Genomic DNA, 72089 nt, shown 5'->3' on the forward strand with positions numbered 1-72089 from the left:
CTCTGTCCCCCTCCATGGGTGCTGTAAGGATGAGTGAGCATGCCCTTTCTGGGGCAGTAACCTGCCCTGGTCACCTTTACCATCATCTTAGGAAGCTAGCTTGACCTAAAGTCATATCCTTGAGATCTTGTCCTTCCTCTCATGTAGAAGAAGGATATCTTTTCATTTCTTTCTCCCCTATTCTTTCCTGTCCATATTTACCCTTTCCTAGACTAATATCCATGGGGAGTAACTAGTGATGATACAGAAATGTATTTTTCAAACGTGTTGAGGTGCAATTAAGAAATCTATAGTCATGTTTACATATTCCGTTTACTTACATGCCTCCTCTATGAAGACCTTGAAGGTTGGAACTCTGCATCCGGAAGGTCCCTGACCTTGACTAGAACTTTCGAGAGCAAATGACTAAGGCATGGGAGGATGGATATATGCATGGATGGTAGAATAGACAAATGAATCTAACTTCAGGATAGTAACATAAGAAAAGCAAAAACAAATCTCATTGGTAAGCAATTTTAGAGTAAATTTACTCACAGCTCCTTAACGAAAGGAGGGTCCTTGAGGAGTAAGTGGGTTAGATGAGACTTCAGGAGAATTTGCGCTTGGGAATGGAGCCTTCCAGCCAAAGAGCACAGTAAAAAGAAACCCCTTAGTGTCTACAGCAGAGCCTACTGTCCAAAGGGGTCAAGTTTCTTTAGAAACTATGATTTGTTGCACTAACAGTCAACCTCTGAATAATTTAGAAATAATGGTCAAGATGACTGAGGTCCAAAACCTATCTGAGATTACCTTTCTTTGTTGTTTTTTCCAAAATTTGAATCTGGTAACACTAGCATGATATTTTTTTTTTTTTGCAAATTTATGGCTCTTTCAGGAATGAAAACAAGTGAACTAGCAAACTCACCATCGCACCACTTGGTACTGCCAAGGTTTCACAAGACACAATACATTTCACAGTTGTACCTTCATGCTGATGAAGGATTGTCTTGTTCCGGGATGGAGGGAGAATACACTCTTTTTCTGTGTAACTCTGCATAGTATCTAACCTTGCTGAGACACAATCTCTTCTCTTACAGAATTGTATTAACAATGACTAGAAAGATAACTCAGTCAGTGGAGTGCTTTCTGTGCAAGCATGAGGGACCAAGTTCTGATACCCAACACCTACAGAAAACGTTGATTGATGTAGCACATGTCTTTAACCACAGCACTGGAGCAAAGAGCAGAGATGAATGGATATCTCCAGTTTCATGGCTATGCAGGAAAGCAATCAATAAACTCTAGGTTCATTGGTCTACTGTAGCTCAAAGAACAATGTGGAGAGCAATTGAGAAAGACACCTGATGTTAACCACTGACGTCTACATACACTTAATTAAGCACATGTACATGGTACAGCCCCATGCACATACATTCATGCATGTAAACAAATATCAAACTCAAAGTTCTCAAAAATAGAGATGGATGAACATAAAAGCTATATAAAAAAACTAGATCTCAAAGAAAACAAGGTTGCTTCAGAAAAGAATGAGTGTTAGACAATTTATTTAAAGTAAGTTAGAACCACAGATATTCTGGCTGCATGTTAAAACAGGTTTTATTGGACTTATATAGCCTGCACCCAATTTGAAAGAACTGATGTGTTAGAGCTGACTTAATTTAGGCCAAGTGGAGGTCTGGGTGGCTGACTGCCAGAAGCCATTGCCTCTTGAAGGCTCTGGAATGTCAGAGAGAGTCTGGCTTACACTGTCTTAAGTCAATTTAAATAACTCAAATGCCTGAAGCCCTAAAGAACAATAACCTTTGTGATCAAATTAGAAATACATGGGTTTTTCCAAGGTTACTGCATTGGAATCAAAACTAGATGTAAAGTCCTGAAAGAGGACTGATTAACAGCAGAAGTTTCTGGTCTAAGAAGACGTGAAGAATGTGCTCCTTTGTGTCATCAGAAATGATTATTGTTAGCACCTTAGTAATCAAAACCTGATGCATGACAGTTTGCAAAGGTGCTAGGCAAACAAGGGTTTTATAAGCTAAATAATACCAATATCTACTGTGATCATTTGGGTCACATCTTAGAGCCTCTGCAAAGCAGTGTGCAGACACTCGTGCATCTGTAGAGAAATGTTGGCAGGGAAAGACTGTAACAATGTCAGGATTATACACGTATGAATTCAGTCACACACAAAATTCAGAGAGCATATCTTAGTGTAGTATGGAACACAATCATCAACTCATGCTTGGAAGGACAAAGGATGTTGTGCAGTATACAAGGGAACTTCCTTTCAGATAGTCCTTCTTAGAAACAAGAAAAGTGAAAGTAGAAGAAAAGTTTCTCTCTCTCTCTCTCTCTCTCTCTCTCTCTCTCTCTCTCTCTCTCTCTCTCTCTCTCACACACACACACACACACACACACACACACACACACACACATACACACACACTGAGGTGACATAAACTAGCCATGAACGTCTTCAGACATGAAACAGCAAAAAGTGCGATTGAAAGCACAGGCTTGGGGTAATCTTCACCTAGGTCTGAGAATCTGGACAAATAAAATATCTCTAGTTTATTGTTCTTTCATTGAGGCAGCCAAAAGTCTCTTCCTGCTAGGAAGATAATGACATAGTCCTTCAGAAACCTTGGACAGCACCTGGAAGGAAATGCAGGTTTCATGTTTGCTCAGCAGCTAAGAAGTCAGGTTGGTGATCATCACTCTCCTTCGCGTCCACCAATTCCAGTTCCCCAGTCTCATTACCAACCATGTACAGCATACCTACAGGGTTCCGGCTTTCCTCTCTTCCTCCATTCCCTGTGGACCCCAAAGATTTCCCTGGCAAACCCATCTTTCTTCCTTCCTGTGGACCCTCTTAGCCCCCTTCTAGCCGATTGTAATTCCTTCACACTAGCTCCCAATGTCTAGAAGCAAGTTCTACCTGGGGTCTCCAGTGGTCACACTTGGCAGGGACTCAAAGGCACTGAATACTAAGCAACACATAGCAACAACAGTCCTAAGACAGATTGAAGGGAGCTGAAACCAATGAACACAAAACCTACCCCTCAAAGACAAGGCTACATATCAACACCTAGAATTACAATCATCTAAAATACAAATGCCTAGACATAGGGTAAAACAAAATCAGAAACAACTAGGAAATAAACGGTTGCCACTAGATGCCAGAAATCTTACTACTCTAAGCTCTGAGAAATACAACATAGATGAAGCACAATGCAACGACTGCATAATAGCCCTGATGAAAATGCTCAAGGACCTTAAAAAAGATCCAAATAAATCCATTAATAAAAATACAAAGAGTGTGATGAAATGAACAAAAACATTCCAGATATAAAAGTGGAAATGTAATCAATCAAGAAATTCCAACCCGATTTAAATATGAAAATAAAAATTTAGGAACTCAAACAGGAACCACAGAGGCAAGCTTCACTAATAAAATATACGAGATAGAAGAGAGAATCTCAGGATGGAAGACAAGAAAGAAGAAATGAATAGCTTAATTAAGGAAATTGTTAAATCCAAAATTCTTCAGGCACAAAGCATCCAGAAATTCTAAGACACTATGGAAAGACCAAATCTACAATTAATAGGAACAGGAAGACAAAATCCAAGTCAAAACCACAGAAAATATTTTCAACAAAATCATAGAAGAAATTATGTTCAACCTAAAGTAATAGGTGCTTATCAAGGTACAAAAAGCATAGAGAATACCAAATAGGAACAGAAAATCAATTCCCCTGACACATAATAATCAAAACACTAAACGCAGAACAAAGAAAAGTATTAAAAGCTGTGAAAGAAAATAACACATAAAGACAAATTATTAGAATAAAACCTGACTTTTCAATGAAGAGTCTAAAAATCAAAAAGGACTAGATGGATGTCTCCCAATGCCAAGAGATCACAGATGCCAGCCCAGACTACTATACCCAGAAAACTTTCAATCACAATAGGTGAAAGAAGAAAGGCATTGTGCCATAAAACCGAATTTAAGCAGTATCTTTCTACAAATACAGCTCTATAATCTATCCAAATTCAAAAGGCTATAGGAAAACAACTTCAACTTAAAGAGGCTAACCAACCTAAGAAAACACAAAGAAAGAATATCAGGCTGGGGGAAAATTCCACCCCACTGCATCAAAATAACAGAAATCAATAAACACAGTTCATTGATAACTCTCAACATCAATGGTATCAATTCACTAATTAAAAAAAAACATAGACTAACAAATTGAATGGGGGTGAAAGGGGGAGGGAGGGAGAACTGAGGTTGGTATGTAAAATGAAAAAATAATTTTAAAACAGATTGGATTTGAAAATAGGATCTATCCTTTGGTCTACAATAGTGACGTGCCTACAGAATGAACTAGTATAATAGCAGCACAATGATTAAGGGAGTAACTAACAAATCACATTTGATTGGATTTAAAGCCAATTCCATGAGATGGAAACCCTCCTTAACACTGCTCAAATAGCCCAAAACCTGAGGCAAAATAGGTCAGGGAACTAGGAGAAAAAGAAATACTGCCCTACTAAAGGAGCAATAAAATGACTTCTAATGACATTCTGCTATACTCATAGATCTGGGCCATGCTCAGGCATCATCAGAGGAGCTTCCTTCTGTAGTAGATGAGAACAAATACAGAGATCCAGGGATGAAAAATGTGCAGAGTAAGAGACCTTTGACCACTCAGTCTTAAATGAGAAGTCTCCATCAAATCCCTGGAGAAGTGAAGTTTTAAAGACTGTAAGATCCAGAGGGGATGGAGAACACCAAGGAAACAAAGTCTTCTCAACACAGTAGGACCAATGCACATATGAACTCTTATAGACTATGACAGCATGCACTGAGAGGGCAAGTGGACACAAGCTTCTATCCATAACACAACTGATAACCACTTACAAGTGAAAAATTAATTTTTTCCAAAGGAGTTTCTCTGAGTATACAAAGCCATTCCTAAGGGGAAGCCATATGCCCAGCAATAGATGATCAACAGAAAATGAACTCAGTGCAGTTTTGTGAGTTCTTTGTACTCTGTCAGGGATTCTTTTCTTTACACAACTTTTGCATATTTATTATGGTTTCAATTTTGTGTTTTTATGGGATTTCTTGTGCCCCAATAAGTGAATCTCTGCATCTATACATGTTTCTTGTGCTTTTTCTTTGGCTCCTTTATTTCTGCTTGTCTGTTTTGTCTTATTCTGCTTTGCCTGTTTTTAATTTTATCTTTTTATTATTTTTTTAAGATTTCTGTTTATATTCTAGTGAGACAGAGAAAACGTGTTTGGAATTGGGTGTGAGGGGAAGAGGGGTGGGGATCTGGGAGAAGTTGGGGGAGGAGAAACCATAATCAAATTTATTTTATGAAGAAAATCAATTTTCAATTTAAAAATTTTAAAAAAAAGGTTTTCCACTTGAAGGAGAATGCCATAGCCATTTGTCAACAGTTGGGTTCTCTGTTTTCTTTCCAATGAAGCTCTAAAGTGCAGCAAAGAACAGGTTCTTTCTGGGTAGATTGTGAGATTCAGGGTACAAAAAGAGTCAGATCCCTGAAAGACAAAAGCCTATCTACAGAATTACAGGAACATCTTCAAAGTCATCTTTAATGTTTATTGTCCTCACAATGCAGGTTTCTATAGTCCACAGACCCTGGGCTGAGACTTTGTTGAAATGCTCATTGACAAAAATCTACAGCTCCTACTAAGATAGAATTACTTGGAACTAAAACTTTTTGTCTTCCACAAACTATTCCGAGTGCATCCTTCACCAGTTTGTAAAACTTGGCTAAGATAAATGTGTGCAACACACAAAAACTTATCAGTCTGAAAATCATTGTACTTCTGAGGCTTTCTCTATAAATGTAAATTTTAAAGTTCTATTATAAGGCCTGAAGTGATGGCTTCATAGTTAAGAATATTTGCTGCTCCTACGAAGGACTTGTGATCAGTTCCCTGTACTCACAAGTGGCTTACAATTGTCCATAACTCTAGTTCCAGAGATTCTGATGCCCTCTTCTGTCCTCTACAGGAACCAGTGCACATACATATATGTAGGCAAAACATTCACACACATAAAAAATAGACCTACAGTTCTATTATGTTTTAAAGCTTTGCTGACACTTTCAAGCAGTCATACACTGAGTTTGGGGTATTTTCACTCCCCATGACCCTCTAATCTGTCTCCATCTCTCCTCCTGAAAACTTCTTACCAAAGTCGACTTCCTACTTTGATGCAATTTATTTGACTAATAGATCCTTGCTGAGTGCTGAGCCTCAAATATCTCTCCTTCATACACTATGAAATAGTGGTGGAGTCAGTTTTATACAGGTCTTGTTCAGGTAACCACAGCTGCAGAGAGTTCATGGTTGCGATGGCTGGGCTGTATGCAGAAATCACTAGTGCCCTTTCTTCCACCATGTTCCCTGAGCCCTTGGGATAGTCGATGATATAGGGTAGAGCAGTTCATAGTCACTTATTCTCCACACTAGAGCCTGGTGAGTGTCTACTGCCCACTCCAAAAAGGAGCATCTCCACTGAAGACTGAAAGCAGTCCTAACCTATGGGTATAAAGATAAGTATTTAGAAAGCAATTTGATGCCATGGGCATTTAGCAAAACAACAGTAGTAGATTCTCCCCCAAGAGCCTATTACTCCCGCTCCCCAGCCTCAGGTACTGGACCAGGTTTAAAGTACAGGTATGAGTTTCCTTCTGTGGAATAGACCTAATCAGATCAAAGCAGAAAGTGGTAATTTTTATCTCTAGAAGTTTGATAGGGACGCTTAGAATATCTTTAAGTCTCTATCCTCATATATAAAATATATAGTTATAAATGAGCATGCCGAGCTGATAACTTTGCATCTCTATTTTCTCTCAGTCAATATCAGCGGATCAACTTTTGCTCATTTGTTGCATACACGATTTTCCATACTTGTTGAATACCTGCTTATTTTTTTAATTTTACATTAAACTTTGTGATTTATACTCTTCATGATGGATGTTTGAGATTTCAGAAAATGCTTATGAGTTATTTGATTGAATGAAATTACCTAAAAACAATTCATTCCTTTCAAGGTTTGCTTTTCAATTTGTTTGACAGGATCAGAGCAGCGCTCAAAATGGATCTGTTTATCCCCACAACTGAAATCAATCATTTAGGTGCTCGATCAAGATTGCAATGAATCATGAAATATTTGCAGTGTGACTAGAGGAAACGTCCTCTTCTACCCTGTGTGGATGCCAGGCACTGTACCTCTGTCCTTTCAAGTGGCTCTTTGCCTGCAAGCACTAAGTGATTCCTGTTCATTGCTTGAGGGGAATCACCTACTCATCTTTGATATTCAGTCTTACGTCAGCTCTCTCCTCTCTAATACACTGAGCTATAAGGTGTAGATCCCACAGCCCCATCTCCTCAACAGAAGGGATTCTCAGTATCCATGCAATAGCCTGAAAATTCTCCCAAGATTGTAATATAGAACAACTGAGAACTGTCCTCATTGTTTCTGTCCTTTCTTGAAAATTGTTTATTGCTGTGTTTTTGTTGCTGCTGTTGTTAATCTCAGTTGTTAGTTTTTCTTTGTTTTTTAGTTATTTCAAGTGTGTAAAAAAGTCATTCTCTGTGACTTTTTTATTGACAAACCATTGAAGTCTATCTCCTTTTGCTTGTATTTCAGAGATATTTTCATTTTTAGTAATTTAACTTTACATTTTATATATAGTATCATTCCTTGTTGTACTTCATCTTTGCCTTAAGTCATTGAATAGGTTGTTTAATCAATCATAATTTAATAATAAGAGCTTTGGCTCTTCCATGACCCTTCAGGTTCTGTTCTCTTCATTAATATTTTTGAAAGTCAAAACTCACTGTTTTTTCACATGCCTAGAATATTTTAAATGGGTTATGTATTATTGAATGGCTTTTTCTTGTTATTACCTTTTGTAAGTTTGCTCAACATTGAAATTATTGAAGATTACTTTGATGTTTTCAAATTTTATTTGTAAATATTGAAAAGGATATATTTCCCACTGTTGCTATTACTCTCTTAATCTTCTAAATATATTGTCTCAACCAACTTTCAGGTGTGTTCAGCAAGCCCTTTCACTCTGGCTAAATGTTATGCAAACACAGCTCTCTCTACAGTGTAAGTTCCTATTCATCCTTATGAAATGCTTCCGTATGATTGAATAGAGTTTGCCAAAGATTCAAAGCTACCCCGCAACAGTTTTTGAGCCTGTCTGTGCTTAGCTCTTTTCTAGTCTACAGTCTGGGCAATAAATTCTTGCTGCTTCTACCCTCACAAGCTCTGAGATCGTTACTTCCAAATCATTGAAAAATATGTACTCTTCATGAGATAGTCCTGAATGGAAGTCCAGAAATTTTCTCAATAACAATCATAGAACTTATTTTCCCATTTTTCTGACTGATCACAGCTCAGCAGTACCTAATATGTGTAAAAACATTATTTAATAATATTCAAATACTGCTCAATTGATGATGGAGTTACTTCTCAATTAACCCACTGTAAACTAAATATACCATAAATTGGGGATTCGTTAAGCATACCTAACCTGCTAAACATAGCTTAACCAACTGCCTTAAATGTGCCTGGGAAACCTATACTAGCCTAGCTTTAGGCAGAATCATCCTGCAATTGTTGAAATAGGAGCAGCGGGGCACTTCCTGCCACCCAGCCGCCCGCACGGCTAGCTTTATCTGAAATAATTACATGGAAACTGTATTCTTTTAAACACCGCTTGGCCCATTATATCTAGCCTTTTCTCGGCTAACTCTCGCACCTGGACTAGCCCATTTCTTATAATCTGTGTAGACCACAAGCTGGTTTACCAGGAATGATCTTAACCTGCGTCTGCCTGGAGTGGGAGAATCATGGCGACTCACTGACTCAGCTTCTTTCTCCCAGCCTTCTGTTCTGTTTACTCCTCCCACCTATGTTTTAACCTATCAGGGCCAAGCAGTTTCTTTATTGCTTAACCAATGAAATCAACAGATTGATATATGACACTCTCACATCATACAATTTTTCCAATAAAGGTTTAAGTCTCATGTAATGTGTTAATACTCCCTAAAGGTTCCATCACCCCTCAGGAACACTACACTGGGACCAAGCCTTCAACACATGGGTCTTTGTGCAGTGTCTCAACAGCATCAAGATTTCTAGAGAGTCTACTGTAATTCCGTTCTGTCTCACACATGTAATAAGACTCTTTTCCTTGGTGAACCTTGAGATTCTCTCATGCTCCTTTATTTTAAATGATCCTACTATGATATCCCAAGGTGTTTTCTTTTGGGATAGAGAAGGGTTTTCGTGTTTGCTTTAGGGTGACTAGGTCTGGCAGAGCCTTATCTTTCAGTGTTTACCCTAATTTTACATTTTGATTTCCCCGTATGCTGCACCTCACAGAGGTCTAGAGTTCACACCCATATCCTTCAATCCCGCCAGTGTGAGGTGACCATCATTCTTCACTGTTCTAATTCAGCTCCATTCCTGGACAAGTTTAGCTTTCCTAGAGTGACTGTCTCAGTGCTTTTTGCTTGTCAAGCCCCTGCACTGTAATCTACACGACATGGAAACCAGAGAACTAACACCTTTGCCTTGGATCCATGACCTTAGGTACAGACAACATATCTCTCAGATTTTTCTCATATAGGCAGGAAATAGAAAAACTGAATATCATAAATACTATTAAAAATGCACATTTATGCTCAATAAAAACAATAAAAATACACATTTATGACAATATTTGATAAACTTTTTTCTAATTAGCTTAGTAATGAACAACAATATAAGAAGGACTAAAACTTATCTAATGACTGAAACACCATCTGCACTTAAACTTCAATTTCTGAGTCAGAAATGCTCTTATTAGTCACCAAACAAAATGAAAGACAAATGCATGCCATTATTCAGAGGCAAGACTCGGTCAGAATGTGAATGTCTCAAGACAGCAAGATGTAAGCAGTTACTAAAGCATCAAGGGAGGTCCTTTGCACATGAAATGACATCTTCACCTGGAAACAGAGTCTAGTGAAAGATAGAAACTAGAAGGTAACACGAGAGCACACACAGAAGTCAGAGAACTTCGGTTTAAGTCCAAAGTCCTTTATGTAGACGTTGTACTAATTTAGGAAAAAATATTTAATTTCCTTAAACCTTAGTGTCTTTACCTGAAACATGGATCTTATAGATAAATAATATAAAGTAACATATTTAGAAGCCTGAGTAGATAAGATGAAAGGGGTTGTGAAGAGAGATATTCAAGGAGAAGAAGATGCCTGATGTGGTCAGAGAAGTTTTTAGGACCTTATATTTGTAAAAGAGACACTTCAGCAACTGCAAGAAGAGTTGAAGATGAGTTAGAAGGGAGGGAAGTGAAAGAAAGAAGTGAGAAAATGGATGAGATGAAAGGAAGCATAGACATTCAGCAAACCTGAAGGAAATGTGAGCAAAATAAAAAAAAATGGGCAGTGGAAAACAGAAAGGAGAGAGGAGAGAGGAAATGAAAGGGAGAAGTAAGGAGTGGAAGCTAAGGCACCTGCCACATCAGGAAGAGCATTGTAAAATCATGGGGGTGTTTTAAATATATGTAAAACATAGCTCTATTTCAGACTTCCAAAACATGGGGAGGGGGAAATCACATCAGGTTTTAATTGCCTTCAGTATCAGCTAGTTACATTTACTGCATTTATAAACAGATATCTTTTGGCAAGTAAATAAAAAAAGGCCTCCACCAGACATGCGATTCTGGGCTCCAATCCATTCACTCTGTGAATTAATTGACTTTATTTGAACTCTACTGTTTGCAGTTAGAGAATTCACTGTGAACATGTTGTACATATCTCAGATATCAAATAGCAAATGCACTGCAGCCAGATCCTGAAACAGAGCCAGAAATCTCTCATTAATCAAACAGGGGTTTCTCTATGATTAGGAAAGACAACCAAGAGTAAATAAATAAAATAAACAGCTACACCCTTACAGTTTCCTCCTGTTGCTTTGGAAGCCAGGGCTTCCCTGGAAACCAAGGGACTGTACACACCAAGGGGGAGGCACGGTATGCAGAACCTGCCTTTAAAGTACCATTTGTTCCCAAAGCCTCCTTCCAAATATGTTTTTCATATTTTATTAAAGTAGTCATTTGGCAGCAAGAAATCCAATAAATTTGCTGTTTTCTTCTCTTATGACAAAAACTACACTTACTTTTTTGCTACATGGGAGAAGTTGCTTTTAAGCTGACAAGACCATAGAATTATATTATTATGTTTAATTTTCATGTCTGTGTTTGATTAATATTATGTTTAATTTCTAAAATTAACATATAGTTAAAGCTTTAAAAATATAGTATCCTACCCAGAACTTCTAGGAGCTTGACAAGAAAATACTTTGGGTCTTTCTTCATCAAATTAGATGGATGGATGTATCGACAGGTAGACAGATGCATGTATACAGATATTATTTGACTTTTTCCTGGAAAGGCTTGAAAAAAATATGTGTTTACCCCAGATAGTCCACTACCCACAGACCATAGAAATTATTTCACCCAAGGGTAGCTTAGTAAGCTAGTGAGTTTGTTGGATTTATTTACAAGAGTATAAATGAAAGATCACTTATAGTAGCCTGGACAACTCAAACCCTGCTGTGTCATTGGAAAGCCAAAGTTTGCAGGGATGACTGGTCACATCTCTAGAGATCCCTGTACAACTACCAGGTAGCTACACAGGTCAATAGTCTCTTTGACCTGTGTGGTCCTTATTGTTTATGTAACATAGGAGAAAGGTCTTGTCAATCTACAAAGTTCATGAGAATAGTGAGTTGTTGTCTTCATTAGTCTTAAAAAATTCAATAACTTCCTGACACTTAAAAGAGCTTTCCCCACAGGATGTTACAATACAGAGAAGCCTGGTACACAACAACAAAGGTAATTAGAGAAGGCTAGATAAATGATAGATGGGCAAATTGCGATAATGAAAAATAGATAAAACTAGATACATGATAGATAGTAAATATTTGAAGAAAAAAGGGAAGAAGAGAAGGGGAGAGAAGGAAGGAAGAAAAGGAGGGAGGCTCAGACTTCCATGAGAAACTGGAGCAGACTCGGAGCAGTAGCCACAGTTAAAGGCAAGTCACAGGGCTAATCCTGTCTGCTTGTCACTGGTAGGTAGGTAGTACACCTGAGATCCTTCTGAATTATATATGCCCCCCCCCCCCGTTTTACCCTTTTGTTCCAAGAAACTCTCTTTTTTCCTTGTTGCCTTATCATGACGTAACCCTTGTGCTGAACTTCTCAGAACAGGGCTACTGCCACCAAATCACAGCAGTCTTAGGAGACTCCCAGTGGAAAGAGTTCCAGGGCAAGGAAGGTTAGAGTTTCTTCCATCGGGGAATTCTGGAACTGTTTCCCCAGCCCTCAAGGCTACGATTTTGGAGCGACGATCCTCTCCTACTATCCCCCAAATAGGTTATTTGGGAATCACAGTCAGGGGACCAGCCTCCAGTCTTTTTGTAGGTACAAATCAAAGTAACTCCCAAAAAATGGGTTTTGTAAGGGAAATGATGAGACAACAAAGAAAATAGAAACTAAACAGTGAACAAACTATAGAAATGGCATCTAATAAATGAATCAAATAAAATTAAAATTCATTATCTACAGCAAGAAAGATGACAGTGTAGAGAAGATGGAAGAAAAATAAGGAATAAGCAAGTATTACAAATAATCACTCTGATTTACTTGGTATAAAAGCAACATTTCTATAAAAAATGTAGTAGAGAGAAGACTAAATGATTTGGGGGGGAAAGTTGCAGTCAAAAATCACTATAAGATATATGTAAAAAGATCAAATAAAAAAATTATTATTGGATATTTGTTTAAGATGTATTACATTTGTTTATGCAATGGAAAATTTATTTAATGATGCAAAGATGTGTTGTATTTTTTTAGGCTGCATTTGTTTAACTTTGCAAAGCTGTGTTACTACGTTGCCTGCCTAAAATACCTGATTGGTCTGATAAAGAACTGATCATCCAATAGCAAGACAGGAGAGATAAACAGGTGCAGCTGGTGAGTAGAGAGAATAAATAGGAGGAGAAATCTAGAGAAAAGAGAGAAGTAAGAAAAGGAAAAAGAGAGGAGGAGTCAGGGGACAGCCATCCAGATGCCCAGTCAGCCACAGAATGAGAAAAAAAAAGATATATAGAATAAAGAAAGGGAAAAAGCCCAGAGGCAAAATATAGTTAAAAGGAAATGTGATAATTTAAGATGGACAGAAACAAGTAAAGCTAAGGCCGGGCACTGATAAGTAAGAATAAGTCTCTGTATTTATTTGGGAGCTGGGTGGTGGACCCCCTAAGAGTTAGAGAAAGGAAGAAAGAAAGAAAGAAAGAAAGAAAGAAAGAAAGAAAGAAAGAAAGAAAGGAAGGAAGGAAGGAAGGAAGGAAGGAAGGAAGGAAGGAAGGAAGGAAGGGGAGGAAATATAGAAAGGCCTATACTTAATATTACTCAAAGAAGATAAATAAAATGAGGGAAACAAGTACTTAAAGAACATTGAAAAATGGTTTTCCATGTTTATACTTTTTATTAAAAAACATTGTAGAATTTAGTAAAAGATATATTGTTTAATGCCTATAAGTCCAGAGAATTAAGTGATTTATAAAATTTGGGATAGTCAAATTGATAAATTTTTTTCAAAAGAGACAGTGAAAAAATGAACAATTAAATATTTTTCTTTAAGATAAATAGTTTGAAGCAAAATTTTCATTCAACTGGATTATCATTTTATATAGTATAAACATTATACAAATTTACAAATGAGCCATGCAATTGTAGTAAGAGTTCATGTCATATTATTTATAATAAGGTAGCTTCAATGTTTTAAAGATGAATATTCCCAGAATGGTTTCCAATCTAGCAATAAAGAATTAATAGATACATTTAGACAGAAGAGAAATAAAATGTATAAAAGTAAATAAAGAATATATACCAAGCAAAAACCAAGGAACACTCAATCAAAAGACTGGAAACAAACAAAGTGAGGATTTGACTATCAAAGCTCCAAAATAGAATTTGTGTAAATTCAAGAAATTAAAGAAAGACACAATAGACATATGAGTAGGTATAGGGGAAACAGAAATGATAGATAAAAGCAAATTGTAGTCTTTCATTGTAAACTAAAGAGAATATAGACATACAGTTAAATCTCTAACAAGTGCTTAAACTTAGAGGCAAAAATACACAGAGATAAAGAGAGAATAAATATATAAATATTCGAGATAAAAATTGTACTCATAAAATCATACATAAAATTCATGATTCTTTTTATTTAAAGCAATTTTCATATAACATATTTTGATCACAGTATTGGCCCTCTTCCATTTTCTTCCAGGTCCTAACCACCAAACTTTATGTTCTTTGTCTTTCTATAAAATAAAGCAAACAAACAAACAAAATGAAAAGAAAACTGAAAATCAAAAACACTCAACAAGACAAACCAAACAAACGAAAAACAAATCAAAAAGTTCACACAGAGAAGACAAAAAGTCAGCTATCTGCTTTGTGTTGGCCAGTGTGGGGCCTTTTCTGGAGTGTGGCTGGTATACTCAGTGATGTGCCATTGAAAAAAAAACATTTTTCCCTTTGACAGTGTCATGGTTTGAGTAAGAATGAACCCTATAGGCTCATATATTTGAAGCTTAGTCATCAGTGATTGGCACTACTTGGAAAAGATTAAGGAGTGTGGCCTTATTGGAGGGAGTGTATCACTATGTGTTTGCTTTGAGGTTCCAAAAGTCAAAGACAGGCCAAGTGACTGTCTCTTCCTTCTGCCTTCAGATCCAGATGTAAAACTCTCTCTACTTCACTAGCACCATGTCTGTCTGCTTGTCACCATGTTCCTTGACATGGTAAAAATGGACTAAACCTCTGAATCTATAAGCAAACCCAAATTAAATGTTCTCTTTATATAAGAGTCACCATGGTTATGGTGTCTCTTCACAACAGTAGAACACTGACCAAGGAAGACAACAATTACCAAGTGCAAACATATCCTTGGGTAGAGGCGGGATTTTGTTTGTCCTTCCCCTTTTTAGTGAGGGAATTTTGCCTGGTTTGAATTTATGCAGATCTTGTACACATTGTTAGTGGCTGTCTGTAAATAAGCTCTGCTGTGTCTGGAAAACATTATTCCTTAGAGTTGTTCACCACCTCTGGTTCTTATTTCCTCTTCCATACATATTCCTGACCCATGAGGGGATGGATTTGATAAAGGCATACCTCAGAGGGTTGAATACTCCAAAACCTCTCACTCTCTGCACATTGTCCTGCTGTGGATTTCTGTCGAGTTTCCATCTACTAGAAGAAGAAACGTCTCAGAAGATGCTGGGTCGAGTTAGGCTCTTCTCCGTGGGTGTAGCAGTATGTTATTAGGAAACAATCTATTGCTATGTTCCTTTAGCAGAATAATAGGTGGGTTTTCCCTTGGGGATCAAAATTTATCAGGCTCCTGACCATGTTAGCAGTGTCAAGTATGGGGCTGAGGCTACAGAGTAGGCCTTGACTCTCATCAAAAAGTGGTTGTTTATTCTCATGAGGAATGTAAAATCATGAAACTGGTACGTAAAAGATTTGAAGTTTTGATGAGTCAGTCTTTTAAAAATTAATGAAATGGCAACCAAAATTTTTACCTTTAAATTGCAAGCAGACACTCTTCAAATGAATTCTGTTAAAATTTTAAGAAATAAAAACTTATAGATCCTTCATCTGGCAATGGATGGAGATAGAGACAGAGACCCACATTGGAGCACTGGACTGAGCTCTCAAGGTCCAGATGAAGAGCAGAAGGAGGAAGAACATGAGCAAGGAAGTCAGGACCACAAGGAGTGCGTCCAGCCACTGAGACATGGGAGCTCAGCAAGACCAGCTGGTCTGGGACTGAACGAATGATAATGGCACTGTGTTTTGATCCTACTGCATGTACTGGCTTTGTGGGAGCCTAGTCTGTTTGGATGCACACCTTCCTAGACCTGGATGGAAGGGGGAGGGCCTTGGACTTCCTACAGTGCAGGGCACCCTGACTTCTCTTAGGACTGGAGAAGGAGGAAGACTGGGGGGAGTGAGAGGGAATGGGAGGAGGGAAGGAGGTGGAAATTTTTAATAAATAAAAAAAGTTCAAAAAAAGAAATAAAAGTTTATTCTTAGACAAACATTTTAAGTATACAAAATACAAAACTATCCTTATCATCTTATAAAGTTAATAAGATTTTGTACAAAACAGATGATAGAATGAGAAAATTGAATGTAAGTCAATTTCAACTACAAAAGAAGATACAATATCCACGCAAATATCTGTACAGAGCCAGGCGGTGGTAGCGCACGCCTTTAATCCCAGCCCTCGGGAGGCAGAGACAGGCGGATCTCTGTGAGTTCGAGGCCAGCCTGGTCTACAAGAGCTAGTTCCAGGACAGGAACCAAAAACTACAGAGAAACCCTGTCTCGAAAAATCAAAAAATAAAAATCTGTACAGAAATAGTACTCCTACTTCGTGCATAAATATTCAAACTGGAAGAAACCCAGATATTTCTCAATATTTAACTGAATTGATATAAACTATGTTGACACATCATACAATGAAATAGTATCAAATGACAGAAAGAGATTTTTAATCCATATACTATCAATGATTTTCACATGCATTCTGTAAGTAAAAGAACCTAATCTACTGGCTTTATGCTGAATCACTTAATTCATAACGTATTTCAAAAAGAAGGACAGAGAAAGTAAAAGGATCTCTGGGCATCAGGGTTTGTGGATAGGAAGAGTTGAGTAGGTGAAACAAAGGGATCTTTCTGTATGTTATTGTAGTAATGAACTCATGCCATGCCACTTTGCAATTTTAAAAACCAATAGATATGTCTTAGTATGCCAGAGAACATATCACCTTAATATCCATATACATATGAATGTGAATCACAAGTAATATATGAATATATATTAATCACAGTATTTCATACATTAAATATAGAAATATCTGAAATAGATATATACAATTTTATATACATGTGCATACCAAGATTAATGTAAATACATGTACTCATCAACTCTGACTGTATAAAGGACCTGGAAGTACTACTTTGCCAATAGAAGTGAGAAGATCCCAAATCCAGGCTGTGTTCTTTAATATCACCCTTCTGTACAGGAGAGAACCTTAACAGTGGCTGACTCTGTGACTGGGATAGGGCAAACAAAGAAGCCTGCAGTATAAAGTGTGTAAAATGAGGGCACGAGAGTGAATACATAGTTCTGTGAATGTTCAAGTGCACAGTGATGGGAATATGTTGGAGGAATACAGGAGTCAAGTAAAGTGATCCCATTGTCCAAACTTGGGGTAATTTGAAGAACCAAACAAATCAGGAGCTTTATATCATAATACAGGGAATAAAGTAAAAATCCATGAATTCATGACAACATAAGTAAGTATTAACTAAATGAATAAATAGTAAATATATAAACTGGGAACAAACAAACCTAACATATAGAGAAGTTTCAACTAATTTATGTGGATACTGTTCCTCAAAGAACTAGTAATCATTTCCCAACCCCTTAGGGGTAGATTGTGGCTTGTGGACTGTACTTAATGGCTTGATTCTACAACACTGTAGGAAAGAGAAGGAGGAAGTAAAGTAGAATCCCAAAGTCCAGGAAATACTACCACAACAGATAGGAAAGCTCACTCACTGTTTTCAATATAGTCATGCTGATAGCAAGAATTCTAGCTAAGAGGCAAGGATAATGATCCTAAATACTCAATGCTGTTCCTGCTGTTTAAAAAGTGCAATACACAGAGCATGAGAAAACTCCGAAAGGTTGATGATCTTTTGATTTTTTACGGGAAAGTCTGAAAATGAGCTTGTAAATGCAAATTTACAATGACCAGTCTGGCCTTGAACTCACAGAGATACACCTGCCTCTGTTCCAGAATGCTGGGATTAAAGGTGTGTGCTACTACTACCTTGTTTGGTTTTAATAATCTAGAAGTAAATGTAAATATTTATTATTCATATACTATGGTGTAGTACTTGTGGTAAAAATATCTTCATTTTATGTTACTTAATTTTCAAAGCTACTTTTACGGTAACATAATTTGAGCAGTGTCTTCAAGGATGAGTACAGTTTCCAAAAGTAGTATTGAAGATGGTATAGGGTCCTACAGAGAGAAACACTTGATCATACTTGGGCTTCCTAGTTATTTTGCATAAAGAAATAAAATGCTGTGTGTATAAAGAGAATGGATGTTAAGCCTGGCAGATATGGATTTAAAACTACTTTTGGAACAGAGGCAAGTGTATCTCTGTGTGTTCAAGGAGAGACTGGTCTACAGATTTAGTTCCAGGACAGCCAGGGCTGTTATACAGAGAAACTCCATCTTGAAAAACAAAACACAACAAAAAGTAAAATCATTGTAAGTTTGCATTTACAAGCTCATTTTCAGACTTTCCAGCGAACAATATAATTAAATATGAGTAATCTTGGCTTATCTTCCCTACCTGTGTAAGCAAGGGTGAGGAAACATAGCAGTTTTGCTTTTCCCCTTTCTAGCCCAACACTTAGTCTAGGGACTCAAAGGCAGATACTCGTAAATCTAGATTGAAGGAGAACATTTACTGTGTGTCTACTATGTGTTAAGCACAAGATTCAGTGTTACATAAATATCAATTCATTTAATCATCAAAATTAGCCTCCTTGAGAATACTATTAACTTTACTCATCAGCTGAGAAAACTAAGACTCAGCAACAATAATTAAATTGCCCAAAATAAACAAAAGAACTTTTAGAAGGTAGGTGAAGATAACAAAAATCATTTCTATTATTGGTTATCTGAATTTGGGCCACTAACTTTATATCTGTATGAGAAATAACTAAAATATCTATGAAAACTCCATTTGTGGTAGATATTACCACAAATTACCAAGATGGTCTAGAACCACAGAGATCCACCCACCTTTGCCTCCTCAGTGCTGGGGTTAAAGGTATACCCTGCCAACACCTGGCTAATTGTTTGATTTTAAAAATCTACAAGTAAACACAAATATTTATTATACAAATAGTATACTGCAGAACTTTTGGTAACGTATATTAGTGACCCACCTTCTCCTAGAGTACAGGAATGCCACTGACATATTCCCACCTCTATCTGATTCAAAAGATTATATACTCTTTGCCCTTGTAGTCTTCTTGCAACTAGGAGAAGCTGCCTTATCCTGGATTTAGCATGCATTTGTTCACAGTGCAGGGCTAGAACTAGAATATTTATTGATTGGTTGATTAGTATTTAAATGGCTTCCTAAAAATATCTCATCTCCTAAAGATTCAATTGAAATTATTATCCTATAAGCATTTATAAATATATGACATAATCAGCCCTAATAGAAACAAATTAACCCTGCTTCTATTTGGCACTGCACAAAGCACGGAGAGCCACGTCTCATGTAATGCATCTCCTCTGTGGTTGCAGTCATAACAACTGTACCAAATGACTTCTTTTGTGGATGTGATAACATCATAATGGAAAACTAAATTGATAGCATATTTTCCAACCTAATTATATGCCTTGCATTTCTAAACCAATCCTAATGAAATACAATAAGTGCTGGTGTGGAAATTAGAAGTGGCTTAAAAAAAATAGCAGCTTCAAATTATACTCTTAGTGACAGGAATAGAATTCTGAACTCTGCCTATGTCTGTGAACAATAACTCTCATTTTGACTATGCCATCAAAAGCCAAGAGGAGGGGCCTTTTACAAACATATCACCATTTTAAGAAACAAGAATTTTCACAGAAGAAACCAGGATTATATTAATTCAGAACTTTATGAGGAGCAAAAGTCAACTGTGCACAATTCAAGTCCTAAGCCACCACCTTAGAAACACAGTGAGCCCTTTATACAATGTCCAAATCTCTTCTTTTTCTATTTAACAGAATGATTTATGTTTGTTATAGAAACCTTGGGATATGTCAGATGATACTAAAGGAAAAAAGTACAGTAATTCCAAATCTCATACCCAGACATGACAAACATTTATATTTCCATAAAATTGACATTCATGTTACATACTTGAAGCAATAGAATAATTTTATTGGTTGCAGAGTCAAATAGTTCATAATGATAAATATCCCACAAATAGTAACATGAAAAAAGTTATTTTTAGAAGGGCTGAATTCTTTTTCTCTTTTTACCATAACAAGTCACCACAGATTGTGTGGCCTTAACATTGGGATCTATTTTCTCATCTTTCTGGAACCGTGTGTGTGTGTGTGTGTGTGTGTGTGTGTGTGTGTGTGTGTGTATCTGTGGCTAGAAAGCACCTTCTTTTTTCATTTTAAAAAATGCATGTGTGTGTTTGCCTACATATTTAGACGTTCACCATGTATATGCTTGGTGCATTACTAGCAAAGGCTAGAGGGGGATCCCCTAGAACTGGAGTTGCAGACAGTTGTGAACCTCCACGTTAGTTTTGGAAACAAACAGGGGCCCTCTGCAAGTGCATCAAGGGCTCTCAATAACTAAGCCATATTTCTAAGCTCACATTTTGTCTTTTTATGTGAAAACATGCTGTATTGACTCAGCACCCAGAATAACAACATCTCTCCAATTTAGCATCTATTTGAATACCAAAATAGAATCATAACTCGAGTTTAGAAATTCAAAATTCCAACCAGAGGGAATAAAATTCAAGCTATATCTACAGCTATATGTAGCAACCAAATTTATTATACATATATGTATATATATATATGTGTGTGTGTGTGTGTCTGTGTGTCTGTGTGTCTTGCAACTTAAATATATCATATATCATCAAATACCAAAAGTATTTATACTTTCAGCAGCATCATTCTTTTTAAACCTCTTGATCATAAGGTCGTTCATTTACCAATAATAAAACAATGTGCAAAGAAAGTACTGCTTAATAACCAATTTTTATTACTTTGGGGAAATACATCAATGTTTATTTTATACCACATACCAAAATAAATTCAAACTCAAAAATAATAAATGTGAGGAGGAGTAGGGGCGTTGGGAAGGAGGGGGAAGGGGGCATTGGAGAAGAACAATTAGGAAATGGAAGTGAGTTTTATATGTCTTACCTTTGAATGGGGCAAGTAGTTTGGCTGTAATTTAGTCATTCTTTTAATAAATATTCCTTGACCATATATCATAAGCTAAGTGTTCTACTAAATACAGCATGGAACATTTTTGTTGGTGCTTATGCACAACAGGGGTCCCTCAGATTGCTAAAATGTAAATACAAATTCCCAACTCTAGTGCCCTCTTCTATATTGTCCTCATCTCTGTGCACCAACATCGTAAGCTGAGCTACGTGCAGTAAATAGGTCCCCACACAAGTTAATTTCAAAGCACTCTTGTACCTCAGCCTACTAGAAATTCACAGAAAGGCTGGCTGCTAAGGATCCCTGAGGGAACCCTTGTAAGAACCATCCCTAAACAAAGGGAAGGCCGCCGCCATGATTGCAGGGCTGTACCTGTGTCCTGGCTTGCAGGTTATGCCTGAGCGCTCATCTGTGCTCACACTGTCTGTCCCGCTGCCTGGGCCTGCAAACCCCTGGAGGCTGGTGCACCACATCTGTTCCCTTTACTGTGACCACTGCGGCAATGAAACACTCATAAAGTGATTCGAGCAAGTGCTTTTAGGAGATAATGATGCAGAAAAGGAGCTCGGCAGGCAGGATCTGTGGGGTCGTTGAGAAGATGCCCCGTGTATGCATCCTGTCTCTGAGCAGTCGGCTCCTATGGAACGCATGTGGCACTGTACTGTGTGTGCAGGAAACAGGACCCACTATCCTTTCTAGCGATATGTGTTCCAAAGAGAGGAGAGAACGCCTTTGATGAATAGAAAAAGACGATGAGAGAGTTTGGACTCCTTGGGACACTCCAGGTACTGAGACTGTACAGCATTTGTGTTTTCACCGTTTCCTGCCTTGAAGCAGTTTTCTGGGTGCTTCCAAGACAGAGTTCTCTCTAACAAGCACTGACTGGTGTCAATAGCCTATTGCATGGCAGCATACCCTTAGAATCCAGCTATCTTCCCAAAAGTAGCTATCTTTCCTGCTCGTATCTTGGGTCTTAACTACTTTAGCTAAAACTTGTTTTTCTAATAAGAAAATGTGTAACACTATTAGCAGTAAATGAGCAGTATAATGCTCAGATCAGCCATTGCTGATTTCAATCAAAATATCTTGATCCCCGAATTGTATTAATTTAATTTTCATAAATATTAACATTGCTACAGAATTATAGTATTACTATGGAAAAATACACCGTTAAAACAAGTAAATCATTTGACTTATTTGACTAATTTCTATTTAGCAACTTTTTTCTTTTTACTTCTAACTTACTAAAATCCTTTTCATGAATCCACCACTGTTTCCTTTGAATACCATACACTAAAACATCCATTTATTGATTGTTATTTACCTCCAGGCCAGCTAAGAATTACTTTTCACATTATGAGACCACTATCGCCACAAAGATTGTCTGACTCTATTTTGAATATATAAGTTTTATCAAAAATTACTTCATTAAATCAATATTTACCAATATTTATCACATGCTGAATTTTGACTTTTTATTTGTATAGGGTTAATTCCTCCAAAAATGATTGACTTCCATGGCGTTTTTGCATTTTCTTACTTCATGATTTTTCATCTCTTATTTAATTAAGTGAAACCTTAGTCATTGTTAATTTATTAGTTACAATATAATCCTCTGTTGAAAACTTGTCTCTTCCTTTGGTTGCAAACATCTGCCAAAGTGGTCAGCTATTGTAGAGGTCTGAGCATGTGAAAAGGGCCTACACTCAGAGTCTTTCCCGGAAGTGAAAACTGAGGCGTTCCTATCCCAGCCACCTGACCACTGAAGTGTAAGTAGTTCCTGCTTCCAACTAGCTTCTTCTCTTTCCTTCAGCTCTGACTACATAGTTTGAGAAATGACAAGTTCAAATGAAAAAATTAGAATGTGTGCGTACGTATGTGCGCATGCGCGGTAGTTGCAACAGTCGATCACAAGGGAGGGGCTGGAATAATCATGAAGGTTTTTGAATGCCATGTTCGTGGGTTTGGCTCTACTCTGAAACTGCGGGGAGGAACGAGTGGCCCTACTTGGGGAACTGCATGTTCAGACTTCAGATTCAGAATAATGCATCAAGCTGGCAAAAGGTTAATTGTTCTAATTAGTTTTTGTCCAAATGACAAGACTCATCTCAAAAGAGGAAACCTTGACTGAGGAATTTCCTCCATCAGATTAGCCTATGGACATACCTATTGGGCATTTTTGTTTTGTTTGTTTGTTGGTTGGTTTGTTTGTTGGTTGGTGGGTTTTGTTTTTGGTTTTGTTTTATTAATGAATGATGTGAGCTGTGTCACCCCTGTACAGGTAGTGCTAGGTTCTGTAAGAAAGCAGATTGAAAAACCCAAGAAAAGGAAACCAGTAAGCAACATTCTTTCATGGTCTCTGCTTTGGTCCTTACCTCTGGGTCCCTGCTTCAAGTTCCCATCTTGGATTCTATCAGTAATGGCACGTAAATTGTAAGATGAAATAAATACTTTATTCCTTAACTTGCTTTTGTTCTGTGTTTTACCGCGGTAATAAAACAGCAAACTAGAACATACTTTTTTACCAGATTTTGAGACAGGATCTCACTGCATCACCCTGGTAGGCCTGGAACTTCCTTTATAGATCAGAAGGGCCACAAAAATCTCAAGAGATCTGCCTACCTCAGTCTCCCAAGTGCTTGGTTCAAAAGCATGTGTCATCATGCCTGGCCTAAAGTACATTCTTAATAAATACAAGTATTTTATTATTATGAGTTATTTCTGTTTATTTCATATATCTATTTTTACATGTTGTAGCTGATTAGGTAGAGAATTTGAGTATGGAATTTCCTCAGTCCAGAAGTATGGAAATTTTGGAAAATAGAGAGGAAGCTGGCAAATGCAGAGTGATAGACCTGGGTAGCTGCAACAGCTAGTATTAATCAATGTTAAAGCATAACCTGCCTTTTCTTGTTTATCCCCAGTATCTGATGTTACTACCACAATATAAAACACAGTCATAATTTTAGAAATACCACTGTCTTATAAAAATTTCACCACATTAAAATTTCAATGTCCTTTTAAATACCAAGAGTATCTTCATTGTAGGTTCCTGTTAAGTTCAAAATAAATTGTGTACTAACTGATTCCAAGACGGAAGAATCAGAGTACAGTTACAATCAAATCCAAGTTAAGCCACTCACCAGAATGCGCTCTTCTGGGCGCCAAGGAGTTTGGGCAGCTCAGCTCCCACTCTGCCATCCACAGCACACTCTCAAAATAGCTCATTAAGATGAGAAAACTCAATGGAGTTTTCTACTCCAAACTTCCAAAGTCCTACCATAATCATCCCAAAGTTAACATGGTCAGGTCTGTCACAATATCCCAGTCTCTGGCCCCAGGTTCTGTCCTCACTTGCTTCGTGACTGCTGTGATAAAACATGGACCAAAAGCAACTTTGGGAAATAAAGGGTTTATTCATCATTTACATTACAGTTCATCACTGAGAAATTCCAAAGTAGGAACTCGTACAGAGTGCATGCATGACCACTGTTTAGTGGCTGACTTTCCATGGCTTGCTCAGCTTGCTTTCTCAGACAATTCAGAACCTGGTGGGTACTCAGGATGGCACTTCCCACAGGCTGAACCCTCCCACATAAATCATTAATACTAAATAAATGCTCTATTGACATGCCCACAGGCCAGTCTTGGTAGAAGCAATTCCTTAATTAAGGCTTGCTCTTTCTGAGTTGCTTTCATTTGTGTCGAGTTGACAAAGAGTAACCAACAGAAAGTGCTTCACACAATTTCCTCCTCTATCCCCACCAGATAATGAAGTTGAAGACTGGAGAACCTAATTTGCTTGTTCAATCTTCCCCGACTAGTAAGCAGTAAATCCTAAATTTGAATTCAGATTGATACTAGCATCCCTGTAACCTAATCTGATTTATTACTATAACAGAATACAGGAGACTCAATGATTTATGAAACACACAAAAGCAGGTTGGCTGAGCTCTTAGAAAAGCCCAGGAGTGTGATACTGACATCTGATTGGCTCCTGGCAGAGTCTTATGCTATTTCAATTCATGGAGCAAAGGGACCACACAAGCAAGTACGTGTGGCAGAGAGCTATGGTTCCAGTCTCTATCAAGCCATTTAAAACAGTGAAGATTTGGATACCAACAGCTTCACCAAACTGCTATATTTATTTCTGAAATATGTCCCTTGGATATTCCTGCAATAGTGAATGGATTGCTTGACAGGGAAGAGAAAGTGGCCATATTTAGAGTCCACTCCACCAACAAAAGTCTCGAAAGAAGCAGTTTAATGTGGCATTGATCAAGCCCTGATGCTCAATGTGCTACTTTCCTGGTGAGAGTTCACTAGAATGTGAGGGTGAAGGCAATATGGAGACCGCATCAATTTCCTCTCTGGCCTTTGCTATTGGCTGCTTTCCCCAGTGCCGACCACCTCACATAAGCACCATACGCTCTTATGTCTAGAGTGCCAGCAAGCACAGGTGGGCTTTTAACAGATTACAACACGGGGATGTCCTGGGGCCCTTCACTGTGTCTGTCTCTCCCTAGCTGGTCTCTTCTGCCTGGGGTGCCTGCTACCTCCTGGTCCACTTCTTCCCTAGGGGCAATTCTGAAACAGGATACACATTCTTGAGGAAAATGCAACAGGAGAATTCCCTGAAGGTGCTTCTAGAATGAATGCATCAGACCCTTTCAACATCAAGTATGTGTATTTGGGGATACGTGACTGGAAAAAAAAATGAAAGATAATGCGTTTATTAATATGTGCATTGCAGAGAACAATGTAGAGATTTCTACCAACAACACATACACTCATGCACATACATACATACAAGGAGATGTGAAAACACATGTACAAACATACATACATGCACACACATATAAAACTTTCAGTGTTACTAATGTTTCTACCCAGTGCTATAGTTTGAGTAAGGGTACTCTTTCTCATTGGTCCATATGGAAATGTTTACTGCCCTTTTTTTAAAAAAAAAAAATACAGGGTCTCATTATGTAGCTTTAGCTGACCTGTAACTCTCTATGTAGACCAAGTTGAACTCAAACGCAGAGATTCACCTGCTTCCACGGTCTTAATGTTGGGATTAAAGAAGTGCCCTGCCACCCCCAGTTTAAAGATTTCATTCTTGACCCTAAACTGTCCATAGCTCCACTTTAACTGCTGAATTTGCCACGTGGAAGGAACTGTTTTGCTGTGAGTTAGCACTGGCCTTTATTTTAGTGATGAGCTAAGCTGCATTTCTTAGTTGAAGAAAGTTGAGAGGTTGCCATTCAAGGCTAGCAGTAAAGTTCCATGTTTTGCCCGCTGTCACAGGCTCCCTTGGTCATCCATTTTCTATGATTCTGAATAAAGAAAGAAACCCCTTGGGGATGATCAGGATGTAAACTTTTCATCACCATTTAATATTCTTGCTTCATTTTAATCTATCCCTGAGGTTTTTAGCAAGTAGAGACTTTTTCCATCCTCTATAATATGTATCTTCCTAGAAAACATATAATGCAAAACAGTGGTTTGTTGCTTAACGTGAGATAATTTCAGGACTCTCAGATTTACAGACTTATGCGATTTGGATGAGATGTTCTGCACATGTCTCAGGCGTTTGAATACTTCTTCCCCAGCAGGTAGCTTTTTGAGTATGAGGAGGTGCTTGTAGCCTTGCAGAAGTAAGTTCATCACTGGAAGCCAGCTTTGAAGTTTCAAAAGACTCCTGAAATTATGAGTTAGCTCTCTCTGCCTCTTGCTTGTGGACCAAGATGTGAGTTCTCAGCTGCTGCCCCTGCTGCTTGATGCCACATTTTCACTCTGCCATCATAAGCACTATTCCTCTGGAACTGTAAATCAAATTAAACTCTTTCTCTCATTAAACTCTCTGTGTGTCTCTGTCTCTGTCTCCCTCCCTCCCTCTGTGTGCGTGTGTGTGTGTGTGTGTGTAGCACCTTGGTTATTGGGTTTTAATACAGCAATAAAAAAGTAATTAATACAAGACTGGTAAATGTTGTGTTTTCAGTGGCACAAGAAAGAATAGAGGACCAGCTGAAGACAAATTGCTGGAGAACCTCAGTGTCTTAGGCAAGGAAGTGGTTTTTATGGGTACAAAGGCAAAATAAGCTATATTGATGTCAATATGAAGGATTTCTTCAAGGGATGCAATATGATGTTAGGTAGTTGAAATGTTCCCTTGTTCTTATTCATGGGTTTCTTTGACTCTAGAATATTATCCAAATATTGAAGACCTCGCCGTATCCCTAAGGACACACTATGGAGCACTGATACCTGGTAAGCTCTCACTACTACCAAACTTGTATATCTTGACAGTTACAAATAGGAGATATGGTGATGTGGCTTAGTCATAACACTAAACTTCTTCTAGTGACCAACTAAGGCAATAAAGTACCACACCTCTGCTCTCTTCATAGATTTTTTCCCCAAATGTGTATTGTGATTGTGAGTTTTGGGATGATTTTTTAATTCCATCTATTAAGAAAATGAGGATTGCATGAATGGAGATAACACTAGTCATTGTAACAGGCAAATTAAAAAATATGTTAAAAACTCAAATAATAATAATAATAATAATACTTTTTTCAGAAATAAATATACATAATCTACACAAGTGTCTCATTCTCCAAAATATGGCATTATTGGTGGTTCTCCAAAATATGGCATTATTGATGAGTGATTCATTTTAAGACAAATCTCATGGATCTAGGTCTCCTCTATTTCATATATTTACCACTTTCAATGGATGTTTTCCATTATTTCCATATTTGCTTCCCATAAGCCAGTAAAAGGAGGAAACAACATGGAAGCTCATGGAATATGAGAAGGATAAGACTGTGAACAGTGCATGGCATGTACATCCTCTAACATTCAGCCTGGCTAGGAATCCATTAAACATCCATACTTAGAAGCAGATGAGTCTAGGAAACGTAGCCTGTCTCAGGCCCAGAAAGAAGAATAAATGGGTTTGATGAAAGATTTTCCATGTCTACCGAAGACAGATGGTTGTCCACACAGGCATAGCATCCGCTTAAGGAACTATGGTTCAGGGAAAGATAAAGAAATTAAACAACTGGTTACACATATAACCAGGGTAGTATTATGCAGTACCACTTAAGGAATGCAACCGTGATCATGACCACAATGTTGAGGGCAAGGAATAACTTTGATGAGGATTATTAACACAGATTTTTAAGAAGCTAAGAACTGAGTGATATATAAGAAAAAAACAGGAATTGATCAAGGTGTGTATGCGTGTGTGTGTGTGTTGTTTAAAGAAAGAATTCGTAATATAGAAAGAACATAATTGCAGGCCCTGCCATTTGTTCAATTTCTCTCCTAGCACTTTGAGGGCCTACTACATGACATAGATTCAGCCCGTCTCCATGGAAAATTATAAAGTGGAGGAATCATAGTTCTTCTGTCTGTTACATTAAAGAACTTAGTTGGATGAATCCAGGACTTTTCACAAATAACCTCATGTATTTGGAATAATTTCAAGTATGCTTTTATGCAATCAGGCAGTTTTCCTTCATCTACCTACTAAGCAAATGATTGACCAACAGCCACAGTATCAGTACCACCATCTTACTGATGAGTCCAAGATCCAGGTACTTCACATTAGGCCGAACATTGCAAAATATGTACGGGGCTTATGGGCTCCTCAAAGAAGAGCACCGTGAGACCGGCATGTGTGGTGCTCCTGTGCCAGAGCTTGTGCTACGTGCTTGCTCTCCAAACCCTGCTCAGATCAGACTCAGGTGGGCACACAGACTCCAGGTGAAAAGAGCAGGAGAACCCCAATGTTTTCCGCTTAGGGCATTTATATTTTAATAGAGACATTAAAATAACACTTGGTACTAATGATTTGATATCAAACCTGCTTGAGCAGATTCCATAGCTAATCGCATAGAGGCATAATAGAAGATAGGTTCTTATCTTTTAGAATGAAACACAAAGGCTATCTATCATTCGAAAAAATAAGAACTTTAGAAACAGTGAGGCTTCCTATATTGCTCGGGATGGGTAAGAGTTCATGAAAGACACAGAGACCTGCACTTAAAGTCTCGCACATTTAGAGTCATGATTAATCAAATGGGTCCTGCTGTGATCAAAACATGAAATAGCAAGTAGTGATTCCCCATGGGGAGGGGGGGCTCATGGTGTTTGAGACCACAAGACTAGAAGTAACTCTGCTCCCATTTGAAGCTGTTTCCTGCTCTGTTATAATCTCTGCAGTCATATAGGTAATCGTTCTGCTTTTGGTGATGCTTTGATATGTAGGAAGAATACCATCAGTGAGAGGCCAATGACAGAAGCCATTCGGTCCTCAGAAGGGCACTGGCCTACCCACTCTGGACAGATCGAGTCTGGTAGATACTTGGTTTCATCATGTTATTAACTAGGGACCTATAGGAGCCATTGGTTCCCATGACCATCAAATCTGCCTTATCCTGATAATCATGAATAGGAGATAAAATGAATTAGCTCATTCCTTACACTGAACTCCCAGTGACCAAATAAGCCAGGATAATACATTAACTTTGCCCTTCTTATCAGCATGTTCTCAAATATGTCTATGGTGTAGAGTTTCAGTGCATTGTTTGTTTTCTTTTCTGTAAGAAAAGAAACTGGATCTTAAAAAGTACCATAAAAATTTTTTATACTTACCGAGAAACCTTCCCATTTCATAGACAAGCCAACTTACAGGGCAAGTTCAGTGCTGGAGTTTTTTATTTTTGTCTTTTGTTCATGTTACTCTCTGAAATCAGCATGATTTGGAGTGGTTTTAAATTTGTTATTATGAAAGAGGCAGTGACTGTTTTTTTAATGGTTACAGAACGGACTTGCAACCCTGACCCAGCTGCTATGCTCACTGGGCCACAAGCAGACTTGCAGCATCTTGTCCAAGGCACACATCAGTGCTCCTGGCTGCTGCCTCCCTCCCTCCCAGTGGACAAGCCACCACCTGCTGTTGGCACAGTGCCGGCCCTTCAGGGAACAAATGTTCTCTTGCTGCTGGGGGATAGGACAGGACAGACGATGGAATTCAAGAGAACAAGGGAAAGCCACTGACCGGCTGGCTACCCATTTTCCTCCACCCATCTGCCTCCCTGTCTAGTGAAGACTGCAATAATGGAAGCTACAGGAAAGTGGTTGTTTGGTTCTGCCTGCGGTCTAGATTGTTCTGTCTCCTTTTCTCTGGAGTCTTTCTCAGAGCTATTGCTACCATTTATTTATTCAGTCCACAAGCATTTATTGAGCCTCTCTTATATGCCAGGCAATTTGCTAAGTGCTAAGACTATAGACTTAAATATTTCATTCTTTGTCCTTGATAAGGTCATAGTTTAATGGGAGTACACAAGACACATCAACTAATAAATTATGATTCAACACCAAGATTTAATAGCACACTGAAAAAAAAAAAAACAAAATGCAGACAAGAAAGACATTAAAGTATCGCCCAAAATAGACCCTAAATGCTGCCAGCCTCAGTAGAAACTCCTGCCTTGCCTCATGCTGCTTGATTTGCCTTTAATAATTTATTTAATATCACTAATCCCCAGTGTAGGACTATGTGAGAGAATGTAATGAAGTTATTTAATATAGCCTATAATACAGTCATTGGTACCAAGTAAAAATTGTATTTAAATGCATCTCCTAGAGATAAGGCAGAGTCCCAAACACTGTCAAAGTATAAACCAGATGAGATGGGAGAATGTGATCAGTTCATGGTCATCACGACTTAGAACCAAAAAAGAATGGAACCACCTGTGTCTAAGACACTATTTACTAGGATGTAAGACCTAGTAAAACCTCTACCTAGGGTACCAGACAAGATAGGCTGGTCTGAAGGGGGTGGCGGAGTGAAAGCAAAATCTAGGACAATAGACCAGAAATTGGCATTATAAGGAAAATTCCATTCATCAAGAAGCACAGAGTATATATAGGGATGGAAATTTGAGGCAGTGACCACTTCAAAGTACAGAGAAAAAAGAATCTCAGCAGAGGTTTTGTTTTTAGGTGCATTGTGCAAAGTGATTGGGGGCTCACTGGGAGGAAAAGCTATGGGAACTTGTCATTGAAGGACAGGCAGCATGAACTTTTGCAGGACCACATTCAGGGAAAGAACAGGAATGCTGCAATGGCTAGAGGCCAGAATGAAGTGGAAGGAGCTGGGCTGGAAGAGAGTAGGAGCAAACACACAGAGGAGTGGACAACTGAATGAAGGAGATTAAAACTTATTCTCTAAACCAGCATGGCCACAGTCACTTGTCGGATGTGAAACCATGGTCAGGCCATAGCACCAAGAGCTCTGAATTTAACTGATCTGGAGGAGGTTGGCCCACAACTGTGTTTTCAAGCTTCCGAAACAATTCTAGTATGCATCAGGGTGGCAAGCTAGGTCTACAGACGATCAGAAGTCAATGGTAATTCGCCAGGTGAGGCTTGAATGCTGGGAGGCTAAGAGAAGATAATGCAATTAATTTCAGCAAATGTTATCTGCACCAACTGGGTACCAGGTCTTGTGCGAGGGTAGGGAGATAAGCGACACAGGGCCCACTGCTTCCTATTTACCTTAAGCAATGATGAATCACTTTCACCTTTGCTGTCTTTCCAGAGGGACTGCAGTTGCAGCCTTCCCAGGAAAACAGCCTACATAATCACCACACTCATCAGGAGGCCTATCCCGAGGTCTGGTGCAGGGCTGCAGTGGAGAAAATGAATTGAGCAATCTTTTATAGAGCGAAATCGATAGTATCAGAACAGCAACACACCGGGAGCTAGGGATGATGGGAGGAGGGGAAAGAGAAGGGGAAAGAGAGATGAGGAATAACATAAGGGCTCAGCAATAGACACAAAAGAACGGAGGTCACTGCAGGCAGGAAGGAAAAGGGAACCATGAAAACAAAAGGGAGCTTCTGGAGGTTTAGACATCACCTCTGACCTCTTCTTTAGCCCCACTGTCTGCTCTGAGTTCCATATGCAAAGTGAGGCAAGGAGCTCTGAGGGAGAAGCTAACACTTGGTATGTTCCTGTCTCCGTGCTCCATGTGTAAAATCATCCTCACTGCTTGCTGATTTCACAAATGAAGAGTCTGAAGTCCTGAAGATTGAAGCTGTCAAGCATGTGAGTAATGGAGTCATTTAGCCCTTTTTAAAAATGCACCACTTGGTGGCTTTGAAAAGGAAGGAGAACTTAAGAAATAAATTCTTTTCTACCTGCAGCTCACATGTGAGCACCGTGTGACAGAATCTCACAGGTCCTCAAAGGGATTCTAAGCAGGACTTTCTTTGATCCAGCCCAACTCCTTTTACACAGGGAGCTCATGAAAATTGGTTAATTTTAGATATAAGAGCCAGGTAGGAATACAACTAAGCTGTTGAAAAAGCAGTGTTGTAATTAATATAGTTTTGTGTGATTATTTGGGTCTGGGTGGCTGGGAACAAAAGAGTAGTCTCTATTTACAATACCTGAGTTCTGGTTCTGACATCCCATTTGGGACTGAGTGTTTCTCTCTCTCTCTCTCTCTCTCTCTCTCTCTCTCTCTCTCTCTCTCTCTCTCTCTCTCTGCATAATGTCTGACTGTGGGTCTTTTTATTTATTCCAGTCTATAGCAGGAAGAAGTTTCTCTTACAATGGCTAAATAAGTCATTGATCTATGAGTATAGGAGAATATCATTAGGAGTCATTTTATTGTTATTATTTTAGACCAATAGTATTTGGTTTTACTCTGTGTCTCTGAGTTATCTATTCTGTATTTCTTGCTTACCGAAGCAGTGTTGAGTATGGGTTCCAACTCATGGAATGGACTTCAAATCAAATCATACATTTTTTTTGGTTGCTTCCACAAGTTTTGTGCTATCATTGCTCTAGAATATTTTGCAGAGAGGACAGATAATAGATCAAAGATTTTAGAGTTGGGTTAGTGTCTATGTTTCTTTTTTGGTAACCTGAAGAGTCCCTTCTCCTACCAAAGACAGTAGAAGAGAAGGGTGAAAGTTCTGTGTAGGCACCATCTCAACCTTTCCATGTTCCATGGGTTCTGTGAGTTTGTGTTCAGCAAGGGAGCCTTGTTGTCTATTTGCAGTGAACAAGTTATTTCTTGGCAAGCAATTTGGCTGTTTGGGGATTTCCATGGGACCCCTTTGGCCCACAACTCTGTTGGATATAACCCAGTCCTGTACTGAACGCTTCATTTGGTGACAAGGGATGCCCCATTGGGACCCCATTCCTCTCAGCATTTGGAGACTTTATTAGGATCGTCTTCATGTATTTTAGAAAGTTTCTACTGTACCAGGTTTTTATACCACCCCTAAAATGTCTCTATTCACAATTCTTCACTGGAGCCCATCTCCCTCTTAATCAGCTGAGCAATGCTCATAGGAATTCACAGAGACTAAAGCAGAAAGTACAGGGTTGATATATGTGAGTGTGTATGTATGTGTGTATGTGTGTGTGTGTGGTGCACACATGTGCACATGCAGGTCCTTTACATATATATTATAGAATTCAACTTAGGATTTTTATGGGACTCCTGAATGTGGTAACACTTCTGATTCTAGTGACCTCTCTTGGGGCTCCTTTATGCCTGTCAGTTTACTTTGTCCAGCTTCTATATTATAGTTTTTGTTTTATCTTATATTTTATTTTGTTAAAAATAATAATAAATAAGCAAACACTGAAAACTTTAAAAAAAAAACTATAAGACAGGGCTGGAGAGATGGCTCAGAGGTTAAGAGCACTGGCTGCTCTTCCAGAGGTCCTGAGTTCAATTCCCAGCAACCACATGGTGGCTCACAACCATCTGTAATAAGATCTGGTACCCTCCTCTGGCGTGCGGGCATACATGGAGGCATAATATTGTATACATAATAAATAAATGAATCTATAAAAAAAAGAAACTACAGAAGCTTCTCAGTTTTAGTAGGTCCCATTTATTCAATGTTGCCCTTAATGTCTGTGCTGTTGGGGTTACACATAGGAAGCGATCTCCTGTGCCCATCTGTTGTAGGGTACTTCCCACTTTCTCTTCTATTAGGTTCAATGTGTTCTGACTGATAGTGAGGTCTTTAATCCATTTGGACTTGAGTTTTGTGCATGGTGATAGATATGGGTCTATTTTCATTCTTCTACAGGTTGACATCCAGTTATGCCAGCACCATTTGTTGAAGATGCTTTCTTTCTTCCATTGTATACTTTTGGCTCCTTTATCAAAGATGAGGTGTTCATAGGTTTGTGGGTTAAAATTCGGGTCTTCTATACAATTCCATTGGTCGACTTCTCTGTTATGCCAGTACCACACTGTTTTCATCACTGTAGCTCTGTAATAGAGTTTGAAGTCAGGGATGGTAATGCCTCCAGACAATCCTTTATTGTATAGGATTGTTTTGGCTATCCTGGGTTTTTTGTTTTTCCATATAAAGTTGATAAAGCAAAGGACACTGTCACCAAGACAAAAAGGCAACCTACTGACTGAGAGAAGATCTTCACCAACCCCGCAACAGACAATGGTCTGATCTCCAAAATATATAGAGAACTCAGGAAACTAGACTTTAAAATGCTAATTAACCCAATTAAAAAATGGGGCACTGAACTGAACAGAGAATTCTCAGCAGAGGAAGTTCAAATGGCCAAAAGACACTTAAGGTCATGCTCAACCTCCTTAGCGATCAGGGAAATGCAAATCAAAACAACTTTGAGATATCATCTTACACCTGTCAGAATGGCTAAAATAAAAAACTCCAATGATAGCCTTTGCTGGAGAGGCTGTGGAGGAAGGGGTACCCTCATCCATTGCTGGTGGGAATGCAATCTTGTGCAACCACTTTGGAAATCAGTGTTTCGGTTTCTCAGGAAATTTGGGATCAACCTACCCCTGGACCCAGCAATACCACTCCTGGGAATATACCCAAGAGATGCCCTATCATATGACAAGAGCATTTGTTCAACCATGTTCATAGCAGTATTATTTGTAATAGCCAGAACCTGGAAACAACCTAGATGCCCTTCAATGGAAGAATGGATGAAGAAAGTGTGGAATATATACACAGTAGAATACTACGCTGCGGTAAAAAACAATGACTTCTCGAATTTTGCATGCAAATGAATGGAAATAGAAAACACTATTCTGAGTGAGGTAACCCAGACCCAAAAAGATGAATATGGGATGTACTCACTCATAATTGGTTTTTAGCCATAAATAAGGGTCACAGAGTCTACAATTGGTGGTCCTAAAGAAGCTAAGTAAGAAGGTGAACCAAAGGGAAAACATATAGTTATCCTCTTGGCTAAGGGAAGTAGACAAAATTGCCGGGGAGAAAATTGGGATCTTGGGGGTGGGGTGGGATGGGGGTATGGGGAGAAGGGGAGAGAAAAGGGAGAAGGGGAGGATGGGGGGAGATGGGGAAAAAGGAGGATTGGGATAAAGGAAGGTTGGACAGGGGAGCACGGAAGCACAATTCTTAGTTAAGGGAGCCACCTTAGGGTTGGCAAGAGACTTGAACCTAGAGTGGCTCCTAGGAGCCCAAGCCGAGGTCCCCAGTTAGTTCCTTGGGCAGCTGAGGATAGGGAACCTGAAATGACCCTAGCCTATAGCAATACTGACAAATATCTTGCATATCATCATAGAACCTTCATCTGGTGATGGATGGAGATAGAGACAGAGACCCACACTGGAGCACTGGACTGAGCTCCCAAGGTCCCAATGAGGAGCAGAAGGACGGAGAACATGAGCAAAGAAGTCGGGACCACGAGGGGTGCACCCACCCACTGAGACAGTGGAGCTGATCTACTGGGATCTCGCCAAGGCCAGCTGAACTGTGACTGAAAAAGCATGGGTTAAAACTGTATTCTCTGAATATGGCGAACAATGAGGGCTGATGAGAAGCCAAGGACAATGGCACGGGGTTTTGATCCTACGCAATGTGCTGAATTTGTGAGAGCCTAGCCAGTTTGGATGTTCACCTTCCTAGATATGGACGGAGGGGGGAGGACCTAGGACTTACCACAGGGCAGGGAACCCTGACTGCTCTTTGGACTGGAGAGAGAGGGGGAGAGGAGTGGGGGGAAGGGAAGAGGGGTGGGAGGAGGGGGAGAAGAGTGGGAGGAGGGGGAGAAGAGTGGGAGGAGGGGGAGGGAAAGGGGAGGCTGGGAGGAGGTGGTAACTTGTTTTTTTTTCCTTTTCTCAATAAAAAAAAAGAAGAAAAAAATCTTACACATTACCTTAAAAAAAAAAGAAAGAAAGAAACTATAAGACAAAAAATTGACAAACAAACAATCCCCTAAAACAAACAAACAAACAAAAAGCAGAATTCCTTTCATCATGGCCAACCACTACTGGGCATGGACCTGCTTTGAAGTAAGGTTGATATATCAAGTAATTTCACTGAAGAAAACTGATTTTCCCTTTCCCAGGAGGGATCAATTACACATAGATTTTTGGCTGGGGTGGAATTCTGTGTCTACTTCTAAGAGCTGGGATATTGTCTGGCTTGAACCTGTATAGATTTTGTGTGTGCTGACATGGCCTGTGTGAATTCATTTGCACATCAGTCCTATACACGGGAAACACTGTTTATTTGGAGTCATTTGTCACCTCTGGATCTACTGATCTTTATGTTTCCTATTTAAAATAGATTAGTAAGCCTTGATGAAGACATACCATTTAGGAATGAGTGCTACAAAGCTTCTCATTCTCTGTACATTGTCTGCCTGTGAGTCTCTGTTAATTCTCATCTACTTTGAGAAGAAGCTTCCCTAATGAGGGCTGAGTGATACAATGGTTTATGAATATAGCAATATGTTTTTAGGAGTCCTTCTTATATTCCTTGGCCAGAATATAAAGCATATTTGTAATTAGTTCAATTTCCCTGGGACCATGACCTATATATGTTCTTGGTCATTTTAGCAACGTCAGGGAAGGGCTGAATACCTGTGTCACTATTGTACCAGTATCTTACAGGCATGTCACTGTTTGAGGTCACTGTGTTGTAGTTGGGTGATATTGATAATTATCTTTCTCCTTCTATAGCATGCAGAATACCTTCCAGAACCATAAATGTTGGTCAATAGGGATTAAGCTTTCAGTTGGGTTCTCAATGAGGCTTCTCCAATGACATAAATAAGTGTTTTTCTCAGCAACAGGACCCTATCAGATGGTGTGGAGAGAAACTAATAGACTTGGCAATACCCATGGTTAGGAGTTTCATGGAACCTCTTTGAGCACCAGCTCAACAAGATATAACCATTTTCTGGTACCGGGGTTTCAAATGTAGAAAACATCTTTGACAACATCCAGGATCCCTTCATGATGAAAGTTTTGGAAAGATTATGGATTCAAGGGATATACCTCAACATAATTAAGGCAATATAGAGCAAGCCCACAGCCAGCATCATCATAAACAGAAAGGAACTCAAAAGTTTTCCCACTATAATCAGGAACAAGCAGGGTTGCCCATTCTTTCCATATCTATTTACTACAGTACTTTAAAACCTTAACTAGACAGTTAAGTAGCAGCTTGAGAGCAAGAGGATACAAATAGAAAGTCAAACTATTAACTTCATTTGCATATGAAATGATGCTATGCATAAAAAGCCTAAAGACTCTACCAGGAAAATTCTAGAGCTGACAAACCCTTTCAGTGAGATAGCAGAATGCCAAATTAGCATAAAAAATTTAGAAGCCTTCTTATATAAAATGATAAACACAGAAAACAATCAGGGAATGGTACCTTTTACAATGGCCTCAAAAAATATCTACAGATAACTAACCAAGCAAATAAAAGTGTTGTACAATAAAAACTTTAAGACATTGAAGAAGTCCACAGAAGATTAAAAGATCTGTAGAAGGACACTACGCCTTAGTTTCCCAGATGCCCAGATGTGAATAATCCCACAGAAATTATATTAGCTACAACACTGTTTGGCCAATATCTTAGGCTTATTTCTAGCTAGCTCTTATTTTTATATTAACCAATTTTTAATTAATATATGTATTAGCATGAGATTTTTGTGTCTTACCAGAAAGGTTCTGGCATCCTTCCCCTTCAGCAGCTACATAGTGTCTCTCTGGCCCCACCTACTCTATCTATCTGTCTATCTATCTATCTATCTATCTATCTATCTATCTATCTATCTATTTGGATTTTTCACCTGGCTTTATTCTGCCCTGCCATAGGCTGAAGCAGCTTCTTTTCTAACCAATGGTAATAATACATATTCACAACATAAATAAGACTGAACTATTCACCAAGCAGTGTTGTAATTAATATAGCTTCTATGGGATTATTTATACCTGTGCAGCCAGAAAACTATGGTAAAGTGTCCTTCTATAGTTCTTTTAATCTTCTGTGGTCTTCTTCAAAGTTTTAAAATTTTTATTATATGAGACTTTTACTTGCTTGTTTATATTAGTATAGATTCATGTATATTTATACAAATTCAAATTATATTAGTTATATTGAATATGCTCCTACTTCTGTTTATGATATGCTGAGCTGATCTCAGCTACTCATTTGCAAAGTTATCTTGTCATATTGTATGCATGTATGTTTCTAACTCTTTTTAAGATGTTATATTTATTGATATAATTTAGGATATATTTATCATATTGCAGTTCATATCTGTATGCATTGTTGGCATTTTGAGGTCATTTTCCTTATTTTCTGCACAGTTGTTTAAAGATTGTTTAATATTCTAATATGAAGTCTTAGTCTTTGAGCAATATAAGTATTGAGAATTATAGGTCAATATTCATCCATGTTTATCTTTCTTATAGTTAGACTATTTAGGTCCTTTAGATACATAGAGATAGTATTTCACATAGACAGGTAATCTTTAACCACTTCAAAAAACTGAAGACTATGACATTTAAATAACTTTGGGTTCTGTTGACATGAGACACAATTGATCCTAGAAGCACCTATCTATTTCTGAGAGAATGTTGAGCACTGAAGACACTCCAGTTGGAATTTGTTTTCTTCTTGAAAAAAAAAAAAACTGGCCTTTGGGCAAGGAACTGCCCATGCCTCAACCACTGACAAAACACACAGTATCCAGGCTGGAAACGTAGGATATAAGAAAAAAGGTTGCTAAACCTTTCCAAGACAGGGTAACACAGTTTTTCAAATTTTCTTGCCTCTGAAAATGGTTCATCAGATACTCTAGGCCTTAGCCAGAGCTGGCTACTCCAACATTGCAAATGAGACTTTGGGTGATTACCCAGGTAGCCAGTTGTCTCGGTCATTTATTGCACATTTTGGAAGTTATTTAATTATACTTCCTGTTTACTCAAGTAATATTATCTCCCTTCTCAAATCTTTGATGGTGTTAAAGACTAGATAGTCATAGTTATTTTCCTTTCATGGCTTATTCAAGCCATTTCTAATATAAGACATAGACTCCTTAGGATAGAATAATTATTGAAACATTTAACATATGTTTCTTGCTTAATATTGTTTATGCTGAATGTAATTCTAATTTTTATATCTGATATCTGTTCTTATTGTATATAGTTTTGTATTGGGTTTAGAATTATCTTATTTAGACAAAAATAAAATGTATAGGTAAATAGATGGAGCTAAAAACATTTGTACTGACTGAGGTAACACAGACCCAAAAGACAGTTATTGTATGTCTTCTCTTATATGTGAATGCTATGTTTTAAGCTTTCAATATGTGTGTTATAATTCAAATAATGCCAGAGGTTAGGTACCTAGTATGGGACTAGAGAGCAGCAGGGGATCTACCAAGTAAGAGAAAATAAGATATACTGTAATGGAAAGAAGAATGGGAAACTAGAATAGAAGGATTAAATTGGGAGGGGGAAGGGAGAGCAGGATAAATGAGGAAATATCTGGAAATACCAACAACCTTTTGATAAGCCATATAGTAGAAGCTTCCTAAAATTATATACATATATGAAATAAATTTAAGTTTTTATATTGTTATATAATATATAATTTACCCTATAACATAGGAGACAATGCCCCACTAGACATCCTATGTCATCTTATGTTATTAAAACATCTTAAATGCCATATTCTGTAAATCTATGAAGTGTTAGAAGAGCACCTATCTATCTATAATGCATGAGGCTTATTTATGTCTACATCTGAACCATTACTATAAGTCTGATTATTATCTTAATTGTCCTAAACAGTTTGAAATAGTAGCTTTCATGAACTAGAACTTTACATTACAATTTTAAATAAGTTGTAACAGGTATAATACTTCACAGTATGCTAAACAAAAAGAGAAAAAACCTTGGGTTTTTGCTGTTGAATTCTAGAGTTTTCTCTTCTTCGAGTTACATAACTTATCCATCAGCTGTGCCCAAGCCTTATGTTACACAGACTCTGCTTCCAGGAAACTAAGTTTATTTCTACCACTACAATTTAAGAAATCCAGAGAAGGCTTCTGTGAAGGAGTCTATTCAGTCATTTTGGAATGATGTTCATTCTTGCAACCAATTTTCTGTGTTCAGAGAAGCAAAGTCATATTTGGCAACATAGTAAACCCATTTGTTTCTGTACCAATGAAAAAGAAAAATACTCTAAGAAATGAGGGGAAATGAGATCTTACTGCTCTTGCAAGAACTTTAAGTACTATATTAAATAGATATACATTAAATAGATATGGAGAGAGTGGACAGCCTTTGAGTTTCTCTCCATTTAATTTGATGTTGGCTATTGGATTCTGCATATTGCCTTTATTATATTTAGGTATGTTCTTTGTATCCCTACTCTCTCCAAGACCTTGATCATGAAGGGGTGTTGGATTTTGTTGAAGGCTTTTTCAGCATCTAATGAGAGAGATAATCATATGGGTTTTTTCCATTTTTTATATGGTGGATTACATTGACAGATTTTTGTATGTTGAACCATGCCTGCATCTCTGGATAAAGCCTACTTGGTCATGGTGGATGATTTTTCTGATGTTTTCTTGCATTTATGTTGCCAATATTTTATTGAGTATTTTTTCATCAATGTTCGTTAGTGAGATCGGTCTGTAATTCTCTTTCTTAGCAATGTCTTTGCATGATTTGGGTTTCAGAGTAATTGTAGCCTCATAAAAAGAGTCTAGTAATGTTCCTTCTGTTTTTATTGTGTGTAACAATTTGAGGAGTATTGGTATAAGTTCTGCTTTGAAAATCTTGTAGAATTCTGTACTGAAACTATCTGACCCTGGGTTTTTTGTTTTGTTGTTGTTGATGATGATTTTTTTGTTTTTGTTTTTTTTTTTTTTTTTGGTTGGAAGACTTTTGGTGATTTTTTTTTCTTTTTCTTTCGCAGTTATAATTCAATAAAAATTTTATAAAGAAGATGGACTGGCTAGCTCTTGAAATATCAATTGCTTTAATGTTAACTTTTCACTGAAATTAATATTTAAATTGATTGAAATAATGATCCCTTAACTTTAGGAGGCATTGTTTAAATTGTATTGAAAAAAGACTTGGAGCAAATCCTAAAACTCTAAGCTCAAACTCATTCAAGTTTTAAAAATGTGAATGATCTCACAATAGCGTGGTATATGTTTTAGACAATAACCCAATTGCTACACATTCTCTGTCCTCATCTCTTCTGATCTCATTCTAGTTCATCCTGTCCACTTCCCTACTTCTTAAATTTGATGTGTTTGGAGCAACATAATTTATCAGAAATGAACAAGACAGTTTTCATGCTTAGCCTCAAGAAGTCTGGGAAGCTTCTGACTGCTGTCTTTGGAATTCTGCCTTTGTCTGCAGCAAGTTCATATCAGACCCTAGGTGTATAAGAGACTGGGAGCCACTCATGTGTCACAGTCTTATTTTAAAAAATGAGAGACATTTCAATGAATATCAGCAAAGCTGAGTTCACCACTGATTACAGACAACAGTGGATAGAAAACAGATCTACTGAACTGAATCTTAAATAAACTACCTGCAAAAAAAAAACTATGGGGGAAAAAAAGAAATAAGGGAAATGAAATCTTACAAAATGTGTCACCAACATGAAGAAAACTCATCAACACCAGCAGAGCAAAGCACCAGCGGTTGGGAGTTTCAAAGCATAGTATCTATATGGAAAAGCTATGTGCAGCACAGAGAGATTGGTAAGCTTAGTCCAAGACCACAAAGTACTCACAGCAACAGTGTGGTAGATTGTCACATTCTTTTTCTTGTTGGGAATAAAGATATAATTTCCAGCCCAGAGATGTTCATGTAGCTGACATCTGACAAATGATATATGAGCAGATCATTTTCAGACTTTCTTCATGCCCTATTTCATGAGCATTCTTGTGGCTGTGAGGAGGAATGTAACACACATCCATGTAAACGGGGAAATCTGTGTTTAAGATTGGACAGCTACAGATGGGATAACTGGCTCCTTAAGTCACGACAAAAAAAGAGACAAACTAATCACGAGGATGCATACAGCTGTCTTCGATTAGCAAGAGAAAAATAACCCTAAAGTGACAAACACCACAATTAGAAGTTTGGGTTTCTTACACTCGTGATGGTCTACCTTTGTTCATAGAGTTCATAAGAGTTCATCAACTGGAATTAACTACATTTCTATCCAAGCCTGTGGCAAATTTGTTGGATGACCTTGAGAAACTGACTTTTCTTCTCTGTGTCTTCTCTTCAATTACATCTACAGTGAAGGATTTTTCCTTAATGAATAAAGATAATGCATAAGAACAAATGTGACTATTGAATTGCTTTACAACTTCAGGATAGAATATTAAGATGTGTCTCTGGCTTGCCATTTCTAAAGTATGCCAAGATTTGATTTTAGTGGCTTAAAAACCTTTTGAGTTTATCATCCAGTCACCTACTAATAAAAAATGCACTATAAGTTATAAGAACATAATTTCCCCATAGAGCCCAGTAGTTATTTTTACTTTGGATTTTTTAAATAAGTGGCACTTAAACATTTTTATTTTCCAAATTAGCATTCGACAAAAATAGCTTTCTCACCACTCATGGTGTCAAGCTGCCTTTATATCTTGAAAAACCCAAGGCTGAATTAGGGGGAAATTTAGCACTTTGCCTTAGTAAATGAAAAATCCCAACTATGAACCTGTAAATTAACTCCTGACTCCAAGTTAGCATTTCTACCCCTACCTTGTAATTCCATTCTACTGGAGTAAGCAAATGCCTATACAGCCAGTGTGCATCTCAAAGGGGCTTCATCTCAACCTCACTGCACTTCCCAGCTCCAGAGCAGCCACTTTGTTTGAATTGTTGACAAAGTACCTTGAATCCTGGTTTAACCTGAGCAGCAAGATATTATTTGTTTTACATATACATACTGAGTTTATCGATAAGACATCCATGAAAAAAGGAAAATGTTCTCTGTTTTTGGATTTGTTTTGCTTTGCTTTCTGAGATGCAGTCTCAATATATAACTCTGTCCATCCATCCTGGAACTCTGAATTTTCTCGCCTCAACCTCCTGTCTGCTGGAATTATAGGTGTGTGTGTGTGTGTGTGTGTGTGTGTGTGTGTGTGTGTGTTACCATAATATACAGACATTCCCACGGCAAATAATAATAATAAAATAAAATAAAAAAGTTGGAAGTCATTGAATCATTGGATGAGGTTGTTCTTGTCAATTTCTCATTGTTTTATTTTGTCTTGCAGTTCCATAGGGATGCCCTCTATCAAGCAATGAAAGAGGAGGCAATAGGCATGGGGGCAGGATCAAGAGGCTGGCTGATCATATTATATCCATACTCAGGAAGCAGAAATCAAACAGGAAGTCTTGGGTCCACCCCCAGTGAGTCATTTACACCAGCAAGTCTTGACCTCATAAAAGTTCCATAACTTTCTCAAAGGATTTTACCCATCTTGGACCAAATACTCAAGCACCAATACCAGTACAGGAAAGTTCACAAACAACTACAAACAGGTGAATTTTGGACTCATACTAAGATGACAAAGATAGAAAAGAATCAGATTATAATGCCACATAATGCCAAGTATATATTTATAACTTTAAACAAGTCTCTTCAAATCTTCAACTTCCTTGTTTATAAAATGGGAAGTTGAAGACTGGGAAATGAAGATCAGGAAGAATAAGCAGACCATAAAATGAACAAGGAAATCCCAGAGAAAGAGAGTATAGTTTATTTTAAAACAACATTGAGTTACAAGTATGTGATAAATAATTGTGAAAATATGACATGGAGCCAAATAGATGTGGTTTTAATATCAGAGACTTTTCTGAGAGGTAGTTATGTCCATTAGATAGGGAACAAGGGACTGTCAGGAAGCAAAGAAATTGAAGAACCAAATGGTTTTTGGTTTCTTTGGAGTTTTTCCTATCCCTAAACATAAAATTATTGTCTTCTTAGAATCCTTTACTTCTTCTACCAATGGTAGGGGTTAGAAAAAATCAAAGCCTTCCTTCACCTGTGCATTGTCACTCCTTTGTCATTGGATAAAGGTACTTTCCAAATACCTCTTGCATCTCATACTGTATGCCAGGCACTAAGGATTCCAAGATGAATTGACTTTGACACCAGCTCTCAGGGTGCTCATGATCTGTCCAGGAGATTTAAAGCACTTGCAATACAATGCACTAAGAGAATGATAGCAGGACACAGGAGCAAAGGATGTGGACTCATCGGTGGTCTCTTGACTCCTAAGATGCCAGGTTCCTTTTTCTGACTTCCTCACCTCTCTGTGCCTCACCTCTGCCTTTCGGATGCACCCTCTTGTGCTGAATCAACAAGATCAGGTGCAGACATCCGAAGGGAGGAAATAATGAGGGCAACAGAAGGTCAGTGCAAATAGAAGGCAGTTATGTTGCTTCATGATTTAAAGTACTAAATGGTACATTTATTTCCATTAACTGCAATGGGATGGTGACCACGTGGCTGATAACAATGTGATTCCACCGCATCACTTTAGCAAACCTGGGGCAGAATCGACTGTGTCTCGAGTATTGAATGTTCTCGAAACACTAAGAAATAAAGATCTTTATGTGATTTATCTTCCTTGCTCCCCTTCTACTTGATCATTTTTAGCTACAGACCGAATCTTCATTTTCCAATCTTTTAGTTAAGCAAGGTTTGCTGAGCCTCGCTGCATTCAAGTCACTGTAACTTTTACAGACATGTAAGTGATAACAAAATGCTCCCTGATTTCAAAGTCCTAAGAATTTCATGGAGGAAACAACCATAATTATTAAATTCATGTGACTAGTGCTACATCAAAGACAAGGCTACTCTGAGAGAGGCATACCAAAAGGCTTCCTACAAATGTGTGTGTGTGTGTGTGTGTGTGTGTGTATGCCAAAAGAGAAAAATGTACTAATGATGGCCAGGAACTTAGCACACCCTATGCACTCTGAACTTGGAGACTGTGTCTCCAATATTGCTCTGTATCTTCCTTAGTGTATGACACGGCGGTGATGAAATTAGGCCTTTGTGTTGTTTATGGTCTCTGTCACTAGAATGTTCTCACCAATAGAGTCAAGAGAGGGAAGATGCCTACGGGTCAAAGGGTGTGTACCAGAAAAGAGGATCTCCAGTGAGTCTCTGCAGGACTAAAAACTTATTACACTAATAGAACAAAGTTCTTATTTCTACTTTTGTCTCCTACAGTCATGGCACCACCATGTCAGAGTTTATCCTACTTGGCACTACTGAGGTCTCCTTGACTTCCAGGATAGTAAAGTAGTGGAGGGCCCATTAGGAGATCATAGAGAATGAAAGTTGTGTTCATCCCTTATGTTTGCTATGACCTCAAGCGGTTGTGTCCTTGACAGAAGGTCAGAAGTCCTACCAGAGATCTTTCATCCCATTTTCACATAAATTTCTGTCTCACAAAGCTCTACCAGCTGTTTCTAGCCCCCCTTCCTCTAGGCACTACCTTTGTATGCATTTCAGTCAATCTAACGACCCAGTTGTAGTGTGCCACCTATTCCCTGGCAGAAGTCCTACAAAGGGATTCAGGGAGATATGTTAGACACATATTATTATGTGTGTAGACATGGAAATAAGTAAAGGTACAGGGAAAAAAATCTTCTAAGCAAAATTTACATTCTTAAAAACAGAATGAGAAGTTAAGCCACCTGAGGTCTAAACAAGGGAAAGAAGACATGGCCTTCCTTACATCTCTCTTTTACTAACCTGAGCAAAAACAGGCTTTATCTTTACTCTGTCAATCTAATATTGAGCTCAGAAACTTGATACACACACACACACACACACACACACACACACACACGCCATATGTGTTTTGTTTGGATTTCCAGAGTAGAAGAGAAGAAGAATGTGTCAAATAAGCTGCATGGGTAAAAGAATGGGAGGAAAAATACCAAAATGAGACAAGAAAAATTAAATGACAAATCTGTTTGTGCCACTGCCTCCATACCCACTTATGTATTTGTATATACACTGTAGTAGGAGCTGCAGGATGCATTCTGCCACTCAGCTCCCGCCACTGGCTAGCTTTACCCGAAATAACAACACACAAACTGTATTCATTTAAACACTGCTTGGCCCATTAGCTCTAGCTTCTTACTGGCTAATTCTTACATCTTGATTACGCATTTCTAATAATGTGTGTAGCACCTCAAGGTGCGCTTACCAAAAGGATTCTAGCCTACGTCCTTCCTGGGTCAGAGCTTCGTTGCTTCTGCCCCAGAGAGGAGAGCTATCGAGTCTGAGCTCAATTCCTCTTCCTCCAAGCATTCTGTTCTGTTTACTCCACCCACCTATGTTCTAACCTATGAGGGCCAAGCAGTTTCTTTATTTTTTAACCAATGACCTTCCTCCATCAATACACAACCATGGTTCTTTTTTATCACTTGAAGAAAACGTCACTGTGTGGTTATAATATCAGTTAATATGGCATGTGTCTGTTAGACCACAGAGAAAACTCTTTTTCTCTTTATAGGATCAGGATCTAGCACTACAAAAAGAGAGAAGCTCTGTCAGTGGTCAGAAAGTCTACCACTAGATCTTGGAAGCCCAGTTCTGTCTGCTCCTGGAAGAGAGTTAATGATGAGACAAATCCCCCAGTAGAGATATACCACCTGCATCAAATTTAAAGTCTATCTTGCTGAATTCATCTGTGAGAACCCCAAGGTAACTATATTTTACAAATTTTCTGACTTCTCAGAAATGGAGCAGAATTTTGCTGAGAAATGAGTTTTGGATGAGGTTAGGAAGCTCCTTTTTCTAGGAAAATATTTGGGTCCTACTCCCACACCAAGCTACCCCAGATGATACCAGTTATAATCAAAGCTGTGAGTGAGACTCCATTCAAGTATGTTTAAGAGAAGAGCTTTCTCCTCTTCCCAAAATGAGTCACTTCAAGAGGAGTGTCAAAGGAGGCAGAGTCTCACAAAATAATAAGATGCCCAGCAGGCACAGAAGAAAGTATGTCAAACAAGCATGGTTGTGTGAAGGCATACACTAGGGGAAAGGTTCTAGCCTATCAGGTAGTCCTTCGGTCTGGGAGATGTTAGAAAGCCTTTGATGTCAGCAAGGGAGACCAGGGAGAAAGCATGGTGCAGATTCATAACCTTCAGCAATGACCTTGGAGGAGTCACAGTCTGCTCCTTGAAGTGAGGAAGGAGGAGTGCCACCTCATCTCTAAAGGTCTTCGTGTTCTATAAATCACCAATTCCAAAACACTTCACATTTCTGTAGCTCTTCACAGCTCATAAAGTACATTACCTCATTTCATGCTGCAGCTCTAAAGGCAGAACTTGGCAGGGATCAGAACTGACCTTACTCTTCCTAGTGACTTGCCAATGGCAATGGGAATGCAGAACTCAGGGCATCTCTGTGGTTTTGTTTCTCAACATTGTCTCAAGTAGCTCAGCCTCCCCACGAAGAGATGGAGAGATGGAAAGAGATTCTTAAGTATAAAATAATTCCATTTGAAGAGTTTTCAGATGTATGTTTCAAAAAGGAAGCCACTATCTCAGCCCATCTTTAACCCCATAATGTGTAGAGAATAGGCAGTCAGGAAGGGTTTGAAGAGGTGTATAACAATTCTGACCACAGAATCTGAATCTGGAGTATAGAGAAAAGGATTGCAGTTGGGGATAGTCTGAGAGAATGGAACGAAAGAATACCTAGCTTCCTCAACACGAAATTTGAATTGATTTCACAGTTGATTTCAAAGGGCCTCAGAGACACTGGAAAGTTAATGTTTCAGATTTTAGCTTTGCTTGGCTGAGAGACCCATAAAAGTTAATGAATATCTCTGTATGTTTCTATGTCTTTACCTGTAGCATTGAGTTGGATTAGATGATCAATAAAATACCTTCAGCTTATTATTCCTTCATTCACTAAGAGCCCACTGGTTGATCGTCTAGCCTGTATCCTGTATCCGATAATCTAAAAGGCAGAAGAAGATAACAAAAACTATTATTTAAAATTAAATGTGTGCACACCCCTGGAGTGCCAAGACTATGGAGTTGAAGGAGGAGGCTCATGAATTCCTGGCTAGTTTTTGGCCACATCACTAATAACATTTGAAATGTGTACATCCACACATGTGAACATGTCTTCAGAGCTCACCGTTAGACAGAGACAGACACATCAACAGCATATACGGTAAGAAATGTTGCTTGGCAATTGTCTATGAAGGGTAAGCCAAGGGAGGCAGTTCTTCCTGATAGAACAATCAAAGTCTCTACAGCATAACTGCACAATGCTTACTCCAGATCTAAAAGAAAATGGACCCAGAATGGCATTTCATCAGAAGGGAGAAAGCAGACAGAAACAAGCTTAAGGGCTCAGAATTAATTTGAATTTCTTAGAACATAGGGAGATGAGAAGGATGCAAAGCAGCTAGAGAAGCAGACAGGAGCCAGACCATGAAAAACCAAATTAGCTTGGCCAACATAATGAAGCCTTGTGATCAGGAACTAATATGACCAGTCTGAATTCAGTAAATGTCACTCTGGTTGCCATAGGGAGGAACAAGACTCGAAGCAAAGCCTCACTATGAACATGAAAATATCTCTCTACATTACTGTGGAGATTGGATCAGTATTAAGGGCATGTCCATGGAGATATAGAGGAAGGTGTGACTTTAATAGCTTTATTGGAATGCTTTGAATGATTCATTTATTCAACCAACATTTATATAGTTTTACCTATGTACCAGGCACTGTTCTGAACACTTAGAAATGTTTAATTATCCCACTACATCTGTGAACCCAGGACTACCAATACGCCATATAACAAATGCAGTAAATGATACCTAGAATGGTTGAATCACTTGGCCAAGCTCTTTTAGCTAGTGAACAGGCTCTCTCCCCACCTCCTGCCATGTACAGAACCCCCTGTAACTGCACTGACAAGCATGACTCTGAGAGTACTTGTTTAAGTCATGCTATTTATTTCCATGCTGGAAATAGAGCAGATTAAGGGAAAGAATATAGATTATTGGCAAGCTTGCTAATCAAGCTTCCTGTGGAACCATGGTGGGCTATCCTATCAGGAACTGGGCACAGGTGGGTGTGGAGTAGAGGACAAAGTCACAGCTGCAAACAGAGACTCAAAAGCCTGTCGTCTGTATAAATGGCAATGGTCCAAAGAGTGGCCTCGATAGCCCAGCACTGTCACTGACTGGCACAGCTAATATGGAGTGACAAGAGGCTGCTCTTATTGCACATCTGGTTTTCATTGCAGGTTAAGAACTGTTCTTCATTTCCCATGGAACATATGTGATTCCATGGTTGTGAACTAACTCTCATCAGTGTCCTGAAATACACAGAAAGATTCAAATGGGCAACTGACAGGAAATGAGACTTTGATACAAAGCATACAATAAGGAATTGAGGAAGTTAAGAATCTCGCAACCTTTGAAAAGCCTGCTTAATATGCCCTTCTTTAATATTTTAGAACCTAATTGTTACAAGTTGGACCTGTAATTTGGTCACACTCATGTATTTACATTTCCTTTATTAAAATTTAGCAGGGATGAATAATTGAAAGAACAGAACTTAATATGATTCTGCAGCTACAAGTTAAAGCTTGAAAACTGATCTACAAATAATGACTATATCCACTTAAAATTTAAAGGGTGTTTTATTTTCAGTTTGTAGAGCTCAAAGAATCTCAATGGACTTTATAAAAAGCAAAATGAATGCTCACGGGCTGTAGGCACACTACCTCATTCATATGCAGCCCTCTGTAACCTATGCTCATAACAAGTAAATGTAGTAAACCTGTTCCTCTGTACAAGGAATTGGGCTGTGTGCCTTCTAGCTACTGCAAGCCCACAATGCCAGGCAAGAAGTTACTTTCTTCATTTTAACAATGTTGAAACCATATTTCAGAGAAGAATACTCATTTCCTCAAGCTCATTCAGTGAAACCATAACAAGGTGAGAACACTTCAATACAACCAATTCTAGAGTTGGGCAGTGAGCAGTTTCTCAAGCTCCAGATTCCAGCCCTGTCTTCAGTATCAGAACTGTCTCTGGTTCTCTCTAGAATGCCTGAAAAGTACTTTGTAACTTTCTAAAGATCACATCAAGCCCTTATACCACCTCTGCCACCAAACAACTGGAGAAGGCATTGACTTTTTGTTAACCCATTCCTGACTTGGCTGCACCATCCACAGTGTTATCTGCAGCCGTGGAACCTCCTGTAAATTCTATATTTCCAACAACCCCACAAGCTCTTTTCAGTTGAGAATTACAACACTTTGTGATATGGGTCGCATTTCGGTTGTTCAATATTATCAAATGAACTCAGAAGTGCTCTGAGGAATGATGGAAACCATGACATATAACATTTCTGCTGTCCCCTTGAGTCCTGGACAAGTAAGATAACAAACAGACATTGGACACTAAGTGTCAAGAACCATTTTTTAATATATCTCCTTGAGTTTTCAATAGATACTCTGGTTATTCTAAATAACGTCAGTGCCACCTGAATGAGCCATCCCAACCTTTGACATCTCAGATCTCTGAACCATTCTTGGAGAGTGATTTTTCCCATCCAGGTTAGCCTTTCTTACATTACCTCTAAGTTTAAATTGTCTTGGAACTTCTATTCTTTAACATAAACAGCCAAGTACTATACTTTATGATCACTGGATGATCAGTTTTCATCTTCTCTCATTCAATATTCCCTCCAGTTCATCAATAAAGAGCTATAGACAAAAACAACGAAAATATGGACTTGGGGGCAGAAGACACGTTTATATTCTGGCTCTATTAACACTACCAATGGATATGTGATCCCCTGATTTTCAGTTAATTCTTTAAAAGGGAACACCATTCTACTTGTGAGACTCTGGCCACCAAGATGGTTCCTTTCTCCACAATTTCAGCACATGGATGCCTGGAGAAACTGAATGTCTCCTAACTAAATCTTGTAATCTTTATACTACTTGAAAATTTTTGTCAGAATTTTGCCTCTGTTTTCTCTCAACCATTCTAGTGATGCTCAACCAGATGTCTATCCAGAATCCCCTGGCAGCATCTTATATTAACACACTTAGAACACTGGTTCTAAGCATTTACCCTAGATCATTGGAATAATAACCTCCATGGTATGTATGGGATTAAAACACCCCAAAATTATTCTCTTAGGTACCTCAATTAACAAATTGTTGATCTAAAGTGCTTGCTAATAATGTGGCTTGTGTTTTAATCAAAACCCATAAAACATGTACATCCTTTAGTTCATAAATGTTCTCTTCTAGGGAATGATCCCTTGAAACTGATCATAAACAACTGCAAAGACTTTTTAAGACATTGAATTCACTTCTCTTTAGAACTGGAAAATTGAGGAAGAGAGAAAGGAAAGACTTGAGTTGGGGACGGATGGAAAATGAAGTGTGTGTCGGGGGGGGGGGGATCCTAACAGCAAGACACTGAGCACCCGGAAAAAATGGAAATGTGATATTTAATACAAGAAGTCCTAAAAGACGGTGCTGCATTTTAGTAATGTTTACAAAAGACATAGGAAGTGACCTGCTGGTGTCTCTCAATTGGTAGAGTTTTTGCCTAGCATGCATATACTATCCCTCTGAAGACGGTACCCTCTGGATACTCTCCCCAACACCATGTAAAACCATGTGCAATGATACATGCCAAAGACGCAGGAGGTAAAAATAGGAAAAGTAGGAGTTTATAGTCATTTTGGTTATATAAAAAGTTCTAGGACCTCAGCTTCATGAGGCCCTGTTTCTGAAGAAAATAAGAATATAAAAACAATATTTATGATAGTAGCTTTATCATTTGAAGAGATGACTGTGGGGGTATGTGCAGGACATGAGCAGTATCTTTGAGTATTCAAAGTTTGTTTTGATGCATTTCATATTTTCTTCTTTCATCTTTTATTAAACATGTTACTTTTAAACCAAATATTAAAATTAATCTCCATTAACATGATTTAGACACAAATTATATCCATAAATCTGAAACTCTCCAGATCATAGTCTTTCACTAATGGATATTGCTTAGACAACATCATTCAACCATTTGAGAGGGAATATCTGTCTGTGGAAACCAGGCTGGAAAGGTACTAGCTACCTTGTCTCATGGTTGTCCTTGCTTCACAACAATCATAGGTAAATGTAGCATAAGAATAATCTCATTTTGCCCATCAAGAAAATGTGATTTAACAATAGTAGGTGACCAGAAGTCAAAAAATAAATATTAAAACAACTGAAAATAAATAAATGACTGGTATCTTTCCTGTTATTTTTAGATAGTCTTGCTACAGAGTTCAGGTTGATCTTGAGGTCACTACATAGACCAGGCTGACCTTGAAATAGTGATCCTCATGTCACAGCTCCTGGCCCTCAAAGTGACAGGATTATAGACCTGTGTCACCATACCTGTGTCTCTGTATTGTTTCTTACAATGGCATGTGAACCTGTAACAATCTCCAAAAGTTTAATTAAAAGTAAAGCAACAAGACAGTGGTAACAGAAATTCATACTTAATGCTGTCAGCTCTACTTGCATCTTCTCAGCAGTAGGAAATTGGCCCTAAGAAGCTGCTGTTTGACCTTTCTTCCTTAACCTTTCCCATTCAGACTCCTGAGTGACTTTCCTGGAACTCTGCAAAGCTCAGGCTGCAGTCATCTGCTGCGAAATTGTTGAAACCACTCCTGAAGACCATTTGCTAGGTCTGCCAGGAGCAGCAAGGGGCAGTCTGCTAGTTCCCTTGCCAAACAGTAGCAAAGGAAAGAAGGTACGAGTCAATGGGCACTTTGCCTACCAAGAACTCTGGGAATGGACGCTCCATAGATATGCAAATTGAACTCTGTGTAATTTGTGCTTTTCAATAACCTCAGCATGTGTTGGATGTGTACAAAAAGAATTATAAAATAAAATTGCACACAAAGGGGAGAGTCGGAACACAGAAAGGAGAAGAATTGGTTTATTCCTCAAGTGAAACAATAGGTCATCATAAATTCACCAGCCATTAGCTCTTCAGTTGCTTGGAACAAAGAAATTGAAATGAAATGGTTGTCGGTGGGTGGGGGCAGAATCACAGTTAACTGTGAGGTGGCTGGCCTGCTTCCATTTGGCCAACCAGACAGCTCAGAAGATGGGCCAGGGGACTGACTGCCTTGTGACATGTGCCATCTCACTGGGACAGCCCCCATCAGTTTGCAAACTAGCCACAGCTCTTCCATATGTTCAGGAAGCTACTGGGAAATTTTCTTTTAAGTAAATCGTGAGGTTAAAAAATATCCAACTGGGGTTTAGAATAATAGCTCAGTGGTAGGGTACTTGTCTCACATATGCCAACCCTGGCTTCGATCTCCAGTTGTTTGAAAACAAACAAACAAACAAACCCACTGTGTCTAACGTGGCTATCAGCTAATCCATAGTTTTAAGTTCCCCTAAAGAACAGTAAGAGAAGCAAGGGGCAAAATGTAGATTTGAAGTAAAAATAATCAAAAATCACAAGGAGATATAAAGAAAGAATTTGAAAGAAAAGACTATGCGAGAGATTATAACAACCAGAGCAGTTAATGTCTTATTACCATTGGCCTGTCACTCCCACCAGAAGCCCCCATCAGCAGTTTTTCTTCAAATCCAAAAGCAGCAAGGTCCCCAAGAACAGAGCCCTAGGGGCCATCCAGGAATTCTTAGGTGCTGTGAAGATGGCTGTGAAGCTGTCTCTTACTCAGACAAGCTCTCTCTCAATCACTATACTGGTATGTTTATTTTCAGTTGTCCTTGTTTTACTTATCCTAACAAGAGTCTGAAGTCTTTAACAGCCGTGGCTAGAGTTCACTGTGAGTTCCAATTGCAAATGCCAAACATTGGGCCTGGTCCACATGAGCTACTCTGATGATGTTTACAAATGACTGACTGGGCGAGTTTTGGATGGGTGGACAGACAGAGAATGAATGAATGAAAGCCATCCATGCTGCTTCTCACACTTGTTATATGAGTTAGCACTCATTAATTCCATTTGGGGAGTGAAAGAAGTTAACACCTATGGAAGAAACTAGTCTGACTTTTTACCTTGTGAAATAGCATCTCTTAACAGGGATGTTCAGCCTCAGAAGCACAAGGAAACAGGGTCTGGGAGGAATCTGAGCCATAAATGAATGAAGAAAGAAGAAAATGGAAGACAGAACAATTAGGAAAAATCAGATGCAAAGCTACAGCACCAGTGCTTAGGAAGAACAAGGTTTCAGCTTTATGTGAAAAGTAACAGTCTAGAGTGAGTATAAGCCAGAAACCCATGATGTCATAGCAGCACCAAATCTGAACTTTAAGATGGAATCCTAAGTCCTATTTGGCTCTAATAGCAGGTGGAGACTGGGGTTAGGGATTTGCAAACTGGCCAAAGTCACACCTGGTAGTCCTAATGCAGAAGAAACTCAACAGAGATTTGATAAATAAACAGACAAGCTCAGAGATTGAGCTGTCTGCATCAGAAAAAGGCAAGGGGAGAGACAGTTTTGTTTAAGTGAAGTAAAACAATGTCCCTCTTAAATGCATAAGTCCCATGGACTCTGCCTGCCATAATTTTCAGAGTAATATGATTTTTGACAAATTCATTAAGCAATAAGGCATGACAGACTGTAAATTGCTCTACTGCTAATTTATGTCCACCCTATTGTTAGGCAGCCAGCCAAAGCTTCATCCTATCTGAGAGCAGAGATATAAATTGCCATTGTGCGGCCACAGTCTAGAATACTTCAGAGGATACGAGAGTGATCAAACTAGGATTCCCCCACTTAGAGAACATGAATTCAACCCTGTATGCAGGCAGTAATTTTACCAAGTGCTCACTTCCTAACAGTTGCTGCCCTTGAAGAAGGTTTAGCAGGGTTTAGGAATGCACATGTCACATACTCCATGATAACCCTTATGTTCAAAGTAAGAAGTCATGTTTAACAAGAACAGAAAAAGAAATGATTGTTTCAAGTCACAGATTTGAAGGAAGAGTTCCGGGAAAGCTTCCAGAAAAGAAAGGATGTTTGAACTTACTATGAAGACAGAAATAGACATTGTTCAATGAAGAGTTGTTGTGTGCATATAAGAAGATCCAGGGATGTGGGGAGCTATGGTTCATAGTACTTAAGCAAATTGTGGGTCTGATGTGGGTTACAAGGCAACAGAATGAGTTTGGGTAGACGTAAAGCCCTTATCTCTAGCAAACATGTAGAAGTGCTTCCATTGCTGTTTCAGTAATTACTACAACACAGAAATATTGGAGGCTAATATTCAGAACAGCTAACAAGGGGGACATACACCCTGAGAAGGCATGCTATTCTCATCATTTAGGCAATGAATAATATTTTTTAAAGGTATTGATAGGTATTGATGGTCATGGTTGGAGTCTCCCTGAGTTGTTCTCAGTCTGTAGTACTGGATCAGAGTGTGGCTTCTAGGAGGTTGTTGTTAGTGAGAAATGTTTACAGGCATATTGTCGCATAAACAGCTTCAAGGCAATTCCTTCCACACACCCACACTCAGAGAGCAGGATTCCTCTTTCTGTTTCCAAAAACCAGAAATAAAGAAAGTGGAAAAAAATGAATAATTGCAGGAACCAATTCCTAACCTGGAGCAATAAAATCAGAACCCTGACATCCCACAGAACCTGGGATACCAGAGTTGTATTCTACCCTCTCACTCATCAGCACCACGGCCATGAACAAAGACAAACTGCTTGCCTAGGCTACACAGATGTTGTTGAGATGATGCGTGTGATACACCTGGCACAGGGTGAGTCCTCTTCAGGTTCTATTGAAATTGCATGACTATCAATCATGAGAAACAAGCTAAGTCTAACAGGAAATAACTAATATGTTAGGGAAGAGTTTCAGTCCCAAAAATATAAGTGCCATAAAATCATAATTATGATTTCTTGGTGGAGTGAGATTGTTGGAAATTTTTGGTGCTGTCATTGTTCTTGTTTATTTTACTTGGTCCAGCTATCTTCAGCCTCTGGAGATCCCTTGTGAGGTTCTGTTCTCTACTAATACTGTTGGTAAAACTGGCATGCTTTATTATCCTTCTTCAGTCTACCAAGAGAGGCAGGTCCCAGGAGCTTTGTTGCATGTGGCTCTAGCATTGGGAGGAAGAATATACACTTCTAGGAAATTTCGGACAAGATTCAGACATTCTTTCCGCCAGTTGGGGAAGCCTTTCAGGGAAGGTTTTCTGTCACCTCACTAGTGGGAATAAGGAGAGAGAGGGAAGAATATTGGTGCTGGCCTCAGAAGATCTGAGTTTGGAGCTCAACTATGTCACCTAGGAGGCCTTTGACACATTAACTTCACTGAGCCTCAGACTACTTATCTAAAATCTAAATAATGGAGGCAGATATTTGGTTTTTTTTTCACTAGATGATATAACTTAAGAGAAATAACTTCACAAACTGTACCAACTGTGAGTACTAAAACACTCTTCAGTATTAATTACAGTGATAGAGTGTTTGAGCCTTGCTCCCTGTTAATCCCTGTGTGTCAATATTGCCTCTTGACTACTATCCTGTCTTTAGGGAAACACAATTAATCTCCAATGGTTCAAATAGGGAGACATTAATAAACCCCTAATTAGATCTATATGGATTCATTTAAGAAAATTATCAGGGGATTGTTGTAAGAGGCCGCTAGTTAGTCCCCGGCTGCTCAGACCCAAAATAATCACACAGAAACAATATTATTTGAAATACTGTTTGGTCAATAGCTTAAGCATATTTCTGGCTAACTCTTATATCCTAAACTAGCCCATCTCCATAAATCTGTGTATCACCACAAGGTTGTGGCTTACTAAGTAAAGTTCCACCATCTGTCACAGGTGGGGCTACATAGCTTCTCACTTGAGTCCACCTTCTTTCTCCAAGCATTCAGTTTAGTTTTACCCGCCTACCTCTATTCTGCCCTGTCCTTTATTAACCAATGGTATTCACAGCATACAGAGGAGAATCCAACATCACCTCCATTTTCTGTTTAAATAAAAAGGAAGGTTTGACTTTAACAAAACAGGTATCAAGTAAGAATTACAGTTACCATATTTATATTTGCCTTTTTTTATTAAATTTATTTATTTATTAAAGATTTCTGTCTCTTCCCCGCCACCGCCTCCCATTTCCCTCCCCCTCCCCCAATCAAGTCCCCCTCCCTCCTCAGCCCGAAGAGCAATCAGGGTTCCCTGCTCTGTGGGAAGTCCAAGGAACCCCCACCTTCATCCAGGTCTAGTAAGGTGAGCATCCAAACTGCCTAGGCTCCTACAAAGCCAGTACGTGCAGTAGGATCAGAAACCCATTTTTTTTTATTATAACTAAAAAAACCCTATAACTATCTGTTCTTCAACTCCATCATGGAGTTGTAGTAAAATGCCATCCATGTAATGGTAAACTATAGATTGAGGAAATTGCTTATGTATTTTTCCAATGGCTGACTTACAAAATATTAGCATGAGGTGGGGCTATTTAACATTCCCTGTGGGACAATCTTCCATTGATATCTCTTAAAGGGCTGAGAATTAATAAAAGTAGTGTAGTGGCATTTTGTTAGTATTTTAATAAATTAAAGTTTGCCTGAAGATGAGAAAAGAAAAACAGCCACACTGGCCAACCTCGCAGACTAGGCAGCAATGACACACACCTTGAATCCCAGTAGCCACAATGACACACACCTTTAATCCAAGTAACCACACCTTACTAGCCATAGAAACCAGGTGGTAGTGGTACACAACAGGAGAATGCAGCTTTCTGACACAGTCTCATTCTGAGGTTTCCTAGTGGGAGGATCATCATTTTCAGACTTAGGCAGAGGTAATAGCCAGTGGCTGACTGCTTTGCCTTTCTGGCTCTGGTAGAAAAGGTTTTACTTTTTTTTCTATAGGAACTGAGAGGCTGTGGATTCATTCTAGGTTAAGAAAAATAATATTTGATCAAGGAAGACCTCCTAAAAAAATCTCTGATAGGAGTAGATGGCCCATATTAAACATCATATCAAAGCAGCTCTGTTGCAGTTATCTCTGAGTTCTACATCCAGAACAGCCTCAAGACTGCTGGCTGAGATGACCCAGAATCACAGAATACTCCAATCAGGACTTGACCAGAATCCTAAATTTTCTTTGGGCTCCCATAAGATTATCAGTGCCCCCAATGAGCAGGAAGTAGCCTAGAAAACAATACCCACATTACCAAAGAAATGAATTGTGAGTATTTGTTTTTGTTTAGTATGTTGGTTACATGTTGTTATGGATAATTGTCAGGAAAAAAAGCCTAACAAAGGAAATTAGATGCAAGCTTCTTGTTTTGAAGATAAAAAATAAGGATATAGTTATGATAGGATAAAAGGGCAGATTACTGAATCTCCTCTGAAAAGAAAAAAAGGGAAAATGTAGATATGATGAGATAAAAAGGTAAAAAAGGATAAAAGCTGCTTTTAAAAGCAGCCACTAGTTTTAAATATTTTTACATCATATTGGACCTTTGCATATTGTATACAAATTTTGTATATTGATACAATTTGAGATTAATTTTATTAGAATATACTATACATACATTTCTACTTTTATTAAAGGTATTCTACCTATATAACTCATTTAACAATGTAATACAAATTTCTAGTATTTGAAAGTTATTATTACCATCTTTAGGATAATAAGGAAATGAACTTTACTAATTAACCACCTAGTATAATTGAAATTGTAGTCATATTAGGTATGTTTTCAAGGTCAAATAAAGATTTTAGATAGACAAGTCATCTTCAAACACTTCCAAGAGCTACAGAATATAGCATTAAAGATGTTTTATTAACATAGGTTCTTCTTTTTATGACAATGAGACATGTCTGCTCCTGGCAGCACCAATCTATAATTATCAAGCAAGAATTATAGTTACAATATTTAGTCCATTTACATTTGGCAAATTAAGGAAAATACTCTATCATTTATCCTATTTTTGTGAATGTAAAGTTTTATATCTAACTTATCTTTTATAATTAAAACTATCTTTCTTAAACTCCATGAAAGACTCTAGAAAAATATATTACCTAAGTAAACAGGAAGTACATTGTAAGCAACTTTCAAAACTCTACAATTAACAGAGATATCTCACTGCCTAGACAGTTACTCAGAGTTCTTCTGTAACATTATGGCATCTATATTCAGTCTACAGACCCATAGTATCCAGCAGACTTTTCCATGAAGCAGAAAATTTGAAGGTCTCTTCTGTAATGGCAAAGTTCATCATTTGCTTTCTTCCATGTTTAGCAGAATGTCTGGCAGTTTCTTCCATGAAGCAGAAACCCTGAAGGACCATCTCATCTTTTGGAAAGTTTAGCAGTAATTTTTCATGGGTTTTGCATGTCTAGTTCATATAACAGACGATTAAACAGTTCAGGCAAGAGCAGTTTCTTACCCAAATAGCTAGCCTTGTAACATTGAAGGTAAATTTCATAATGAGTTTCTTCAATGTCAATCAACATCTCTGAAGTAATTGGTGCTGCCAGAAGCAGACATGTCTCACTGTTAGGAGAAGACTAAGTTCTTAAAACATTTTAAACAATATTTCTGTATGTCTTTGAAAGATTTGAAGAATACCTATTCATCTGAAGTATATCTCTGTACATCTAGAAAACCTAACTAACATGACTTCAAGTTTGACTATTATAAATGACTATTAATTTGTATTTAACTATTGAATTTTTAAATTAGCCGCACAAACACAACATCTTAAAGAAAAGCAGAAATATATATGACAAATAGTTCTTAAATTTGTATCAATAGACCAAGATCCATACAAATACAAAGGACTTATCTCTATATTTTAACCCCCTTTAAACAAAACAGACATTTATAAGCAATATTTGGGAATTTAGGCATAGTTTTTTCCAAACTTTTTCCTGCTTTTTGTTGAGCAAAATATTTTGAGGGATTCATGGAGAATTTTAGGGGGTCTTGGTCAATCAAGCCACATTCTGGAAGGAATCCATAGGTTCTTGTCCTCTATGGAAACAAAAGCAGAACCTCTTTTCCAAAGCAACATGTCCCTAGACCAAAATTTTGAAGTCAAGATACCTTTAAAATATATATGTTGTTTTAGCTTAGCAGCTCTAAGAAATCAAATATCTCTCTGTAGTCAAAAAAATCAAAGAAAACACAATAATATACATAATTCAGACTCTCTGTGTGTATTCCATCTTTACATGGATTATTTTTCTTTACTCCTTTTAATCAATGACTATCTATACTCTTTTATATTACTTTTATTGTCTCTTTAAAGACTTTGTTTTATTTTTGAAAACTCTTTATAACTCTTTATACTCTTTTTCTTTTCTTTCCAAAGTCTACAAACATTTATCCATCACTGTGACATATTAAGAGGTCTTTTTCATCTGAATCTGTCTTTATTCCACATATATAATCATCTTCTGACCAGAAACCCTTTCTTTTTTTAAATTTTTTATTGAGAAAAAGAAAAAAAAGTTTCTGCCTCCTCACAGCCTCCCATTGCCCTCCCCCTCCTCCCACCCTTCTCCCGTCCAACCACTCCTCTCCCACTCCCTCTCCAGTCCAAAGAGCAGTCAGGGTTCCCTGCCCTGTGGAAAATCCAAGGTCCTCCCCCCTCCATCCAGGTCTAGGAAGGTGAACATCCAAACTGGCTAGGCTCCCACAAAGCCAGAACATGAAGTAGGATCAAAACCCAGTGCCATTGTCCTTGGCTTCTCATCAGCCCTCATTGTTCACCATGTTCAGAGAGTCCAGTTTTATCCCATGCATTTTCAATCACAGTCCAGCTGGCCTTGGTGAGCTCCCAATAGATCAGCCCCACTGTCTCAGTGGGTGGGTGCACCCCTCGTGGTCCTGACTTCCTTGCTCATCTTCTCCCTCCTTCTGCTCCTCATTGGGACCTTGGGAGCTCAGTCCAGTGCTCCAGTGTGGGTCTCTGTCTCTATCTCCATCCATCACCAGATGAAGGTTCTGTGGTGATATGCAAGATATTCATCAGTATTACTATAGGATAGGGTCATTTCAGGTTCCCTATCCTCAGCTGCCCAAGGAACTAACTGGGGACATCGCCTTGGGCTCCTGGGAGCCACTCTAGGTTCAAGTCTCTTGCCAACCCTAAGGTGGCTCCCTTAACTAAGATTTGTGCTTCCCTGCTCCCCTATCCAACCTTCCTTTATCCCAATCATCCTGTTTCCCCAAGTTCCCCCCATCCTCCCCTTCTCACTTTTCTCTCCCCATCTCCCCTTACCCCCATCCCACCCCACCTTCAAGATCCCAATTTTTTTCCCCGGCAATTTTGTCTACTTCCCATAGCCAAGAGGATAACTATATGTTTTTCTTTGGGTTCACCTTCTTATTTAGCTTCTTTAGGATCACCAATTATAGACTCCATGACCTTTATTTATGGCTAGAAACCAACTATGAGTGAGTACATCCCATGTTCCTTTTTTTGGATCTGGGTTACCTCATTCAGGATAGTGTTTTCTATTTCCATCCATTTGCATGCAAAATTCGAGAAGTCATTGTTTTTTATCGCAGCGTAGTGCTCTAATGTGTAGATATTCCACACTTTCTTCATCCATTCTTCCATTGAAGGACATCTAGGTTGTTTCCAGGTTCAGGCTATTACAAATAATACTGCTATGAACATGGTTGAACAAATGCTTTTGTCATATGATAAGGAATCTCTTGGATATATTCCCAGGAGTGGTATTGATGGGTCCAGGGGTAGGTTGATCATGAATTTCCTGAGAAACCGAAACACTGATTTCCAAAGTGGTTGCACAAGATTGCATTCCCACCAGCAATGGATGAAGGTACCTCTTCCTCCAAAGCCTCCCCAGCAAAGGCTATCATTGGTGTTTTTGATTTTAGCCATTCTGACAGGTGTAAGATGATATCTCAAAGTTGTTTTGATTTGCATTTCCCTGATCGCTGAGGAGGTTGAGCATGACCTTAAGTGTCTTTTGGCCATTTGAACTTCTTCTGTTGAGAATTCTCTGTTCAGTTCAGTACCCCATTTTTTAATTGGGTTAATTGGCATTTTGAAGTCTAGTTTCTTGAGTTCTCTATATATTTTGGAGATCAGACCTTTGTCTGTTGCGGGGTTGGTGAAGATCTTCTCCCAGTCAGTAGGCAGCAACCCTTTCTTAAAAGAATACTAAATGTGTGTGGCTAGGACAAACTCCATGGCTCTGCCTGTGTGATCTGCCCAGTCCAACACGATGGAGGTATATTTATGCCTCCGCAAGACATGCACAGCACCCCAACTCTAGGGATTCAGTGGGTCTACATTGTGCCATTAAGCAATTTGTAACATGCTGCTCACAGACCATTCAAGTGCAGATCCTCCCAAAAGATCCAGAGTTTGTGCTCCCAGTAGGAATCAGGAAGCTGCTATTTTTTATTTTTTTTTATAAATTTATTTATTTATTAAAGATTTTTGTCTCTTCCCTGCCACCGCCTCCCATTTCCCTCCCCTTCCCCCAATCAAGTCCCACTCCCTCGTCAGCCCAAAGAGCAATCAGGGTTCCCTGCCCTGTGGGAAGTCCAAGGAACCCCTGCCTCCATCCAGGTCTAGTAAGGTGAGCATCCAAACTGCCTAGGCTCCCACAAAGCCAGTACATGCAGTAGGATCAGAAACCCATTGCCATTGTTCTTGAGTTCTCAGTAGTCCTCATTGTCGGCTATGTTCAGCGAGTCCGGTTTTATCCCAGGCTTTTTCAGACCCAGGCCAGCTGGCCTTGGTGAGTTCCTTATACTCCTTAATGTATTTCACAATATAGAAACAGAAGAGTCATTGCCAAATTCCTTTTATGAAACTACAGTTACCCTGATACCAAAACCACACAAAGACCCAACCAAGAAAGAGAATTACAAGCCTATCTCACTCAGGAAGCTGCTATTTTTTTAAAGAAGCCACACAGTTTTTTTTCTGCTAATGCTGAGGCAGGAAGCCTTCTCTTAAAGGAGCTGCACCTCTGCTTGCTGCCCAAAAACAGAGTCTATCTGGAAAAAAATGCAGCTACTACAAAGTTGTGCTTAACTCTGTTCTTTTGTGTCTAGAATTCCTCCCAAGCTCTCTGAGGTTATATGTGGACATAGTTGCCTCGTGTTGGTGCACCATTTTGTAAGCAGAGACTGCTTGTTTGTTTCCCAGCTTCCCAGACCTGAAATAATCACACAGAAACTATGTTGATTATGATTCTGCTTGGCCTATTAGCTCAAATTTCTTAATTAAGTAACTCTTACATCTTAAATTAACCATTTCTCATTATTTTGTATTTTACCATAAGGCTCACGGTTTACTAGTAAGGTTATAGGGCATCTGTCTTCTTCAGCAGCCACGTGACATCTCTCTGACTCTACCTACTCTCTCTTTCTACATCTGTTTGGATTTCCCACTTGGCTATATTCTGCCCTGCCATAAGCCCCAAGCAGATTCTTTATTAACCAATGGCAAAAAAACATATTCACAGCATACTAAGGGGAATCCCACATCAAGCCTTTGTCACCACAGCATGTAGCTTCTCATGAAAATCAAGGCTGATAATAGTGATAAGTGGAGGTAGAATAGGTTTCATAAATTTTAACATTCACTTCCTCTCACCTTTAGAAATCTTAAACAACAAAGCTGTTCACAAAAGAAAAAAATCACCAAGTAACAAATTGTTATGGTTGTTTTAATAAACTGAAATAAAGCCCATGATTGAAGGTAGAAGGTTAATACTTCTTCAATTTTTCTGACTGCTTACAATATGATCCAACGTATATTGTGGGAAGTCACATTAGGACAATGAAAGAAATAAGCACTCATTAGCAGATACAGACCCCAAGAGGAAGTTATGGCTATCTAACAGTAAAGAATGTAAACCATTAGGTAAAGATGAAAGCATTTGTCTAGAAAAAACTAAAATTCTTTCTACTAGGGTTGTAGACATACACCATTAGAAAATGTTTTTCCATCTTGGAATGAGGAGCTGTAAACTACTGAGAGGGGGAGAATTAGTTTTCTCCAGAAACAAAATCCTTTATAAGTTATTTAATCCTAAGTAGTCAACCTTAAACACAAAATATAATAAGTGTGTGTGTGTGTGTATATATATATATATATATATATATATATATGAACATATTTTAATGACAATTAAAGAAGGAGCCAATAATTTGAGAGAGAAAGAGTAGAAACAGAACATGGGAAGAGATATATGGGGAGAGAAACGAAAGAAAATTATGTAAACTCAGTATTCACATATGATATTCTAAAATTTTAAATGTAAATTAAAACAGAAAATATTTCTCTACTCTAAACACAGTGGGATTTCAGAAGAGCAGATGAGACGTGACAGGATATCGCTTCCCCTGTGGACAAAAGTAGAAAGAGTGGAAGCAAATAGCATCATTTTATCCTGTACAAATATAATTTAGGATAAAGCTGTATGTTCAAATACTTCCTGTAGTTCCCAAAGCACTTTAGCTTTCATTATTGCACTTGAACTTCCCAATAGACTTTGAGGTCAAAAGCAGAAGTACAAAAAGGTTAAGTGATTTTTTCCCCCAAATCAGAAGGTTAGGAAATTGACCATCTAGCCTTCCAAATTTCAACTTTGTTTTCTAAAGTCATAGGGACAAGTCTTATCTAACCACTTCATGAAGAGGGCACAGAAGAGGTGAAACAGAGAGAAGAGCCTTGAGAACAGTGTGGTCAGCCTCTTACACATCCCACTGTTGAGCATTTACCCTGAGGTTCATTTAAGCATCTAGATAATTACAAGAAGAAAAGAAACACTAAATGAATTACCATTTGGAGCTGTCCAAGTTTTGGCTTTGTTTATATTTTAAAAAAGAGGAGGGAAGAAAGGGGGGAGGGAGAGAAAACAGACCAACCCTAATTTTCAAAAATCCTAGTTATTCTAGTCATTGACATCACATGAACATAAGCACAATTATTCATGTAAAAATAGCTAGTTCTCACAATTATTAAGAAAGCCTTTCTCAGAGCCACTGTTCTGTACAAGTGATATCCATGGGCCTGTTTAGAGAATACCCTAAATGGTCTCTAGAGTAACATTTTTCTGCCTATTCACACAGCCCTGCCTCAGTCTCCATGCCTGAATACTGTGAATCTCTAGACAGCATGCTATACATAAGCTTATTTTAAAACAACTGTTTTATTGCAAGTCCTCTGTTCCATTATAGGCATGCAGAAGCTAGTATTAAGATAGCTTCCCCCATCAGAATGGTTGTCTGTGTTTTTCTTGTCAAATAAAAATAATATCACTACCCATCCATTGTCAAAGAGTTCATTCTCTATATTTTTTCTGGACTTTTAAAATCCTGGTTTTTATATCTAAATTTTTTATATATATTGAGTATCTTGCTGGGCATGATACATGAAAAATTTCCAGTTTCATTCTTCAGCATCTGAATATCCAGTTTTCCTCATATCATCTATTCAAGAGTTGATTCCTTCTCAATATATACTTTTGATTCTGATGCAAAGATTTGTCAACTATATATGTTCAGCTGCTTTTTGATGCATTGATTGTCATCTGCTTTTTGTCAGTGCTATACTATTTTGATTTCTGTAGATTTATAATATATTCAGAAAACAGGAATTATAGTGATACTGTGTTTATTTCTAGGTTAATGTGGTTGCTTAGGGTCTTTTCAGATTTTCTATAAATTTCAGGATTTTTATTATATTTGTACTAAATATGTAAGACTACATAAAACTAACCTGGGTTTGTACAACACATAAATCAACAATAGAAAAATATAACCTACAGAACAGGAGAAAATTCCTAAACGCCACATGTCTGATAAAGATAGAACTCAACACAAATAACCCAAATTTAAAATTTTCAAAGACATTTGCAGATATAGATCTAAAGAAGAAATTTATATGGAAATTAAAGTGTGCTCAGTGCCAGTAAAACCATTGGGAAGTGCAAGCCAAAGTCACGGAGAATCTTCTGTTACCCCTATCAGGATAGCTATTATAAATACGTGTTGGTAAAGGCATGGAGAGAAGGTGACTATTGAATACTTTCAATGAGAATGTAGAGTGGTGTAGCTATTATGGTAAACAATATGGAAGTGCAAAACAGTACTAACAAGGGAGCTACTATTCAAGCTAACAAAACTGTTCCCAGGTTTGTATCCAAAGGAAATGAACCAGTGTCTAAGTAACATCTGTGTTCTCCATATTCATTGCAGTTGAATTTACAATCACAAAATTTAGAAAAAGCCTAAGTGTCCTTTGATGAATAAGTGAATAAAGAAATTTATATATAAAGAAATTGTGTTTGACTTTTAAAAAGAAAGGAGTATTGCCAGGTGTGACTATGTAAATGAACTCTGAGAAAATATAAGTCAGACACAGAAAGAGAAATATTATATGACAACATCTGTTGAATATGAAATGGAACTTAAAGTAACAGAGTATGGGCTGGAAAGATGGCACTGCAGTCAGGAGTGCATGCTGATCATAAAATGGACTCAACTTTGAATAACAGTACCCAATGCAACTTCTTCTTACACAGTAATTTGTTCAGTTCTCACATCAGCCATGCAAAACAAGTGTCATTATTAAACCTATTTAATAGACAACAAAATGAGGGTATAGAATGACAAAGCTTGTTAGAAGATCTTAACCCCTTCAAGTGGCTCTAAGGTGAACAGTCATCTTCCAGAACCCACCGGATCTAATCACTACTCAATATTACTACTACAGGGAAAAATAAAAGGCCTGCAGCAACAAACAAGAGATCACTGAATTTAATCCAAGTATTTGAGAATGACACTCATTTCCTGTTTTGAAAAAGGAATTCTGTGTCAATACTAAAGTGAGTATTTAGGCAAGGTCCCTAGTGCTTGCCCCAGAAGTACAGCTGTACATAAAAGCCACAAGCCTGCTCTATATCAGCCTGTTGTTGTATTAGCCAATTGAGCCTCAAGAAACTGACAAAAATAGTGGTTGGGAGTGGAGCTTGGGAGACACCACCTCTTCCTAAGGTGCATTGGCAATTCATGGCTTTTTTTTTGGGGGGGGAGATTTTTCGAGACAGGGTTTCTCCGTAGCTTTTGGTTCCTGTCCTGGAACTAGCTCTTGTAGACCAGGCTGGCCTCGAACTCACAGAGATCCGCCTGCCTCTGCCTCCTGAGTGCTGGGATTAAAGGATTAAAGGCGTGCACCACCACCACCCAGCTCATGGTTTTTGATAGGGTACACTGTCAATTAATGACTATTGGGGTTGATTAACCATTATCTACATTGCTGTAACCACTGGTTGCTTTACACTGCTATACGAAATGGCACCGCACACACTCTTGCTCATACAAGTCACCCTACTTAAAATCAGGGGCTCACAAAAATGGCACAAAAGCTTGAGAGAAATTGTTGGAAAGAAGAATTTCAGCATGAGAGAGAAGAGAAGAGAGACAGTGATGGGAGCACAGTCCAAATGTATCATGTGTATGCATGAAATTCGGAAAGAAAAAAATCTAACAGCATTTCACATAGGAAATCTCTTATGAAGATAAGATTTGGTACACAAAGAAAAAAACAGATGACATCAGGAGAATGATATTCTAGTAGTCTACAAAGAATTGGTGTGGTCTTTGGAGAATTGGGGGGAAACTGTCAACACTAGGCAAGGCCTCAGTGGAGGTATGCACATTATATATTTAGAAAGTATCATCTGGCATGTTTCTGAGCTAGAATTCTCTTCTGTACACACAAATGAAATGGCACATAAAAGCAACAGAAAAATACCCATTATCTGGTGAGTACCAGCTATAAGGGTCTGATTAGACATTACTTAAACCCTAAGCTGGTGGTCACAATTTCCAGGAGAGCAGGAAGTACCCAAGTTTTATGTACATTTAACCTCAATCCCTGGGGAAGTCATGGCTGATGCAATGAGACTCTTTAGTAATTATCAACAAAAATATCAATCTGAACAATTAACTATTCATCCATGAAAATAGCTTCACTCAAATGAAGGAAGTCAGGTGAGAGACCACAGATATGTCCTGTCTTCTGAGGGGAAAAGAAACAAGTGAGCTTAGGACACAGCCTTAGAACCCCATGACAGTGTGCCAAAAGAAACCCGGCACAAGGAAGACCTCCATGACCCCTGTCTACAGGACAATACCCACAGGCTGAGTCTCTGGACCTGCCCCAGACACCACAGTCATTAGGAGATGGACTCAAGTTCTGACCTATATCACACTGCTGAGTTGGGACAAGAATAACTCATACACCCTCTCCACTATTGCTTAGGATCTTAGCTGGGGCCATCCTTGTGAATTCCTGGGAATTTCTCTAGTGTCAGGTTTCTTGCTAGATCCCTAATGGCTCCCTCAATCAAGATATCTCTTTCCTTGCTCTCCATCTCTGTCCTTCCCCCATCTTGACAATCCCATTCCTCAAATGTCATCTCATCACAGAACTTTCATCCAGCAACTGTTGGAAGCAATGGGCTGAGCTTCCAAAGTCCAGGTGAAGAGTGGGAGGGATAAGAATATGAAAATATGAGCAAAAAGGTCAAGACCATGATGGGGACATCCACTGAAACAGCTTTCCTGAGCTAATGGGAGCTCACCAACTCCAGCCTGACAGGGAGGGAGCCAGATAGGATCAAGCTAGGCACTCTGAATATAAATGACAGTTGCATGGCTGGGGCAGATTGTGGAGCTACTGATAGTGGGACAAGCATTCATCCCTACTGCTTTTACTAGTTTTTTTGGAACCCACTCTCTGCAGAGATGCATTGCTAGCTTAGATATAGTGGGGAGGGCCTTGATTCTGCCTCAAAGCAATGTGCTAGAATTTGCTGACTCCCCATGGGAAGCCTTACCATCTCTGAGGAGTTGATGGGGGTTAGGATGGGGAGAAAGGTCAAGGGAGTGGGAACTGGGATTGGCATGTAAAATGAGAAAATATAGGGGTTTTTTTTACAAAATAAATAATTAATTAATTAAAAAAATAAAAATAAAATAAAAAATAACTTGTAGTGTTAGGAAAATTCTGAGCTAATAGCTTGGATTTCAGCCCAGATTTGCAAGAGATTTTACAGTTAAAGGATTCTAGCCCAGGGTAGTACCCACCATGATTGCACTAGCTTTAAAGAGCCCTCTGGAACTGCAACAGCTGCAGCAATCATAAACCTAAATTCCACATCAAAACAATTGTCTGGAATTTCAGGCTGGGCATACTGTTAAGACAAATGAAAACAGAAAGAGCTATAACAAAACCTTGCTTCTCCAATGGTTAGACATTACAAATGGATAAAAAGAAATTAGAGAAAGATAATGTTGCGGTAAACATCCTGAAAGAAATGGAAATACCCAAGCTCTGATAAGGCACAATAAACAGTTCACATGACAATATTCATGGGAAAATCTCACAAGACCCCACCCTTAGATGAAGAGCTGCCAGCAATTAATGACTGCTAAGAGAAAGAGAACCAGTCTTCTCTAGAGACAAGCTCCCAGATTTGTCATCCAATGCCGAGTGGTCATCCCGAAAAGCATATACATATGAGTAACACTAGTTGGATTCAGTACATTGTATATAAACACACACACAACATACATACATAAACACACGCATGTGCATGTAATGATAATTTTAAAAAGAAGCTATGAATTTGAGAGAAAGTGGGAAGTGTAGACATGGGAGTAGTTGGAGGGAGGAAGTAGGGTATAATATATATACGGTACACATAGAAGACATTGAAAGAAAACATTAAAAAAACTAACAAACAGTCATTTTAGAAGGCCAGCAATTAAAATACAGACAAATAATTCCAAAATTTAGCAGAAAATTTAATGGAGATTTTAAGATAATTTAATCAAACAGAAATCAATCAGATAAAAAATACAACGTGAAAAATGAAACATGGAACACCATCAATGGCAGAGTCAACCAAATGGAAAAAATTCTGTGGACTCAAAGACAAGCCACTTCAGAGGGACAACCAGAATTAAATAAAAAAAATATACGGGATTTATGGCACAAAAATCACAAAATCAAATGTTCAGGTCATTGGCGTGTAAAAGGAAAAAGGGAAAGAGGTAAAAAAAATCTATTGAAAATGTAATAACTAGAAAAGTTTACAAGTTTGGGCAAAGAAACAACTATCCAGGTATATAGAAAGCCAGATGCTCTCTTTAGATACAAATAAAATAACTTCATAGCATGTTATAATCAAACTATAAAATAGCAAGACAGGCCCTGAAAGCAGCTGGAGGAAAAAGACACATCAAGTAGATGGGAGTGTCAAGATACCAAGTGGTAGAAGCTCTTGGGACAAAAGAGAAGGAATTAACATGAAGTTCTAAAGCAAAAAAACACCAACTAACCTGATTGTACCCAACCAAACTCCCTTCAGAAATTAAAATAAGGTGTAGCCCCCAAGAAAAGCAAGACTGAAATAGTACACCCTACAGGAATGCTGATGGGGTTTCAGAATTAAAGAGAAGACTGCAAAATGGGTAAATGGAATATTTAACACTATAAAATTCCTTGGCAAGAGTATGTCAACAAATTCAGAATATTCTAATATTGTCATGATCATGTACAAATCACTGTGTCTTTACTTAACATGAAGGTCAGAAAATAGAACTGATAAAAATTATAATAGAATTATTATAATTATAATAGAATATATATAATGACTTTTGGGGGGCTGTATAATATAAAATGTCAGCTGTAAAATCACCCAGGCATTGTGACACACATGTATAACTACAGGACTCTCAGAGAAGTGAGAGGCCAGTCTGGGTTGTACAGCTGAGACTAGAGAGAAACAGAAGGGGAAGAAAGAGGAGAGATAATAAAAGTGGAAAAAGAAAGATAGGGGAAGGAGTACAGAGAGGACTGACAGTGAAGTGGATGGGGCGAGGGGAAAGGAAAGAATGATGAAATAAAAAATTCAAAATGAGGAAAGGAATTAAAAGATAGAGAAGTTTTGTTGTTTTGCAATCAAATTTAAGCTTTTATTAATTTAAGATAATCTGTTATAAAATCATTTTTGTAAATTCTATGTTAACCATCCAACAAAAAAGAACCCTTTAATACACTTAATATAATAAAATACTAATAAACAATCCATGAGTATGGAGTAGGTGGGTCTTCTTTCTTGTGTTACTTTCATTGGTTAAATAAAGAAATTGCCTTGGCTTTTTGATAAGACAGCAGCTTAGACAGGTGGAGTAGACAGAGCAGAATGTTGGAGAAGGAAGGCAGAGGCAGAGAGCCGCTATCACGAAGCTGTCATGAAGCTGCTGAATCTTTCCCAGTAAGCCATGAGCTCGTGGTGACACACTGATTATTAGAAATGGGTTAGATCAAGATGTGAGAGTTAGCCAATAAGAGGCTACAGATAACAGGCCAGGCAGTGCTTAAATGAATACAATGTCTGTTGTTATTTCGGGGTATAAGCTAGCCGGGTGGTGGGACACAGCTTGATGCTCCTTTTA

Source organism: Microtus pennsylvanicus, chromosome 13 (genome assembly GCF_037038515.1).
Source record: "Microtus pennsylvanicus isolate mMicPen1 chromosome 13, mMicPen1.hap1, whole genome shotgun sequence".
In the NCBI taxonomy this organism is placed as follows: Eukaryota; Metazoa; Chordata; class Mammalia; order Rodentia; family Cricetidae; genus Microtus; species Microtus pennsylvanicus.